Source organism: Syngnathus floridae, chromosome 4, assembly GCF_059516105.1.
Source record: "Syngnathus floridae isolate MCC-2025c chromosome 4, RoL_Sflo_1.0, whole genome shotgun sequence".
NCBI classification, from domain to species: domain Eukaryota; kingdom Metazoa; phylum Chordata; class Actinopteri; order Syngnathiformes; family Syngnathidae; genus Syngnathus; species Syngnathus floridae.
In genome coordinates, this window is record NC_142416.1 from 13,945,418 (window position 1) to 14,006,365 (window position 60,948).

A 60,948-nucleotide genomic window follows, 5' to 3' on the forward strand; every position below is an offset into this window, starting at 1 on the left:
ATAGGAACATCATTTTCCTATGTTAATGTCCACTGTTCTGACTAATTGGCAGATAATTGAAAGGTATTTCTCTTTGGTTGGGTAATCAGTCGCTGACCTTGGTGCATTTGCAATCATCAAAGACAATTGCTCCCTGAGCTGTGAAGCACGTCACAAAAGCTTCTGGGAAAAGAGCTGATGACCGTTCCACACAGCTCCTGGCTCTGCCATTTCATTCAGCGGTGTATGTGGTGACATTTCAATGAGAAAACAACTATAATTACCTGATGGCAATCAAGCCATTCTGTGTACTCGGGGAAACATGGAAGCACAGCCTATGAACAGCCGGTTCCACAATACACCCATGGGGTAAATAATTCAAACTTATTTGAATACTCACAAAGTATTTTTAACATACTGAATTTTGAAAGCATCATGTGTTTCATTCCTGTTATTCTTGCAAAGCATTTTATCTGTCTCCACTCTCTGCAATTTGGCCCTCTACACGTCCAGAATCGTAACAGGTGGAGAGTGTTTGAATTCCAAAAAGAGTAGACAGGTTGGCGGCTCAAAGTAAAGTAATCATCCTTTCAATGTAATATGCATTGCAAGCAAGTGTCTGTGTTTGCCACCATCATTTTGTTTTGAGTCTTCTTTGTATAATCTTCTGTCAAATTATTGCGATTGTAATGGAATGGTCTGAGTTCAATAATGCTGTTTACAATTACTAGTTAGATTAAATCATGCCGGCGACCCTACTGGGGAGAAGCGGTTTGAATAATGGATGATTTGATGGGCATTTGGATTGTCATTAATATTTGCTGGCTCCAGTGTATTGTTAATTAAGTTTTTTTTTTAATTGATTAAGGTTGCAGATATTCTATATATTGATGTTGAGTGGTTCAGGGTAAATTTTTTCGCATCAAATATGCAAAATATCATGACTTGTGATACAATTTTGCGCATATGTTGTGGTATTAGAAAGTGGAGGATTGGTTGTTGATAATATTTTTCTGTATGTATTGATTGGGAGGGAGTACTGCTCGTTAAAACGTAGCCCATGTCTTTTCCTAGACTGACTACTGAATTTGAGGTACGCTTAATGACGTCCTTGATTTCTGTTTATAGGTTATCTCGTTCAATTTCATGCTAGAGAAATTGTCATGCATGACTTTGGTTGGATAAATCTCAAATAGTCTTTCATTGTTCTCTAACAACTGTTTCCAGTTTTTTTGGTGAGGGTTTTTAATTGATGGATGAAGTGATTGGCTTACTTTTTCTGTGAAGATAATTTGGTTTTGACGTAAGCTAAATATTGACTGCATGTAAATGTAGTCATTAGAATGCAAATGACCCACACCAACTGAATTAATGTGCAATGGAGGTCATGGAAATAACTAGTACACAGTATGTGACAGCCTAAATTTTAAGTGTGGGAGCTCAATGCTTGATTTGTCTTGTTGAGTGCAAGTAATGGTTGGCATGCTGTTGATTGTACACTTTGTGTAGCAATTTTTGATGGCTCTTATTCATGTTGATGACATATTTGCTGCCTGCTGTTTTCCCCCTTAGACCGCCAGCTGAGTAAAACAAAAGTGTTGCCCAGCAAGCTTTGGCATCAGAGCATAATTCTACTCTTTTACACAAAGTGTTGTGATTCACCAGTTGTTCAGCCCACAAATGGTGAAAATCAGCAAGGTTGACATCTTCAGCCTTTAACGTTTATGAAAGGAAATGGCAGATTTTTTTTTTTTTAAATATACAAAAATTTTAAAAAACTGTCATGCATTGGCAATTTGTCTCTGTAGGTTCTCATCCATCAAGTTGAAGGACATCAGCAAGGGCTGGATAAAATCAATTACTGTTCAGAGACGCCTGTGAACTGTGTTTCACTGTTTGTATGCTTTACTATTATTACTATTACTGTAGTCGATGTTCAAATTTCAGCTTCTCCTCTAAGCGAATGAAAATCATCGATGCGCAAAGTAAAAGCTCGCCTAGGGCGCCACATTGGCTAGGACCGGCCCTGTCAAAAGCAATATACCAACCACATGAATCCAAATGAAATCGGATTTGGCATTTTTATTCTGATGAAGGTGTTTGTATGGAGCATTTTCATTCTGTTTGATTCTAGTTTGCATACAAGGGTCCATGCTTCAGACTACCCTGAAATGGTGGCATTTTTCTCATAAATATTGAGACAGTGAAACTACAAATTTCAATTAGTAAATTTTATTTATTTTATTTACATTACCACCACACACACAATGTAACCAGGATTAATTATTAGCAAATTGATACATGTAGACTTTGTAGGAAAAACACAGATTTACTCCTTCATTATATCTCAAAGTGCTTCTCTAAATTGCTGCTGAAGGAAGACTTACTTGCGTCTGTAATGGTTAATTTGGCCAAGTCCCATGAACACTAGGTACAGAATAATGCTTATAAACAATAAATGACACTTTGGCAAATAGCCAATTGGAATGAGCATATGCTACTGTGGCCATCAAAAAAGTTACGGTTTCTCACATGGCAACTTTGGAAAATGATTTTCCCACGCTTCTCATTAATTATAACGGGTGCATGAGAACGGTGATTTGTTAGTGGTGCTGGTAGGTGGGGTCGTTTGTGTATACAAATTTTTAGGGTTAGTGTGGACATGACCAGCCTTCTAAAAAGGAATGGGCAAGTTTCTTACCGATCCATATGGTGCATCTGATGAAGCTATATACACACGCGCACACACACAGCCGGAATATTTCAATTTCCTGCACATCTCTGCTCCCACAGGAGATTAGTTGGGATGAAAACATAATAACGGTGACACACTGCACAGTGATAACGCGCAGTCCGTCTTGCATCTGTTATTCATAAAGTTTCAAACAGCGACCTTAAGCGTCGATGAATCTCCCCCAGCTTGTGTGCCCGCTTTATTCGTGCGTCAGCGAGTGCGCACGGCGCGTCAAGCGTATGCCGCCGCGCTGCTCTCACAGCCTCATTCAACAGGCATTTACGCACACTTACACATCCGGACCGACCACGTTTTGGCAAGAAATTAACCAGCAGATAACATTCAGATGGGAGGACAATGTTTTATTATGGATGTGGACCGGTTGCGCACTATGGTAGCTAAGTCTTTCTACTTCGTTGTGCGTCTTTCTTGGTAGCTCCATCATCCGCTTTTTTTCCTTTCTTTTTTTTTCTTTGAAGAAAGGGGACAAGAATGGCAGCTTCACATAATGGATCGAACCTAACCTCAAACTACACAAACCAGTTTGTGCAGCCGCCATGGCGCGTCGCCCTCTGGTCCGTCGCCTACAGCTCGGTGCTTGCCGTGGCCGTGTTTGGCAATCTTATCGTCATCTGGATCATTTTGGCGCACAAGCGTATGAGAACAGTGACCAACTACTTTCTGCTCAACTTGGCCTTCTCCGACGCCTCCATGGCTGCCTTCAACACTTTGATCAACTTCGTCTACGCGACCCACGGGGAGTGGTACTTTGGGCAGGCTTACTGCAAATTCCACAACTTCTTCCCGGTAACGTCGGTGTTCGCCAGCATTTACTCGATGACTGCAATCGCCGTTGATAGGTGGGTTCCTGATTCGTTACACACCACCAATTGACTGTGGCCATTGTTCATATCCATCAAAAGAGATCCAAAAACAACAGCAGTGTCATAAACATGCACAGATGTAAGATGCAATATATAGAAGCTATTAATAATATGTCCTTTTGCATCTTGCTGTGATGGCAGGTGTTTCTAATAGTTTGCCCCTTTTTGGCGGATGAATGATTGCCAAATATCTTAATTGGGTTGTTATTAAAGCACTGCATCATGCTGAGAGCTCTTCCCAACATTTCACATTTTCATATTCGATATTCAGTATTTTAAAAAAAACACCTTTCTTTGTAGGCTATAATATACTTTGCAGTTCCACAACCAGTATAACTGCAACGCAATTGCCTCTCAATTGCGTTTGATGGTAGAATTGAGTTTGGAGCCCTCCCATACTCATTAAATTGTGCATGTTTACCCAATGTTATGACAGCATACTGTCAGGGATTTCAGGATCCATGCCACAGTGAAGGAATTCTGTTCTCCAACCGCATGTGAACACTAAAAACTCCAAAATGTGTCTCTCAAAAGAAGGGGGGGGGCATATTGTTCCGAATTCAATCTCAGCATGAATTCTTGATATCTTTGCTCATTCTTTCTCTGGGCTGTGCCGCTTTTCATCAGCAGAGGCATATAATGGAATCTTGAGCTTAAAAGAAGAAATCAAATTGCATGAATGTTTGGAGGGCATCTGCTCCATGTGTTGCACAATTTGTTCTCATGCTTACATGTATGCAGTCCACTGACTGATGGGGTGGGGTTGCTCTTGCCTACTGCAGCCCTATGTTAGCCCACAGTGCAAGATCGTCTATATTTACGAAGGGCAGGCAGTTTCAAGTGTGACTGACCGCCTCCTCACTCACTACAAGAAGCCGTCCATCACACATATTTTTACATTTTGCTGGCACAATTCAAAGTTGCCACTGACTGTGTATGTAGAAATCGGCATTTCACTCAGTTTCCATGATTAACATGAGTATTCCATTTTGCTACCACTTTCCAAAATCGGGCACGACAGGTTAATCTAAATTATCTGTAGGTGTAAATTGTGGTTTGTCTGTATGTGCCCTGTGATTGGCTGGCCAACAGTTCAAGGCGAATCTCACCTCTCCAGGACAAATCAGATTGAGGGGAGGATAAACTGTGCCAATAATGGATGGATGGATGGATGGATGGATGGATGGATGGATGGATGGATGGATGGATGGATGGATGGATGGATGGATGGATGGATGGATGGATGGATGGAAATACAAAATACAGTGGTCAATTGTTTTGGGGACTAATAAAATATTCTGTTTCATGACATTGCGCACAGTAGTTGCCCTGATGAAGGTTCACTAATTGTCGTTCAACTTCCCGTAGCTGATGTTATTTTTTTCGCTCACAAAGAAGATTAGACTGAATCAAGAACACCTCAGCTGTAGTTGTTGGCCACAAGTACAATTCCTTTTGCTATCAGTCGCACACAATGAACATACTTAAGAATCAGTCAACCAATTCATGAATTATTATCTGTCGGTCTCCTGCCTACGTGACTTCAGGTAATGTGGTGATCACTATCAGATCGGGTTTACGCTCATCACAGGAGCGTCGTTTGTCATGGCAGGATCGTCATCATCTTTGTGTATGTGTGCGTCACTATTGGGATATGGCGTGAGGCATTGTCCTCTCGCACAGAGGGAACAATCTGTTTCCTACAGGCAAGCTCACTTAAGGTTTCTGTAACTTTCATATATATGGTCTTAGTGTCCTTCTGATTCCATCAATAAAATAAAAAAAGAAAGAAAAAGAACACCGGCGTGACCTGTGTGATGAGGATGTAACCTCGGGTTATGCTTATTTTTCTACCTCGTTCCATGCTCCCTTGAAATGGCACAAGGCCACAGTTCATCACCCGATATAAATTTGTCCTTCCTTTCACTTCTTTGTGGTTGGCAAGTGTTTTTCAGATGAAAGAACTTCCAACAATATTTGGTAAGGTAAATTTAGTCGATAAAAACGGCTTGTGTTCGTTCGAGTGAAATTTCACAGAAAATAGCAGAGTGACTAAAACGCATTGAGAAACGGCATCCTCAATGCAATAAAGCAGACTTTGACTTTTTTTCAAAAGCACATTTTTAAAACTGAATGTAATCAGATTTTTTTGTAATCAAAAGAAACCAAGAGTGAAAGGGATAAAGATACATAGCTGTTGATAATGGTGTCTAGTATATCCTTGACCTTATGTATGAAAAAATATCCGTGATGTTGTAAAACAAGGTTGACTGCCAGGCGATCATCTTCCCTCTCCAGTCATGGGACTGACAGCTTGCCATTTAGCATGCACGCAGATACTTTTTCCTGGCAACGTTAAGTGCTGCTAGTTAAACACCAGGCGATGATAAAGTGCTTATGAATTGTTACCGTCACGATGTAGTGACAAGTTTTCCAACGGGATGGTTTCCAAAAGCACCCTGTGTCGCTTCGAGCATGTCAAGATGTCAGGGTGAGATTTCAAGATGACAGAGGTCATTAAGCCGCGTCTGGGATGTATTTTGGTATTACTATATTCCACCGCTTCAGAAGATCTTGTGAGTATATTTAAATCTTTTTGTGTTTTTATGTTATTCACAATGAGCATCTGTCCATCCATCCGTTAATCCATCTATTTTCTGAACTCAATTTCCTATCTTGTTCAAGGTGACGGTGAACTGGACCTCTGATGACTTTGGGACTAATTTTGGGACTAGTTGCCAGGCAATGAAAAGGCACATATAGGAGCAGACATACACTCAGACTCAGACTCACACCGTCAGTAAGTGTGAAATGAACTTTCAATTCCTCCATTGAGTTCAAGTGAGTGAAGCACTCTACTGACAGGGAACATTGGGATCATTGATTACATTTTGCGTGACCCTGTGGCTACATAGCAAGGTCCGTGAAGGCATGCTTGGACTGGTTTGGTTTGAAAAGTTTGATTTGGATCGGTGGCCCTGACATCAAGCCGATCAAACACCTTCAGATGAAGTGAAACTGACTGATGGCATCCCGCCGTACCTGAGGTTACACTTCATTGACTTCTCATAAATCGATGACCGGAATGCAAAACTTCCCATCTGCATGATTTTCTATAGGATATGTATGTACAAAAACATTTTTGTAAGAAAACGATCTGCATTAATTAGCCTAAGAGTTAATAAAGCTTGTGACCCTTGACCCCATAGGTACATGGCCATTATACACCCACTGAAGCCTCGCCTGTCAGCCAAGGTGACCACTGGAGTCATCGCCTGCATCTGGAGTCTTGCCGTAGTTCTGGCCTTTCCCCTCTGCTACTTCTCCAAAATTCGAGTTCTGCCTCGTAGGACCTTGTGCTACGTCGCGTGGCCTCGCATGGAAGACGACCCTGTCATGTGAGCAGTCTTTTATTCAGAGACATTAAAATGAAAACATTCATTTAGAAAGTCAGTCCGTTTTTTAAAGACGTAAGATGTGTTTTCTTCTTCCACTAACTATTAACACATCGAAATGCAGATGTTAATGTCAGAAGTTAATATACCTTTTATTTTTTTCTTAAAAATGTCGCTGAAGGTACCACATCATAGTGACTCTGCTGGTCTATGTGTTGCCTTTGGTGGTAATGGGCATTACCTACTCTATTGTGGGAGTCACTCTGTGGGGAGGCGAGATTCCCGGAGATTCATCCGACAACTATCATGGACAACTGCGAGCTAAAAGAAAGGTAGGCATGCTTGAAGGGAAATGCACAGTACGTATTATTATTCATATATTCCGATTTACACCATGACTCACCAGGATGACTGTCAACATCTGGAAATGAGTGATGATTTAATCTTTACAATTAGTTTCTTATTATCTGAGATGCTCAGGCTTTTGAAGGGCATCAGGCAGAAAAAGCAATTGGCATTAATGCAAAATTGGAACACATGTTGCGCTTCCTTCCTTCCAATCTCCGTAGCATTCAACTATAAAGCAACAAGGTTTTTTATTTAATTCGACGCTAATGTGATGAAAGCCTCTGATGATGCTATTGGTAGATTTTTTTCAGTTCAGTACGATATTTTATCTCCCAAAACGAAAAAAAAAAAAACTGAAAGAGGAACTGATTTAGAATAATGTATTCGCCAATAATAGACAGCTCATACACACAATTTAATGAGAACCTAACATTAGCACAGTTTAACAATATAGGAAAACCTACATGATGGGCATTCGCTGTGTTTGCAGGTAATTACGGACGTCTTTGTGTGCAGTGGAATAATCCTTCAACTTCCACAAGTGTGTTTAAAATTCCTCACCATCTTGGATTTGTTGCCCTGAACTGTGTCTTCAACACTTCCCAAAGCTGTGCATTCAGAAAGAGAAGACAATTTAAATCAATTAAGTTAGTGGCTTTATTTTATTCGGTGCACACACTTGCTCGCAGCAAGCAGCTCTCCGTCCTCCTCGAGCCAAAAATGTGCGATTAGAGAATAACCGATAACACACTCTTAAGAGCCACTGTGGAGAAGTAAAGCCTACCAGTCTGTCCGACTCCTAATAGCAACCTCTTAATCAGTCAACTGGATCAGAACTTAAATGTCAAAACGTCACGAAGTTCATTGCACTAGTAAATCGTTTTTAAAATTGTATCCTGCCATTTGCAGGTTTTTCTACATAAAAGGTCATTTGCACGTTTGCCATTTGTTACATTTTGTTCCCACTCAGATTTGGGATAAACCTGTAGCAATCAGGGACAATTCACATGATTTGGATCATACCCCCTCGGAGCGTCAATTTAATCCTCTGTTGTTGATTTAATTTGTTAATTCGTAAAATATTGATCTTCTCATGAGGGAAGGCTCCTACCTGATGTAATTAACAGCTTTGGGCCACGTCAATGTGTATTTAGATAATTGATTTTAAATCTCTTGATTGACAACCTGGTGTTGAAGCAAAGAGAAAACATAATTAAAATATTAAGGCAGCAATGACATTTTAACACAAAACATATTATGGAACTTTCTATCTTTAAAGTGGCCACTAATTGTTTTTCTCCTGGGCTCCACCTGCAATTTTCAAGCGTGACTTTTTTAGCGGTTGGGATAATTACAACGGCACTTCTATCTATTGAGTTACCTGAAGCTTATCTCAAGAGAGACCGGCAGAGTAGCCCCTGAACCACTTGACAGGGCTCACATTGTATTGTATAGATGAACAATCATTCACGTTCAATTCCTAACCTCTAGACAAGACAGAGTTTTCAATTAACCTGACTTGCAGGTTTCCGGAAAATGGGAGGAAGCTGAACTACCCTTATAAAACCTGCAGAAAGAACATGAAGACTCACTATAGGATTTATTTTGTCGCTTTTAAACCTGATGATTACTTATATAGTTGTAAATGTGAGTTTGGCTGGTGTCGTAGCCAGTCTCCAGCTCACCCATGACCCTGGACAGGTAGATGATAGAAAATTGAAGGATGCATGGATTGTTTAGAAAACCTGACTCTCAAAAATCGATAATATTGCATTGTAATGTAGGGTCGCTGATGGTGTAGTGATAAACTCACTTGCTTTGTGTGTGGGCAGTGTGGGATTGTTTCCCACTCAGTGGCAATGTAGATGTGGGTGTGAATGGTTGTTTATTTCTAAATGTGACCCGTGACTGGCTGGTGACCAGTTCTGCTTTTCGCCCAAAGTCACACGGGATTCCCCACTGACCCTGAATTAGATAAGCTGTGTTGGAAATAGATGGATGGCATGGGACTCTATTCACTTGTATTCCTCTTGTTACTGATTTTAATTTTCTCACAAATGTTCAAATGTTTTTTGCTTGCCTTATCCATGCATACGTACATACGTAGAGACAGACAGACAGACAGACAGACAGACAGACAGACATACGTGTGTCAAGCAAAAACTGGGAAACCTGTGCAGTGTTAGATTGTGTAACATGTAGCCCATAATCCTCTTAGACAGTCTGTCAAAAGAGATTTGATAGGATTAATCACATATACCACAAATCGTTTCTGCAACAAAACAGCGAAGAAATTCATGTATTATTTAGTGGGAATAGCAAACCAATAGTTCAGCTGCAATGTTGATTTTCAAGAACAGTACTCGAGATTTCAGTGCAGGTCACTGAGTGGGCATTTTCCACTTGATGTTGAGCAGCGCATTTTGTGGTGTGTGTCGTGCTTTGTTTTGGCCAAAAGTCAGGTATATATTTGCTTTAGGTCAGCTGCTTTTGTTATGCTTGAGTCTTGCCCAAGGCTGCTCACTTTTGCTTTTGTAACCAACTCTGACTGCAGCTTGCAGGTCACACAAAAAAAAAAGCTATTTTGCCAACATGACGTTCATGACACAGAAAAACTACACTGTGCAACATGAGCACAAAAGAAGGGAAGACACAGGTTAAAAGATGCTCCAAGACATTAAGACAAAGAGCACTGATTGTAAAATACCAGAAGTGGTTGGATAAAACCTGAGTCCTTAAAGATAGTTTTTATCAATTATAGAAAATACATTGTGTTGTTCACTGTCAAAACTAGAAATAATCGAAAAGATTTTTCTGATCCAGGTGCATTGACACATTATTTTCATGTCAGTGACCGAATTTCCCCACCCCATGTCGGATGTGTTCTGATGCCAATAATGTCTGCCCTAAAATCGCTGTTCAAATGAAAACCCATTTCATTTGATTTAAACGTAAACTTACTTGTAGTCATTCATTCATCTTACTTGAGATCTAAGTCAGCTTAACACCCCGCGCCAATTTTTTCCCCACTATATCATTAGTATTGCTTCTTCCACACTTTTTTGATTTTGAAGTTCAGTCATCCTATAAATAAGGTAAAATAAGTGAAACTGATTTGTGTTGCCCACCGACACGTTCAACCTTCCCCATGTGAAATTTACTTCGTTACATTTCTCGCAGTCATAGCACATTGTCAGTAATCGCACTTTACAAATTTTTCCATTCTCGCAAAACCCTATTCCATGGATTTGTGCTATATTGTGCAGAGAGCTAATCATTTTACCCAAGGCAATCACATCTGTAAACCACTCACTGCAGTTGACAAGATGATTACGGAAGCAAAGGTCACTTAGATGAAGTAGATGGAGGAACGTATTGTGGCAGAATGTTTCAGTGACGTCTATAAAAATAGAGTTCCCGCATTTTGCGTCAATCACACACTTCTTGAGCAGGTCAGTGAGGCGGCAGGTCATGGATTCATTGCTTATTGTGATTTCTCATCATCTTTACTGACAGACCGACCTAACACAACAGGTACTCTATTTTCAGCCTATGCCCAGGGGTTGGTATTTCAAATGTCAACCCAGAGTTCAGCACTAATGATGTTATAAGTCTGCCATAGCTCTTTTAGACAAGGACTGCTTGTTCTTGGCAACACAGCACGGATCGTTGCCCTTGGGATGTTTGAGTATGCGGGTAAGAGGACAACCTGGTCAATTTCCTTGGGTAGAGTTTGATTGTGAGTTGTCGGTGTGTTGGACGGTGGCGACAATGCTCTACACCCCCTGAGCATTTTTGGGCATGCTGCACTTGGTTTATGGGAGTGGGGCAATCGGTTTGTGCAATTTAAGGGTCAGTCGGTGCTCCACTTGATTGTTTGTCTCACTTGTCGCTGTTGTGATTCTTTTGCCTTAAACCTGGAATGGGCAATTTAAATGCTGAAGTGCGCCACCATTTTTTTTCTATCAGTGCTACTGTGGAGGCAAATTGGACCACAGAATTTTCAACCAAATTCGTGATAAATATGCCATTAGAAATATGGACAAAATAGGTGCAAATCCCACAAAAATTGGACCTGGTCAGGGTAGACTCAACGTTGGTAATTTGTGGAGACCAGTAAAATGAAATGGCTTACCTTGAGCTGATGCAAACATCTGGATCTGCCAGAATTTGCCCCATGGCGCAGATGTTCTTTGAACGTAGAATCTTTTGTGTTCCACAGCATAAGTTATTTCTAGATTTTTGTGTGTGTTGTTGTTGATGAACATGCATGAAGGATTTTGTGTCAATTACACACACCACCAGTTTGTCACAACATGTTTTTTATTCTATCATCGCAATCATTTCCATTTTCCATTAACATTACATTTACTCTGCTGTGGTGGCATCATACAGAAAAAAAAAATGTCTTTGCTAAACCCTTGCGAATGGAATATTTTTTCTGAAGTGCCATTGTAAAATTTCAATTTGAGTGTTGGACGGGAATGGTTTCACTCGTCTTTCATGCATATGAGCTCTGGGTGAATTACAACCACCTTCTGTTCTGCTCAGTCTCAGTAAGACAAACTGATTTGGAATTTACATCAAATCAGACAGTAGTTTTGCATGCGATTGCTCTCTAAACCTGGTCATAAACAGTATTCTTAAAAAAATAAATAAAATAAACAGCAGTATTTAGTCCCAGCAGGAACCAGGACCACGTAAAATTTGACCTCAACTGTCTTGTCCAGCCTCTGTTGGTTACCAAAGAGCTCTGGAGGAACAATCACTTGAGAATTACAAGCAGTAAAGCACTAACAAGGATGCTCTGAACTTGAGGTAAATTTGTGCAAAGACTGTCTAGACTATAAATAGATACAATTGGAATGAAGTAGAAGCTCAACAATGTCAACGAGGCCCTGTTCAATCTTGAAGAGGAAAAAACAAATGTTGGAATAAACCTGACCTGCAGTTTTATACAACCATTACGCCCAACTCAAATCTGCATATTGAGCCGGTACAACACTTTAAAATGGTATGGATGATGTAAAATAAAGACAATATAGTCCAGCCACTACAAATAAGACACTGATTCAGTGCATTAAAATCCTTACCTACTATGAATTATGATTGTAATTGTGTAGGTGCTCTGATAAAGGACAAGAAACCAAGATGCCTCAACTTAAAGTACTATAAAAATATATTTTTAAAATTCTCTTTTATTTCTACTATCCCAGTTTGTCTCCGCCTACTTAGGCATCATTATAACGGTCTCTCCTTGCTGTATCGCACCGCAAATCGACTGTCGATGGCGGGACTCATTTTGACTGTGAGCAAATTAATGGGTGGTCATTTATTGGTATAATGAACAAACATAAATCTAGCGCTGGAGAAAGCCCCGAGACTGTTTTGGTCAATTACATTGTAACTCGGGATCCTTTTTCTGCATTAAAAAGCTCATTAGCCTTTGAGTTTCATTAGTTTTATTCAACAAAGCAAAGCAAATCAGTATAGTTGTAATATGCTTCCCCCTCAGCTCATTTCAATGTAGATGCAATCAACAGTATATAGGGCATCGTAAGATATTGTCTGTTGGAATGGTGTGTCATTTTTACTGCGATCATTTTCATCTCAGCGACAATATACAATTCTGATTTCCACTTATGCACTACATAACATGTAGTGCATCACGCAATGTACATTTGAAGGACAAATAACAAAGCTACAATGTTTGTTGTGGAATTGTACATAGGTTTGACTGTGAATGGTTGTTTACAGACTCTTGAAAATGTATTGATTCAATCTTTTCACATTTTGTGCTATGCGATGACAGACTTGAGTGTATTTTGTTGAGGGTTGTCAGATCCAAGCAATCAGGTGAGCTAGTTCTTACCAGGGTCAAACTACCAGTGAAGATTAAACTTTCACCAAATGCAGACACTTTTGACTCCCAATTTAAACAATATGTTTTTTTTTCTAACGTGCCTCTACATGAAATCTAAATGGTAACCTTGAACTTGCTTTGAAATATTTTAATCAAATTATTTCGTTTTCTGTAGTGTATCACTTTGAGTTGTATTGTGCATGAAGGTTGCTACACGAATAAACTTGCTTTGTGTGCGATGTGCTCTATAAATTAATCTGAGTGGATGTTTGGAATAGGCTATCGCTCACCTGTAACGCAAAAGCGGACAAGCATTCCAGACAATGGACAGATGTGTTTTTCTGGACGTCACAACATATGCTGAATTTGTTACATTGGTACTTAACATGCCCAAAATATTGCTTTTAGTCACGTCTTTTAACGTTAACTGTGTCAGTTATGGAATCAACAAAAAATAAAAGCATACCGAAAGACTGAAGTTATACACTTTATTGTGCTCTTAATTTTATATGTGCAGTTTGTAAATGATCGGTTGTTCTTATCAGCTCTGTGCAAAAGTGTGACTTCTCAGAAAAACTATTTAATGATAATAACAAATGCAAGCTCTGTGAAATAAGCTTTTCCGCCCCATTTCCATTAAACCCTATCTTAAGTGATTGGCATTTGGAAGTACATGTGCAAAATTCTCGTTTCAGTGTGTGAAAATACACGCTTGATGGCAGGGTGACCAAATGTAAAATGTTTGAGACGAACCAAATTCAGGAAATTTGTTGACTTTTTTTGTTTGTTTGTTTGTTTGTTTGTTTGTTTGTTTGTTTGTGTGTTTATTTGCTTTGACATTACTTTTTTAAAGGCAAAACAAGTCAGTGGAGTATATACTGACAAACAAACAAAATGAAGTTCCACCTTCATGTGATCATTGGTCTTACATCATCAATCATAGTAGCATCACCACTGGGTTGTATAAGACCTGAATATATAATAAATTAAAAAACAAATATGTGATTATTTTAATGTCCCACAAAGTGGTGCACCATTCGGATTAATATTATAGACAGAATAAGACAGCACATTTTTACTATCATGGGAATGTGAAAGATAGATAGCTCTAGATTTATACATTTTGTATGGTAATTATTCATCTCCATAAACCATAATAGATAGTGCTCAATTGTACCTAATTGTAATATAACAAGACTGAATAAAATGAAATGAATCCCCTTCAGTTACCAATTTTTTTTCCCTCCTTTCATAATGTCCTGTGCTGACTGACAGGTTGAATTAATTATTAGATTGTTGAATAAATGAGACTATTTCCACTGCACAGATGAGAGTAGCTTTGATTAGGATGTGTCAATATGTGGCCATATATTTTCCAACCTTGACATACCTCATAGTACAGATTACATGGGGACTTGTGGTCATGTGGTGTATTAATTGGGGTACACACATAGAAATTTGTTGATATTTTAACAATAAATAAACTATGATGGACACCACGCAACAAGGACATTGGTCAGGATAATCTTTAGAGATAGTACTAGACAATTTGGCCTTCTTTTATTATAAGAAAGGGAAAATGCTCAAATTGGGCACAATTTTGTGTATCCAACTATACAGACATTTTGAGCGAGTGGGAAAAACATAAATATGGAGTTATTGTGCTAAAAATAGTAAGCATATGGTTAAAGTTGAAGAAGTTTAGCTCATGATTGCCAGTGTTTCTCACGCTGTATTTCAACTGCATATATTGATTTGAAATTAACATTACCGACTATTTCAGGTAGTGACAGAGGTTTCAGAAACACTATAAGCAACTTTAGCCCCATCTAATAGCGATAATACAAGATGACAGCTTTCCAGACTAATTGTGCACAGTCAACCATAAATTGCTGAAGCCTGCCCAGATGAGAGGCGAAACATCTTCTTAGACAACCAGAACAGCCCCATTGTGATCGATTCAATGTCATGAGAATTAAATGACTTGAAGAATATTAATAGGCAAGTTATCTGGGTTGCAATGAGTGGGGTGATTTTTTTTTCCAGCAATATCTGCTATGTGCCATCAGTTTGGAATGAAAAGAATAAATAGTTTTCAATAGCATTTGACAAATGTATCCTTTGTATCACTCTTAAGTCTTCACTACTTTTCTCACAAAGGTTCTGACTTCTTTTGAGCTGTTGATCCTCAGAGTTCACAGTTTATTTTATGCTATGAACATTTGTCAAAACAGCGGGTGTGTTAGTTTCTGCACGCGTTTTTGCACGAGTTTACATTTCAGGAGGGACACAGTAGTGTCTGTTTTGTTTCCCGTTGCTAGCTTCTGAGCAGGCCCACGTTAATCACAAAGATTGTTTTACCAGTTGCGATCCACAAAAGTGGCTTGTTGAAAGCAAGTGTCAGAACACTGGCCCCGTGATTGAATGTTGGAGCAGAAAACACGGCCTTGTTAATACATAGATCAGGGGAGGTGATCCGCATCCAGCATGGATTGTAGAACAGCAGGTTGTAGTGATGCTAAACACAAAATGAGTTGAGTATAAACAGTAGTGTTTTTATTTAGCAAAGTGAGAGTTATAATTCAATGGGATTCCTCAATTTTACTCCAGCTTCCTCCCTCCTTCTAAAAAACAAACATGCTAGTTTAGTTTCACACTACAGGATGGATTTTTCTGTGCTTGCAACACCAGTGAATTGTCCTGTGGATATCATTCATCTGCTCCCTTTGTTTTTTTATTTAAACTAGGTGGTGAAGATGATGATCATCGTCTTGGTGACCTTTGCCCTCTGCTGGCTGCCTTATCATATCTACTTCATTGTAACGGGTCTCAACAAGCATTTGAGCAAGTGGAAGTCCATCCAGCAAGTCTATCTGTCCGTGCTGTGGCTGGCCATGAGCTCCACCATGTACAATCCCATTATATACTGTTGCCTGAACAGCAGGTGAGTTAAAATGCAAAGTTGCAAGCTACATTTTCAAAACATTCATGTACAGAGGGATTTATTATTTGTTTTGTACACAGACCAAAAATGTAGTTCTGTCTTCTTTTGGCGGATTTTTAACAATTTTGTCGTTGGATTCTAAGGCTTATAAAACTGTCACCGACTTGTATATTGAAATGCATGACAAAGTACCAGCTGTGAGCTGGGATGCTTTGTTGTTTGCATTCTGTTACAAACCGCAAAAACTGCATGCTTCACGAAAAGATTATGTTATGTATGGTTTCGTATGTCATTAGAAGATAAATATGTTGTGGGTTTTAATCTAGTCCTAAGTGTATTATATCTGCTTCGATTGTCTGGGTGCATTGACTTGGAAAATAGAAGGGCACTCAGCAGAGCGTAGACCACTGCCAAAGCCAATGATTCATCTTTCTCCTTTTATACATACTGTCATTCATGTCGAAATATATTTACTTAAGAATCATAAACATGCCAGATTTTTTTGTTTTTTGCACAAAGGTCCTTGAAATTCATTCTGAGATATGAAACGTCACTGCAAAAGTGGATAAAACATGTCTCATTAAATCTCAAGGTTTTATTATGGTGACAGAGGAAAATAAAATATAATAATAATAATAATAATAATATATGTATGTATATATATATATAATATATATATTATATACCTACATATATTATATATATATACACACAATATTATATATACAATATAATATAGATATATATCTAATATACGCATACACTGTACTGTACTGTACTGTACTGTACTGTACTGTACCGTACTGTACTGTACTCTACTCTACTCTACTCTACTCTGCTCTACTCTACTCTACTGTAATTTGCACCACAGATGTGATGGTGTGTTTGTCTTGATGTATAAATTAATATGAATTTACATACAGATATCGACGATATGTGTTTTAGCAAATGAATTTACCAGTCTTTAAAAAAATTATGTCTCTGAATAAAAGTACAATGTTTCACAATGCAACATAACTATGTGTGGCATTACAAGGCCATTTAGGAGGTGTCCCGAATTTCTTAATGTCTCCTGGACACAATTAAAACTAAAAAAATTGAATTGGAGCATTTGCAGTCACACACCCGATTAACTCTTAAGACTGACTGGTTGGAAACTTAATGGACTACCGATGGGATGTGACCTAAAGTTCCTACTTGGATTTGTCTTGTATTGACTCCGCTTACCGCAATAATGATGTTTCAGTGTTTACATTAAAAAAATCTATACATAAACAAACCTTTTCAGGGGACACAATAAAACAATCAAAGCCTCTAATGGATCTCAGTTTAAATCTTGCCACAGCCCCGCTCAATCGTCATTGACCGCAGAATAAATTTTCATATATAACGGCCACACATGAAGTTTGATTTATCTTGGCGCTGTCATTTTCTCCATGCTCTCTGATCAATCTCCCTGCTTGTGACAGTTCTTGTGCTTTGTCTGCTCTATAATGCCACTTCAGGTTTCGTGCTGGCTTCAAGCGGGCCTTTCGCTGGTGCCCTTTCATCAAGGTGTCCAGCTGCGATGAGTTGGAACTTCGCTCGACCCGGCAACACCCGATGCGGCAGAGCAGCATGTACACGCTCTCCAGAATGGACACCAGCATGGTTGTGGTTTACGACCATGCAGATGGTGATGGCTGTGGCTCCGGAAGGAAGTGGTCCCTGTCCTCCAGGAAGAGAAGCTACGTCACGTCTCGCCACACGCCTGCCACTTCCAGCACTGGAAGCATGAAAACACAAAATGGTGGGATCCCGACTCCTCAAGCTGAGCAATTTTCTTGAGTGTGAATTTAATTTCTTGAGAATACCATGCACTTGTATTCTTTTTTTATTCAAGTGGAATATACGGCCCCCAAAATTGCCCTTCAAAAATTGCACTCCCCCTGATTTGATGGTATTCATGCTCCAAAAGTTATTTTATTTAATTGGAATTTCTTGGTTTCTGTTTTTGGTGTGCATAAAGAGAAGTTTACATACCTTGCTAACACTGTTGGCTTGCAACGCTCGAAGGTCCCTCCGTGGTGGAACCATTTATTGGAAGGAAAAGTACACCTTTTTTTCCACAGTCCCTTGGTAGTGGTAAACTTCTCTACTTGGCGACAATTTTTTTGCATGTAGAAGTTTGAATAAGTTATTCTCAAGAAATTACAGTATTTTTCCTGCCATGCATCAACAGTTACATGAAGAAAGAGGCATGTGGCAATTTTTACACATTTGCATGATACAATATAAATACAATCAAAAGTGTTTGCATCTTACATTTTAATGATGTGCACAATTCTTTGGTCAAACACTGCACAATTACTGCATAAAGTTTCGCTGTTATCAAATTGAGTGTCTCCTGCAACAGTGAACTCTTGCTCTGCAAAAACCTTGAGCGCTAATTAACATCAAAGTCTTCATTGTGTTGTTTTGGAAACATCTCAATTAACATCAAAGTGTTAATTGTGCTGTTATTTTGGAAGAACGTCTCAGCCCTGTGGTTCCAATTATTTGCTTAAGTTTACACAATTAAAACTTTGCAGATGCTTGACTGACAGCGTATTCTCAGCAGGTTGAATTATACAATATACCATGGCAATTGTAAATACTGTAAGTATATCAAAGTTTATTTTCCAGCCCTATTAACTGTGAACTTCATTTCATGTGTGGAACTATTTGTGTTTCTCAGCAGAATTGAATCTTGACTCACAAGGAGAAAAGAAACAGAACAAGTGAGTTTTTCAGTTGCAGTGTTTTTTCATTTAAAAAAATGTACAGTACAATGTGAACTTGACGCAAATATCAGTCTACTGTGCTGTGTGTATCCTGTGATGCAATTTTAACATTTTCATTTTGAGGGTTTACATCAAATTAAAGAATTAAACTGTGCCATGCAATCTGTTACACATTTTGCTCAGTGTTTGCACAAAAGAAAGCCTCTTTGTGCTTTTTTGCTGTAAATAAATTAAGTATGTTAAAGTAAGGAAAGAAAAAAATACCAGTAATGCAAGAAATAAAAGGTTATTTATTGTTCTTGGTTTGGTCAAGCCATTTAATATATACTTCAATGGAAGTTTAAAAAAAAACTTTAACTGTTGTCAAGCCCTTTAAAAAGAATTTTGAATGTTTAGAGACTTCTTGAAAGTATAGGCACCGGAATGTGAAGTTAAATGTTTAGTGTATTTACTGTATGTCAAATATTTGTTTTTTTAAAAAAGGTGTCATTTGCTATGTTTTGTATGAACGTTAATGTATACTGTGTGATTTTCTGTGGTAAATCTTTATCTTTAGCTTGGAGATGTTTTGTGGATTGTGTATTCTGCAAAAAAATCATGGCATTTGGAAAATGATATTTGCAACAAGCTCAACCTTCACTATTGCTTTTTAAAATTAGTTTTTAATTTCAAGAGTAAATCATAATAATGATAAGTAATACCACTTAACAGTGTTTTATTGCTGTTGTTATTCAGACAGTGTGAATACGTTTCATTGTGTTCATTACATCCAAACGTGACAATAACTTTCTCCAAAATCATATTTTCTCAACATTCTACATTTCATCTTTGTACATCCATTATTGCACTCATAGATAGCAAAAAAAAGAAATAAAGAGTAAGACACCCAAAATGTTTTTGTGAATTTATTACAAAGCTATCTAGCAAAATGGTAGCACAGTTCTCACACATGATTATGTTTGACAAAAAAATAAGTTACATATGATGTGCATACACACCAGTATCACATCACGAGGAACATTCTAAGGCCATGTTAAATGAAAGTAATAATCTACCATACATTCCCTAACAGGGTGAAGCATTGATTTTATTTATTGTTTATTTTCCATTTGTTCCAAGACTGACATGGGGCTGTCTTTCTTCCACTGTCCGTTCTGCTCACAATTGTATTACGCATTGCAATCGATTGCATCACGTCTTCTGCCTTGCATGGAAACTGCTCCACATGCAAGAAATTGTCAATGCCTTATACTTTTTTTTCGAGTTTCCTTTTGGTTCAAAGAATTAGTGGATGGATATTACAGTTTTTGATAGAATAAACAATAAGTTAATATTTATTGACTTGCAAAGTTGTTACATATTCAGTTTGAAAATCTGGGGTGTTGGTAGTGAAAATGATGTAGTGGCTGTCAAGCAGTCGACAGCCACCACCACTTGCTCCTTTTCCTGATACAATAACTTGGGGCACCTCTTTGAAGTAGATTAAAGCATTCCCTTTTGGAAAGTCATCTAACCAAAGGTATCAACACAGTGCACTCAACCTAATGCAATATAAACATGAATGTCTTAAATGAGGAAGTTCATTAAGCCAGGGCAAGCTGAACTTACAACACAATCGGAACTTTACCTGCCAGTGTCAGCCTGCATCTGGTATGCTGGTGGCAGTGACAAGCAATTGACAACCTGGTGAACCTGCAGGCTACATTTTCTGTGTGCAGAAAGCTTAATTATTCATATTTTGTATGCTCATAGTCTCTTGAGCTTCTCTAATGTTTTGCTTTCAAAAAGGAAAATGTCATACTGTATTGTAAACTGGTGGGAGACCGATCCATCACACCCAAACACATAGCTGACAAATGATTTTCATTGAAGTATAAAACACTTAAAGTATGATGTTGTTCACTGCCAAAATGTTATTAGTCCAGTGTTACCTCTATTGTGCTTTGCTATCGTCTGCTGATTGTAGTGTTTTCCACAGAGAGAGGTGCTGCACAAAGGCTCCTCAGAGACTCATCTGTGATATTGTGACAATCATGAGGTGACTTGAGTCTGTCTCTCACTCAATCGAATACAAGCTGCTGGGCTGGTCACTACAAATGGGCAAATAGCTCATACATAACACATTGGACTGACCTGTTCAGGTCAGATTTGTCACTCCTAACTCTAAAGTGATTGGTGAACATGATGATCATCAGCAATGGCTTTTGCAGTGTTGTTGATTTTTTCCCCTTGAGAAATGATTCAAACTCTACTGAGCTGCAGTTTATGAATTTGATCATATGGTCCAGCGTTGGCAAATAAAAAAGACATGTCTTAAGACCTTTTACGAATGCTTGGTTGCCAATTTTAGCAAACAATGCGACAAGAAAAACTGACAAATAAAAGCATTTGCAAACACGTTTGCAACCTTTTATAAACGCTGACAAAACTCGATACATTTGCAGACATTCACCACTCAGTAAGATATAACTTAAAAGACACAATATGGAACTGATAGCCACCATTTTCACTTTGTATGTATTTTTTCAAACTTGAGTCTTGAAAAAGAGGGGGTCGTCTTATAATAAGGGTCGTCTTATATTCAGGCCAATACGGTAATAATGACAAACTGCAGAAAATGGATAGCTAGAAACAGACAGACAGATAGACAGACAGACAGACAGAGAGACAGACAGAGAGACAGACAGAGAGACAGACAGAGACAGACAGACAGACAAACAGGTGGATTTAACGCTCCTTTTTTTTTTAGATGACAGTATGAGTACGATGCACCGGGAGTACTTCCGGGTTAATGGCCAATAGCAGCAAGCTATAACAAGATCACGTGTCTACCGGGCGGCTGCAAAAATCGTTGGACCAGACAAGGTTAGTTTTCACTTCCATAACTTCTAAAGTTGGTGTCCAAGTTGGCCACCTTTGATTTACATGTTAGTAAACCTTGCAGTAAATTGTTGTTAATGTGCCCATTTTAAGTTACGAACTGCCACATGACCAATCATTTTCTAAAAAAAAGTGATCATGTTACATCATTCAAGTTTTTTAATGTTGTGTGTATGTTTAATTTGACAGTTTTTTTGCAGCGAAGAGGAAATAACACTGATATTAGCGCTTGCAGGAAAGTATATTGCCGTGCAGCACAGACTGTCATCCGGTCCGTACTTTGCACTTTAATGTCTTGTTGGCTGTAGAGTCAATGGACGCAAGTTTTCATGTCACATTAAATGCAAATTACTTTATATTTAAGTAGTGTTATATTCATACGTGCTCAACCTAATGAATACCTTGTTTGACCACTATAAATGTACTGCATACTTTAAACGTGCAGTTCTGACTCACTGTGTCTTGGTGACAAGCAAATCACATGTACATTTATTCATATATGGATTTGAACGCCTAATACTGAGAGAACACTAAAAACGGAGCAAAAATGAAATCTGCATGGTTTGCTCATATTCACTCAATTGGACTACACTATTAGTAATACAGTACATTAACTCCAGCAAACCTTAGTGCATTTGAACTGCATTGTGTTGCCATGGCACCGTAAACAAAACTGAATTTGCTGTTGCCGCAGTGATTTTTTTTTTTTTTTTAACTTATTGTCATTTTTCCCTTTTCATAGACGTCAGACTTCAGAAACTTTATTATCCCCCTGAGGGATAATTTGTTTTGCAACAGCAGAGCATACTGTGCAATTGTCCTCTTGGGTCACAATAAGTTCCATCCTCTGTTATTTATGGTCATTATAACTGCATTGAGTACCCTTGTGTATGATGTATACTATATAAATAAAGCTAAAGCCTTGCCATCACACATTTTCCCTTCGACTGGTACCATTTTGTTGTTGCATCGCAGAAAAGCCCCCCCCCAAAAAAGAAAATCCTCGTTTAGCTGAAGTTTGAAATTTAGCAGGAGCCTTACATTATGCCACTTCAGAAGGATTTTCAGGTTCCATTTTATTTATTAATTCAGCAGTCTGCGATCGTGCCTTTTAGAGAAAAACAAAAAACAAAAACACAGACTTATTGTGAGTTGTTCTGTGCTCTTGTTTTCATATAGCAGCTGGAATCAGGGCGCCATGGGCCGCTTGGATGGGAAAGTGATTGTGTTGTCAGCCGCTGCGCAGGGGATTGGACGTGCTGCTGCAATAGTAATGAGATTTATTAAGTATTTCCCACTGATATGTTCCACATTATCAGTGTAGAATGTTTATTGAATAGGCTGCTGTATGCCAGTCAACACTGTTTCTTGACTTGACTCGCATATTGCAATTGTATGCAAGCAACAAATATTAATGTTGTCCCATTATGTGGCATATTAAGTAAACCATTTGGCATGATGAAACGTCTGTGCAATAACTGTGGATTTGTTTGCACAAATAACTGAACTGCAAGTAATTTACATATTTCCCCAACATTACATCAAGCTATTATGATATAACAATAACCATTTTTGTTTCTGACATCTGTTTTATTACATGGCAGTGCTGTAAGAAAATATCATTCGCACTAAATATGTGTGCTCTTATAATCGTGTAGATGTTGCAAGAAGTCTCTTCACATGGCACGAGAAAAGTTTGAAATTGTTCTTACCAAAATTGGTCAATTCTATTGCCATGTATGAGTAGTCAGTATTTTGTATGAAATGCATACGTTTAAATGTGGCTTGGTCATATTAGTGATCTGGTGAATATTACATCTTTAAAAGATGCTTTGATACAATAAGACCCTCTGCTGCTGTGAATGACACACTTAATTCCGTAACCCTGTGTCTATAGAAACTCAGCCATAGAATTTCAATAACCACTCTGCCATGGTATCGTTCCTAAAGGGAGGTTGAGACATTTTCAACGCTCTCCTGTCTCTTGTGAAAGCATGCAATTCGGAATATTTTGATTTTCAGTATTTTTCCTTCATCTAGCTATTGTAACGAATTTGTTTGAAATTGCCAGGCCTTTGCAAAGGAGGGTGCTCAAGTCACAGCAACTGATATAAATGAGGAGAAGCTCAAGGAACTGGATGGAATTCAAGGTAGAGACTGGCTAATATCGCCACCTGCTGATAAAGTACTGTGTTGCAATTTCAGCAATTATGTTAATCCATACTGAGATTTGGTTATATAGTTCATCATTCATACATCATTATTGCAATTATTGGGTTGTAAAAACTTTTTATTAGCTGATTAATCTTTCTGCATTTTATCTTTCTGAGCAGGAATTAAGACCAAGGTGGTGGATGTGACCAAGAAAGACCAAGTGGAGGCCCTGGCCAAGGAACATGACCGCATAGATGTCCTGTTCAATGTCGCAGGGTAATATATATTTTTCTAACAACAGTAAAATTATTTGGTAGTCTCCCAAAAGGTAAAAAAAAGAAGAGTCTTTTATAAAATATTTGAATGAGGAACACTATCAGAAAATCTATGTTCAAGGTTGTATGCTGTGTAAAACTGCTCTACATTGTAGCATGAGATGTTTTGTTTCTAATAATTTCCCCTTGCCTTCTCAACTTGTGAAATGTCAGAAGTCCAAGTGTGGCGCTTATAAACAATATAAGAGTGTAGTAGTCATTCTATCAACAAGTTATGCCATAAGATTTTTTAAGTCTTCTTCAATTTTGACGAATGGTGATGATCATACAGATTTCACATTTACACCTTTAGGACAATCTTAAGTCAGTTCATATACACTAAATAACTGCAGCTTTGTTTGTGCAGCCATCATCCTGGTTTATTTATGTACCTATCTCCCACTTTACTACATATCGAAAATCCCTCCACGTCAAGGTTTAACCTTTCCTTAACCTTTGCTAAATCTCCTTAGCAAAGGTCATACTGTCACATGAGAAGCACAGTAAGATGTATAAGATGCAAGGAGATCATTTGGACAGATGAATATTTTTTTATATAGCACTTTATGTTATGAGTCTTTAATGGCTTCAGCTTTTTCGTATACTTAGACTGTAGACATTATTTTTATTTTTTTTAAATGTATGTGTTGTCAATTTAGGTTTGTGCACCATGGCTCCATCTTGGACTGTGAAGAGGCCGACTGGGATTTTACCATGGATGTGAACGTCCGGAGCATGTACCTAATGTCTAGAGCTTTCTTGCCAAAGGTGACCCTTCCCCTCTTCACTAAATGCCTAATCCACTTGATCCTGTTCCATTGCAGCTGCAAATTGACTGACATATGCTTATTTATTTAGTTGCCCTCCTACCAGCCCCCCTTTGTCCGCTGAGATAAGCTTTACTCTGAGCCTGTGTCATGATGGGCAGTGTCTGCTCAATCACTAATCCGCATTAATAGAGCAAAGTGAAATTGGAAATGGACTTTTGATTCCTAATAAAATCTACCAACACCGAACCATTTCTAATTTCCATTAATTATAAAGTTTGATTTCATCATCCCTATGAATTTTCTCATTGCAGATGTTGGCGAGAAAGTCTGGAAACATCATAAACATGGCTTCCGTTGCATCAAGCATAAAAGGTGAAGCAGTTTTGAGATCCACTTGTGTCTCAAATGCTTATTTAAAGGGACATTAGGCGCTGTTGTATGACCATGTTAATCCTCTTATGCTCGACAGCAGCTTTGCGGGCTCGCGAGCAAGCGTGTGACATATGTTTCCTTGACACAGGTGTGGTCAACCGATGTGTGTATAGCACCTCCAAGGCGGCCGTGATTGGCCTCACCAAATCCATAGCCGCCGATTTCATTGAGCAAGGCATTCGCTGTAATTGTGTTTGTCCTGGTAAGTCAAGAACATTCAGTAAATTACACAAAAAACATGTCACTGAGTCCTGTGACAGTTCCTAGGCTATCGTAATACCATTAATAGTGGATATTGCAAAGGTACTGTAATACAGAGTGTAACTCTGAAGTTTTTGGGTATATTTTATGTCTGTTGCATGAATGAGGCTTTCACAGCTTGTCTAATCAAAATGACGTAATTTCTCAGAATCGTTCAGTTCTATATCATATGCAAATGGAATTAGTAATCAGGAAGAAAATGTGCTTTTTGAAGCTCTGTGAGCTAAATTTTTCATCAGGTACTGTTGACACTCCATCGCTGAGGGGTAGGATCCAAGCTCAACCTGACCCAGAAAAGGTTCTAGTCGTATTTATTTATTTTTGTAGTCTTGGTAATATTCTGATGTGGATACATGCTGTCAACCCCTTATAGGCTTATAAGGATTTCATGGCACGGCAGAAAACAGGCAGGATGTGCACAGCCGAAGAGGTGGCATACCTGTGTGTCTACCTGGCCTCAGATGAGGTGAGTTTAAAATGGATGTTTGCAGCCATGGTAGGTGACTTGACACTGCTTTGTAATATTAAAAGAAAGAAAAAAATAATGCAGTTCAGGGCCAGTTTGAGAAACTTTATCACCATGATGTGTGCGTGCTCCTCAACAGTCGGCCTATGTGACTGGCACAGAGCAAATCATCGATGGAGGTTGGAGACTTTGAAGAGCATTAAGCAAGCTTCTCTTATAATGATGGGATGCTTCGTGAAGATTGGTGGATTAACTATGTTATCCCATTTTGATTATAATGATTAATTCTGTGTGGAAATCTTTGTACCTGTGCCTTGACAAATGACTGACGAATAAACCCAATTAAAACAACTAAATAAACCCTCATTTCGACTGATCTTTGCGTAAGGCACGAAAATATGGTCCAGTGTGTATAAATGTGATGTATAATATAATAATATAATAACAATCTAACAACATGTTGTTTAGGAAATGTGTGCATTTCACCTCCCCCACCCAACCTTACACCAACGCCACACAGCAGACACACTGGACATCACTAATCCCTCTTATTACCGTTTCCCTACCGGCCAATCTGCTCGAAAGGCTGCCAAAGCCAGTTTTCAAGCTTTGACAATGTTTGCGCTGTGAGGTAAGTGTTTACTTCCACATTTAATTGATCATAATAATCTAGGAACGTTTGGGGATTCTCTATTCAATGTAAGCATCCATTATCGGACAGGCTACTTGAAACGCACCTATTTCAAGAATCAGATATTTTGCTGAAAAATATGCTTTACTCGTGCATTTATGTTTTAATCTGAAGCGTGTGCGCTCGTAAAGCCCTGTTCGATACACAGCCTGCTTGATACTTCAAAGTTTCGTGAACAGCTAATACGCCAATTCGTTGTTAATGTTGCTAAAATCATGGCGACAGTATTGCTGTAAGATTGTACTGTTACAAACAAGTGTTAATATGCCAATTGCAAACCGAAGGGATCAAGGATCGAAGCACATTGTAAACCAGGAGGCGTGGATTCATGCAAGTTGTGCGAAATTACTACGCCCCTGTCGATGACGTAGTAGTTGCAACCCATTCATGCAATTTACAAAGTTAGCTAGCTGCTAGCATAGGCTGGATGTAACGAGAAACAAGAGTAGGGACACACTTTGGAAGGAACATCCACGTTCACCTACTTCTTCCACTTCTAGTCGCGCCATATGGCCAAGCATGTAAGCATCGATTAGTGTGGTCTGTTGACAATATTGGATTAACCAAATGCTGTTGCCTGTGCCATCAGCTAGTGGTTGACAAAACATTGTAGTATGTGATGCTTGAGGGTCGCTTCTCATTCTACTACACGTGTTTTTAAAAATACATATTTTCATTTAACAGTAGTGCTAAAATCAGACGTAGAAATGCAAAAATGTGCCCAGTAGTAGACATTGATTTGTTATGTTTTGTATTGTTGGAATCCAAGGTGGAGACATACAAGTACTGGAACTGCCCCATCTATGGCCAGCAACTCCACCCCTCAGTTGAATGTTCTTTGACAGAAGAGTGGAGCAGATATTCTGGAGATGATTACCATGGAGGACACCCGGTCCAAACCTGCTACTCCGGAGCCTAATCTCGCACCCAGTCTTGCACCAAGTCCTGCACCCAGTCCCGCACCAAGTCCTGCACCAAGTCCCACTCCAAGTCCACTTCTTGACAGAATCCCATTGCCGTCAGGAAACCATGTGGAGGTATTCTTAACTTTTATTCTTTATCCTTAACTGCAATATGTAATTCAATAAACAAATGATAATTAATTGATTATTCTTCTGATTGAGCTTGTGTTTTTGCAACATTGACACAAGTCACAGCCACATTCACTGTGATAGAATCTTTGATAGGAGAGCCTTGTGTACTCAAAGCATATTGATGGTCTAATTAGACATTTACAATCAATGTGTTAAAAATCATTGTGCTACTATTTTCTTCAATAAAATATCAGCTTTGTTTTGTTCTATTTATGCTTTGTGTCTCTCTTCCCAGCATCTTAATGTGAACCAGATCCAGGTAGTGGTACGACGTTGTTCCAGTCCAAACGTCACAGAGGAAACTACCTATTTTCTTCCTCGTACCCCTGTGGTGGATGCTGGCACCAATACAGAACCACCACTTGTTTGCTGCCCCTTGCTTCACAGATTTTGCCCTTGTCCTCCAAGAGGCCTTGTGGCCTCTGTCATTACAAAAGGTAAGAGGATCCCTTTAGCCCCACCCATGTCAATGATAATGGCTAATATTTTTTATTGTTCATAACTCTATTGTTTTGTGTCTTCCCCAGTCCTCTTGGCTGCGGTGCTCTTCGGAGTGGTGTGGTCCGTCACTGAGGATGAATGTCTTCCAGGTGGTAACCTGTTTGGCATTACGGTGCTTTTCATCTGCGCAGTCATTGGTGGCAAACTGGTGGCTCTGATCCGCCTGCCTAGGCTTCCACCTTTCCCTCCACTTCTTGGTATAATACTTTTTACTTCTTGTAAAATGTAAATCTGTCTAATCTTGTTTTCTGATGCTTTGCAATGCTGGGTTTACCTTATGACAATTGCACCTACTGTATGGCATAATCAGATTTGAAATTGACTGGTCGAGTATATTTTGGTAATCAACGATTCTCCATTTCTGTTTTTTCCAGTATGGTGTTGTATTGTAATAGTTACTACTTATTTGTCCAAATTTTAAGTAAAAGCAAAACTTTTTTAATTCAGTAAGAATGTGTCCCATCTGATACTGAAACAAAACGTGAACACCGTGGGAAGATCAAATGATCAACAATATTTCTTTCCTTTTGCAGGTATGCTGCTTATGGGTTTCATGCTGAGAAATATCCCAGTAATAACAGACGGTGTGTACATTAACTTCAGGTGGTCCGCCTCTCTCAGGAACATTGCGCTAGCGGTCATCTTGGCCAGAGCCGGCCTGGGTTTGGATCCCTCGGTAAGCAATTGTATTATTTTAGTATTGCAACACTGATTAGGATTCAGAGATACAGAAAAAAAACTGTTCATGTTTTTTTTACTCCTGCACCCTTAAATATGACATGTAGGCTGGAAAATTATGACATTCTAAATGTATGTTTTTTGATATTTTTTTTAGTTTGATAGTATTCTATATTCAATGTACTGGTATATATTTCTCATTGATCATCATAATGAATTTTTGTCATTCTTAAAAAAAAAAAATCATATACTCTTTGGAATGTGTTTTTCCCCAGGCTCTGAGGAAGCTCAAGTCTGTGTGTTTGCGTGTGGCAGCGGGGCCGTGCATTATTGAGACCTGCACCATAGCTCTGGTCTCCCACTTCCTCATGGGTTTACCGTGGGTGTGGGGCTTCATCCTTGGGTAAACTTATTCCCCCTCTCTGTCTGTAACTGCTCAACTCAATCTGATAGAATGTATGCATCCATTCAATGGGGTCATCCCTTTGCAGCTTTGTGCTTGGTGCTGTGTCGCCAGCAGTGGTGGTGCCCTCCATGTTGCTTCTGCAGAAGGATGGTTACGGCGTGGAGCAGGGCATCCCCACTCTGTTGATGGCAGCGGGCAGCTTTGACGACATTCTCGCCATAACAGGATTCACAACATGCTTGGGTGTTGCTTTTGCTACAGGTAAGGGAGTGAAGGACGCTACAAACTTTTAATGTAGCTCAGGTCACCACTGAGAAACATAGTAAATATATCCCAGTAGTGCTTGCAGTTCTTTTGAAAGGTAGAATTTTCGGGCTGTAACAAACAAGAACTTTCCAATCTTACAGGAGAGTTTGTATAATTAAGACAAAAATATTTGCGTGAATGTATGAAACTCAGCAAGGAGTCCTCTGTACTGATGTAGAACGTTTTGACAGTACAAGCAATGGACACTGAAATTCTCTGTAACAATTTGAGGGCATTGAAAGTGCTCTGAAACAACTTGACTTTTAAGAAGGTATTTAAATAATTTTTCAATATTTATAACATTTCTTTTTGATAGGATGAGTTGTTTTTTTACTGTCCGTTTTGAATACTTTACTGCCAAAGTAGAATTGATAATTCTTAAAACACATAAAAACAACCTATTTTTCTGCCAAAATATAATCTTTGTTTTTGTGTAATTCTTGCTCCTTCTTATAGGTTCCACATGGTACAACATCTTGAGAGGTGTGCTGGAGGTGGCTGGAGGCTTGCTTGCTGGGATCCTTCTTGGTTTCCTCATCCAGTACTTTCCCAGTCTCGACCAGGTAGACGTTAAGCATCTTGCACTGAGTAGGTCACTCTCCATTGTTGAGTCTAAAAGTTGAACCACATGGTATTGACCCAAGGCTGTTGCTGAGGGCTCGCAAAGACCGAGCTTCTGAGCTCAGCTCCCCACTGGTGCTTGAGTCTTGAAAATTCAGTTTGGATTAAAAGTTTGAAAAGCAGGACAAAGGCAGGCAAAAGAACACATGATTCTAACCATCAAATTAATACATGTGTTTCCCTCCTTTTACATTCCTACTATCTGTCCTTTTTCAAAACATGCTGATACGTTTAGCAAAATACAAGATCAACTACAATTATTAGTGCTGTGCAATTTTGGAAACACTCTAACTAACCTTAAAATTATGTATTCACTGGCTGTGATTTGTCCTTGCAGAAACACTTGGTGATGAAGCGATCCTTCCTGGTGCTCGGCCTGTCTGTCTTTGCTGTGTTTGGCAGCGGTGTTGCTGGATTTCCTGGTTCTGGTGGCCTCTGCACTCTAGTGTTGGCATTTCTTGCTGGTCTTGGATGGGGTACAGAAAAGGTAACTTTGTTTGAAGCTTTTAGCATGTTACTGACACTCATTAGGGGCTATACAGTAATTTTTTTCTTTCTCAGCAGCTTGCATGTCAGAGGCGACAGCAATTAACATCATGTTCTGTGTGTCTGTTCAGGCACGCGTGGAGGAAGTGGTGGGCTGGGCATGGGACGTTTTTCAGCCACTTCTCTTTGGCTTAATCGGAGCAGAGATTAGAGTGTCGGAGTTGGAGGCACAAACAGTTGGTGAGCGCACCTAAAGAATCACCTACGACTAATAATTGTTTTTTGTATGTGATTATATTTATTACTCATTTTGATGTACTGGTAAAGCTTGACAATTGATTTTGAAAGCTGGACACTTTGAGTTGAACATAATGAGGTAGCTGTTGTTATTTGATAATATTGTATGTCTTTTCTTGGGCAGGTCTGGGTATTGCTTCTCTGGTCATTGCACTGCTGGTTCGTCTACTTTTCACCTACGTTTGCGTGTTGTTCGCCGGCTTTAACATTCGAGAAAAGCTTTTCATTGCCCTGGCTTGGATGCCCAAAGCCACAGTGCAGGTATTCTCGCTTAAAAAAACAACAACATTCATTCAGACTTGGTTGTTACATGATGGGTCGCAAAGCTGAACTGATTTTCAAATCACCAGGCAGCCATTGGCTCGACAGCTTTGGACATGGCCAGGACAAGGCAGGACAAGCAGATGCAGAAGTACGGCATGGACGTACTCACTGTGGCTGTGCTTTCCATCCTTCTCACCGCGCCAGTCGGAGCCCTTATCATAGGCCTGTGTGGACCATGCCTGCTGCAGAAGCCGAAGATTTCAGCCTGTGGTGAGCGAGTCAAACCGAATTTATCAGCTTTTTTTTTAGGTAGGTAACGTATCTGGAAATTCATCAACTAAACCCAGCTTAGATTTCACCACACATGCTTCCTAGTTGTGAAGTAGTGAGTAAATGTCACAGGAATGTAGCTTGGCTATCCTTCCTTAATAGACCACTCAGCCAGTAAATAAATCCCGCAATAACTCCTCTAATATTCCATAGAAAAAGTCAGCCTGCCTACTGCACAATAGGTTAAAAATAAAAGTCTGAATAAGTGAATCCTCATGCAGAAAATCGAATAGTGTAGTGTACAGTGATGTATTGGCAAATGAAATTTTGAAAAGTTAATTAGAGCCCAAAAGTAGAATAAGCTTTCAAAATTGCATCAAACATAGGATAAAAGTTGCTCCTCCTCACTTGCAGCCATTATTTTTGTGTTTAGCACATTCTTTTAAAATGTTTTGTGTGTAGCGCATATCCTTTCACAAGGTTATCAGCGTTGATAAGCCCAAAAGCTCAAGGGTAACACTAAAAAGGAACTGATTGAAATCGATGCAAATCAAGGGTAAGTTTACTGTTAAAAAGTCACTTGAAATGTGTTACCTAAAACATTGCCTGTTCAGTACACAAACACACAATTGATAAGAGCACATGAGGTTTCAGGAGCCCACTTTGGGAAGTAGTAATGGCATAATAAAATGTTAGCAAACCGACGCCTGTGCTGCCTCTGCATCTTCTCCAGGCACTGCGGCAGGTGGCGATGAGGACAATGACACGCCGGTCACGTATGAAAGTACTCTCTGACATCTTCAGTCTCAATGCAAGCAATGGGATGTTGAATCAAAAATGTTTTAATTTGAGGGCATTTGGTCTGCAACTGCTGAAACACTATCAGATTGTCCATTATTAGGGAACTCCTCAATGTTAACATCTATTTCTGTATTTAATTTTTTATGGAACATTCGAGTCAAGTTTTAATTTGCAACACAATAACCGGAATGACATGTTGGATATGTCAGCTTTCCTTTAGCCACCGAGTGGCTTGCTTTGTCTTGCTGTCTCCGGACAGCTCCTGCTGTTCTCTCTTCTCTCCAGCTGGAGCACACACGTGAATGACATTTATTTATCGGCACTGGTGATTTCCAGGCCGCAAACAAATGATCCACATCTGAGCATGTGAATGGTCATGCAGCATACGAGAGTCAAAATGTTCATAATAATTGAATGAAATAGTTTTATGAATGTTTTCCATTTTTTAATGATTGTGGTTGTTCCAATTTGTTAAAATAAGGGAATCTGGCTCACAGTAATACTAATGATTACAAGTTGCCAATGCAGTTACTAAATTGTGAATGAGTATATTTTTTAAAACATGAGTTTATGTTTTACACTTAAATTTTAAGTATCATTTGTTACCAAAATGTGTAAAAACTCAGGAACGTGTATATACAATAATTCAAATATTTCCCTTTGCTTTGAAATTGAGGCTGAATCATAATCACAAAATCAGCTTTTATTAGTTATTTTTATCACGTTTTGTTCCTTTCATTTCTTAAAAAAAGTATGCAGTGTAATTTAAGGCATTTAAAGAGGTTACATTTATTTGTATCGTGTGATACTTTGTGTGCAGTATTAGAATATTTATTCATTATATATGGAATTCAGAATTAGTTTTTTACGAAACTTAATGCAATAAATGTTTTCCCACGGTGAATCTCTTGCTACGTTGCTCAGTTTTACAATTAATTATTATGCACCATTTATCAGTATTGTTGGCCAACAAGTGACCTTACAGATGAACATTAACAAAGTTTTGACAAACCTTCTCATTCAGTAGAAAGTGTGTCCAAACCTTTGACTGGTACTGTATTAACATACTAACATTTAGCATAGAACATTACTGTACAAATACATATCCATGCTCCGTATACATGAGTTAATAATATATAAACATATTTGTAAAAATAATGGCAGGTAGAATTATTTCAGAGGGAAGTAACGTAAATACTTTACAGTCATTGTTTAATTGTGCAGTGCAAGAAAAGAAACAGGTTGAAAACGTTTCGGTCACTCTCATGAGTCTCAGTATGGCTTTATACGTAATATTTGACAGCAATGGTTTGAAATGATTGGGTAAAATCACCGGGCGCATCAGAAAAGTTGCAAGAAATACACATTATGTATTAACTTGTGCTTGAGTATTTTATATTGTCCATCTTTCCATTTTCTGAACTGGCTATCCTCACAGGGGATGTGGGCGTATTGGAGTAAATCCCAACTGTTTTAGGGAGAAAAAAGAGCTACACCCAAAACTGGTCACTAGCCAATCGTGGGGCACAAACAGACGCGTAACCTACATGCACACAGTCACACATTCAAACAAGTTGATAGTCCCAAACATTTTTTTTTTGAAAATCCAATTCACCAATATGGAGCTGCTGAAACAACAGAAAAACTTATCGTTTCTTTGTCAACACATAGGGACGACTTCAAATGATGACTGCAAGACACTACATTTTCACCTGTACATGCAAATAAAAAAAAACAATTACAGAGTGTAAATGTACAATGCAAGTAAGGGAGGAGAGGGGAATCTCTATTATAGGATTTTCTTCTTGAGTATAAGTGGTCCCACGTTGTCCCCGGTCAGCTCGTTGTGCTTTAAGTGCGACTTGTCACAAACAGGAAACTAAAAAGAGGAAATGCATTCATGTTATCAGCGAGCTTCCCAACCACTTTAAAACCTAGATACATGTACTGTAGACATCCAACCATCTACGAATCCAGCAATTTTCTATATTACATTCATCTGGATCGTGGGGAGCTGGGGAACATTCTAACAAACTGTGAGGAAAAAAACAGGCTCACTCCACCTTGGATAAGCCGTCAGTTAATCGCCCAAAGGCATACAGAGACAGAAAAACATTCACACCCATACAAAGTATCACTGAGTGGGAGCTGTCATCAGTCACGACTATGATGACTCATTTACTTTAAAATGTAAAAAAAAAAATGTAGAGACACTTCTTGACAAGATTGCAACATTTACTTACAGTTTTGGAACGCCAACAGCGACAGTAGCACACATTTGCACTGTAAAGGTCTTCAATGTCTATTTCATTGACCACTTTGGGGTTCTCTTTTTGAATCTTCAGGTTGATCAGACAGTCTCTCTGCTTCTTCTTCTTGGGAAAGAAGGGCCGAATGGTCATGTAGCCTAGTAGTGCCAAGATGCCCAGCAGAGGCAGCAACCGCAGCCATTCGGACACTACGGACACAGGGACGTACACAATTGGTATATATTCAATTAAGTTGATTCCACAAACCGTTACTGTTGTTTGCATTTTTGCTAAAACAACAAATTAACAAATCACTTTATTCAGTAGAGTAATCGGATGACAGTTACTTGTCAAAGTGACATTGACAGTGACAAATGTAGACTCTGTATGGTTTTTTTTTTTTTTGGTGAGAGTTTGCCCAAGAGATTATTTTCTTTACTTTGGTGTTCTTTGCTATAAGAGAAGAAAAATTTCAAAGGAACAATTGCGTCCACTGCTCTTAATGCCCAACAATCGAAATCGTCTTTCTCTGACCTGCATTCCCAGCGTGATGGTTGCGCCTGTTTTGCATCATGTATAAAAACCTAGCAGGCCAAATACCACACCGAGCATGGAAATGATGGGAGTGACCATTCTACAATCTACAGTAGAGTAAATGAATGAACGAACCGCCACCAAAATGCAAAACAATCATGGGTGCTTAAAAATAATGCAAGTAACACAAATTATGTAATGTGCATTAATAACGCATCACACAATTCATCCGTACATTCTACAAATGCAAACTACTATTGAATTGATAAATCCAAGTTGCATGTAACACTTTTTGGGCTTTCACGGTGCTCCAGTATTTACTCGGCTTGTAAACTGACATTGTGATTTACAGTGACCGACTCGTTAGACTTGTTTATATGTTTACGTACAGTAACAGTTAGGTGCTTGGAGCTACAAAGTGTCAAAAATTCATCAAGCAGGAGTACTGCAATTGTTTATTCACCTGTCAACCTTACAAATCCGCCGATCGTCTCCGGAAGAGGAAGCTTCTTCAGGTATGCTGGAAGCTGAACTTTTATTATCCTGGAAATAGTTTCTAAAACCATCTTGAAATTCTTAGTGCAGCAGATTTCGAGTTTGACTTGAATAGTTACGCTTCGTTTATGACTCAGTAGAATCACTTACCGGTACGTAACTATTGTGCTACACTATTTGTGAGAAGCAAAAACAAACGTAAAAGTCGTCGAGAATATGCCTAGAACGATTCGCGCAACCAATCATCACCGGAGGAGTTGGTGGATTTTTATTGGATATGAGTATGAGGGCGGTGCAAAGAGATTACTCCACGAACATCGGAAATTTGACCTTCAAAACAGAGCAGCACATATTTGGTAGTGTTGGCGGTGCGGACCCCTTATGCAATCTTATTTACCCAAAATATGAAGCTGTGTGCTACCCATTATGTTTTACAGCGCCTTGTCCACGCGTGGCGTGACAAGATGCCAAGCCCAATTCGTGACCTCCAGTGTTAGAGTTTAATTATTGTCGCTTGTCATGTAACACTACAATACCCACACTGCACTAGCTATACGAAGAAGCCGATTCTATGCCTGAATATATATTTTGTTTGCTTATGTGATGCCGTCTTAGTCCATAAGGAGTCCCAGAAAAATACCCCAAAGCCCGTGCAAGTATAATGCTTAAGCATTTATATATAAGTTTATACATAAACCCACGAACAAATGTATATATTCACGTCAATCGACTTATCGTAATTTAAAACTGGGATATTTCTGGGCACCTAACACCCGTGCTTTGGGTCCCAAGCCTCCGGTGTCATTGGCGAATGACCGAAAATGTCCCACTGCAGGCTATTTGGCAGGCTGCTTTGTAAGTATTAAGCATTATGGATTCCTCAAATTGCTTTTGTTATTACTGCAGAACTCTGTTTGGGGTGTTGTGTCTTAGATCTTTTAGTTTGATGTTCTATTTTACTTGTGCTTCAGGGGCACAGAGTGATCTGACAGTTAGCATGGTCGCAGGCAAGTTAGCGTCTCGAATTGAGTGTAAAGGCACTGGACGCCAACTAGCTCTTTTATGCTGCAGTTGTGAATTCACAGGCCAGGTTAGATTTTCAACTGTGGCCTGTGTAGCACATTTGATCTTAAAGCGGATGCAATTGCTTTTATATTCAATCAGTTTTGGAAACCTGCTTTCGGAATTTATGACTGCTACATTCACGCCCTCATTACCTTTTCGAGTTTGCAAACTGTACTTTGCACATTGTCAATGACAAGTTGAGTGTTTGAGGTGCAATAGAGCAAAGTTCACTCGTGATCGCTGGTTTTACACGCCTGACTGCTTCAAATGTCAGTTACGGTTGGGTTGTTTTCATGACTCTGATGTTAGCCCACGTTATATTACAAATATCCTCTCATGACACACTCGCACAACATCGTTCTTGTTTACATATGTAGACATTGGTTTACTTTAAAGCAGTTAACCCAGTCCAGTCAATTGTATATCATGCTAGCCTTAACTAACCAGAATTGGTACTGTTTCTCAAAACACCATGCTGAATTTCCCTTTGAAAATAATCAGTGAAGATGTTGCAAATTGCAAATGACCTGATGCAATTTGATTTTTCTTTTGCCTCGGTTCAGTGCAGCAAAGTGGCGTCAGGCACTGCTATACAGGATCCAGACAGAACCTCTACATCACAAAGAACACTAAGGTCATCTGTCAAGGTTTCACAGGAAAGCAGGTTTGTTTTCTTTTTCAAACGTTTATACAATTCAAACAGTGTTTGCATCACTCATCATTATATTTTCCCAGTTCTTGATCTTTAATGATTTCTGTGCTAATGGAACTTAGTGCAACTCTTTTGAATGTACAGTAGTGAAATGAAATATCAATAACTTGTTCTAATGAACCTTTTTAAGCAAATATCTTCTTAAACATGCAATAGGATTTTTGCACATAATGCTGTGATTTCATGATCAATTTATTAAGTCACACTTATTCCAGCAATACCTATAAAACGGTACATTTCTGTTCTCTCTGCATTTCAGGTTTGTATAATCTCTTAAGTAATTTCCTGTGGGGGGGGAAAACAACAACTTTCAACCAGTTAAACCTTTGCAGTGCATTGGAAATCAGCTTAATTGACAGCTAGTTGTCTTGAACTTCTTTCTTTGCTTTAGATAACCTCCACCTTCTCTCCCCAAATTGAACATGTGCTAATGAGCAGGCCACAAGTCCTTAATTGTGTCCAAGTCCTTGTTCCGATCTATAAAAACATCTAGGACAAAACTCAATTGATACACTGGACATGTGTGCTCAAGGAGAATAACAGAGCTTGACAAATGTGTTTGACAGCCCAGAAACATGAATCTTTGCCGATTTACATCCCCCTTTGTGCTTGGCCACATGCCATTTTTCTCCACCATTTTGCCCTCAACATAATAAAACGGTTCCAGTGAACACTTCAGGTAATTAGAAAAGGATGAGAAATGAAGCCAGGGGTATTGAGAATACATTTTGTCTTCTGGCTTGATAAGCAAGCCATTCTTCAATTTTATTGTCCCATTTGCAGTAATAATGATGGTAAGGGGAAAAAAAAACAGCAACGCTAGCAGAGGGGAGGGGTGTATTACATTCGAATGGAACTGATAATTCATTGTTTCTAATTCCTCTCAATAACAGTTGTAAATTGTAATCTGTACTCGAAAATCATTCACTTATCCTCTTGTACACTCTGACCCTTTGCCACATTACATTGTCTCAGCATCCCCGGTGCTAATTAACATGCAACTAATTGATGGGATTTGTTGAGCTGAAAATCTGTTTTGTCTGCTTTGATAAACTAATTAACAATGGCAAGAAGAAAATAAATCTCAAAAGTGATTGGGCAGCCTCTAATGTTAATTTGTAAAATACATTTGGACTTCAGATCAAAAGAAGACAATGAGACTCCATCTTTTATTTTATGTTATTCACACCTTGATGTGTTGAGCAACTCGAGACCTTTTGTTTGAAGCCACCCACTTTTTTCCGGATGACTGGGCTGCAAGTACCAGCATGGTGACTAACAAACAAAAAGGCTCATTTGTTTTGAATGTCATTTGATTTTTTTTCCCCTAAAAGATAGATTGAAAGCTGAAAATATATATTTTTTTGTGGAATGGAATTAGGTTGAGACCATAAAGCCAAGCTAATGTACAGTGTATATCATAACAACAGAATGTGAATCATTTTATATTTTGTACATTTTGCCATCATTCTTTCCCTCTGTTCAGAGAAGTGCTTGAGCTGCACCCATGTCATTATTTTTCTGCGGAGGCAGTTTTATTTCTTTCTTATTGAGAATTTGTACCATCATCTCTGCCATAAAAAAACTTTTTGATTCTCTGTTTTGTATCCTTTAACGTAGCCCTGGTGAAAGTTGCCGAATGATGCCGGATGACAAATTTTGTCTCTTGATTTCCCTGCAGTGAGTTATCCTCATCGCACACTCATTCACACACAGACTTTTCTATCTCTGTCTCACCTAGGGGACATTTCACAGTCAACAGTCTCTTGACTATGGATCGCAGTTAGTCGGAGGTGTGTCTCCTGGCAAAGGAGGCAAAACTCATCTGAACCTGCCTGTCTTCAACTCCGTCAAGGAGGTGAATTTGTTCACGTTGTACATACGTGTTTGCAATCATTTTTCAAAATAGACATTAGATGGCAGTGTTTAACAGTTTCACAGTTGCCAATTTTAATCCACTTTTGTTTCTTACCTCAGGCGAAGGAAGGCACAGGAGCTGATGCCACCGTGATATATGTGCCCCCTCCATTTGCTGCAGCTGCCATCATCGAGGCCATTGATGCTGAGATTCCCCTGGTGGTGTGCATCACTGAGGGCATCCCCCAACAGGACATGGTGAAAGTGAAACACAGACTCCTGCGCCAGAGCACCACTCGCCTCATCGGACCCAACTGCCCGGGAGTCATTAATGTAAGCAGGTGAACATGTACGGTATTGGCTTTTCTATGTTACTGTTCACTAGGCTGAATGCACACATGCACAGTCTCGAAATGAAATACATTGCCGGATGAAAAGAAACACAAAAGAGTTTGTAGATTATTTGTATGGATTTATGCAGTGCAAACTCAACAGAGACAACCTAATTGGATGCTTTGCCGAGTCTTTCATGATTTGAGCTACACGAGGGAGTGACTTTGACACTCCAAAAGGTTGAGCGAAAACTGCGTGTTCTGTCTTTTGTTCTGTTTTTCTTTCAAATGTTTGTGATTTCAACTGTTTATTTTTAGCCTGGGGAGTGCAAGATAGGAATCATGCCTGGCCACATTCACAAAAAAGGAAGGATCGGTGAGTTTTCCACAGTTGTATTTATTTCGAATTGATTCAAGTTTAATGAAATCAAATGTTATTGAACCCATCACTGCATTTAAATTAAACCCTAATCAGATATCTGTTTCATACTTAATCAGCTATAATTACCAAAGTTGATTCTGTTGATGATTCATCCGCCCCCCCCCCTTCCCCGCAAAAAACAACATCTTAACATCCTAACATCTTTGTCCTTTTTATCAGGTATTGTTTCTAGATCAGGCACTCTGACATATGAGGCCGTGCACCAAACTACACAGGTCGGCCTTGGCCAATCCCTCTGCATCGGTAAGCTCAGTGTTGTTTGCCACGCTGCATTAATGTTTAACCAAAAGGCCATCATTTATGCAACAAAATATTCTTTTAATACTCTGCTGTTCTCACGTAGATGAAATATGCTGATTCGTTTTTCCAAATTACCCCACTGTGCTGTGGAATTAATTATTACTAAGTCAGTCATGAACCATTCCATATTGTCACATTGGAGAGACAGTTCTTAATGTTTGCGCGTTCTGAATATTATGTAGATCGTTTGAGTGTGTCAGTGTCAATTGTTCATAATGGCAAGCGCGGTCACTTCTTGACAACACAACTATTAAGAACATTTGTTATTTCACACAAACAAACTCCTGGCCAATTTATCTCCCAACCAATAACGGAGGTCAAGTCTGACCCCCAAAATAACACAAAAGCAACTTGGGTTCATTAAGATTTTGACATTTTAATTATAGCGTGTCCTGCAGTCTGACTTCATAAAAGCCGCTGCTGCAACGGAGTTTAATGCCGTAGAGTTTATTAAAGTGGTTTATTGGTGGGACTGCGACAGAGTCTTTTAAAGTCCGGCTCTGACCTGCGGGGCTGCAGCAAATTACCGTTGGTGCAATGTCTAATATTACCGTCATCTGTTTTGCTGTGAATGTGTTTCTCTTTGATTATTATTCATAACTTTTTCTTCTTAAAATGTGTGGGTATTTTTTTTTTTTAATGATCCACAGATCTTTGTTCATGTTGGCCTCTGAAGGCAGGGCTTCTGGAGGTGTAATCTTGGAGTGGACATAGAATTTAGAAAGCGCTTTATGTCTCTAATGTCCGTGGCAATCTTTTTTGAGGCGAAAGGAAACATTAAAGATGAAGTGTGGTGGAACAAATTTAAATAAAAGTCCTGTTAACTTTTCTCAAAGCTACTGGAAACCTGCAGTTGAATTTCTGTTTTTGCAACCAATTGCTGGGATAGCCTCCCGCACGCCCGCGACCGCCGTGGGGACAAGCGGTACGCAAAATGGATGGATTTGGATTTATGAAGACTACAGGGTTTGCTTACAGGGTTTCTCTTTTCATATCCCTTTGTAGTTCATTAATATGCAACTGCTCCCCCGCATTTCAGATTGTTGTCTTGCTGAAAGTGTTTGCCCTACTTAATAAGCACCCAGTCCAAGTCTTCAACTTTCAACATTTAGCTCTGAAAGGGGCGGATGATTCCGTCAGTGATATGTCAAAGAACCCATTGATAAATTATTGTTCTTGTAGACAGTAACCACGCAAATGTTATGGAATCCACGTGCAATTTAGGGAACCTTTTTAGAGTTTGTCATCTTTTGTCCAAATTGAAATTAAATGAAAAGTGCTGTAGTGTGCAAAAGGTAAGGAGGTCTCATTACTTTGGGAAGTCGTTAAACGTAAGAGTCAGGGCACCGCCTGATAAAGCAGAATAAAGAAATACACTCGAGATGTAGAATACACAAAAATCACTCTCAAAGTAAATCCATCTATTAATATTTCGTTTGCTCACCAGAAGCAATTCCGGTTGCGCTGAATTGTTTTCACAAATCCCCAATGAGGAGCCATGAAAGAGCCCGTCGCTGCTGTGATGATCAGACTGTATGAGGCTTAAAGTTGGCTTCGCCTGATTTGCATTCGCTTCTCAGGCTGCGCTGTTATGTGGTCCTCAAATATTCACGTGGATGCTCCTGGGAGTGTGGTGGGTACACAACACACATTTGCTTTGTCTCCTGCAAAGGTATTGGCGGGGATCCGTTCAACGGTACAAACTTCATAGATTGCCTGGAGGTGTTCCTGCAGGATCCCAAGACAGAGGGCATTATCTTAATTGGAGAGATTGGAGGCAACGCAGAGGAGAATGCAGCAGACTATCTTAAACAACACAACTCGGTAAGGAACACCTACTTATTTACTTAACGCTCTCCAATCCAATATATGGTATAATCTTCCAATTTTTCAGTACAGCCTGACTCAAGAACACAATATAATCTCTGTTAGTCTTTCTTCTTGATCATTGCTTCAGGCCTCCCTCTTTTTCTCTGCAAAGTTTTGCGTTTAACATGAAGAATGACGGATGAGCATTGTTCTACTCATGGGGCATGTTCCGTAAATCTACCGTCTTGGCGAGCAACACGTCCTTTGTGACGATACAATACAGCGAGATGATTCGCTTGTGCGGCAAGAAACCGTAATTGACGTTTTTAAATCCAGGCAGGACCTGCACTTTTGCTACTTACCGTGTGTGCGTGTTTTGTTTCTGTCTTTTCTTTGTGTGCTTATAGTGCGCTGAAGCTGAGAAATTGATTTGATTTACCCTCAGTAACTCTAATGCATGCAAATCTCCTGCAAGCGTCTCAGGAGAATAACTTCTCTCTCGCTCCCTTTCTACAAATAAGCGCGAACAGCAACCACCACAGCCCGTCACCCAAAGTGTTGACAGTGTGGCGCAGTTCAAATGAAGCAAGAAAGAGAGTAGGTAACATGGCCTGCACTGAAAGCCGAATAGGTAGAACACGGCAGAGAAAGTGTTGTACCTCACAATTTAGGATGTCACACGGTGCAGTGTTTATTGAAGTCAATATGGTCGTGCGTGTCGGAGCTCATTTTATCATCTCATATCGCCAGAGTAGCAAGGCGGTAGGAGGTAGAAGTAATTTGGGGATAGGAAGCGACACTCCTCGACTTCCTCATCGAATGGCAACGTCTACTAAAGATAATGTCACGTCATCGCCAATCGTAATTAATGAGTCATCTACTATCACCACAGATGTCCAAGTTATGCTTCATGAGCATTTAATTATTCTACAGTCACTGCAAATCACTGACCTACTAAATAGATGAACCAATATATTATTTGTAATGCTGTAAATAATAAAACACAGCATTTTTATAACCAACTTAGATAACTTCTAATTTCTCTTGACAGCAAACAAAGTGCATCTAGAACTCATTTTTCACAATGTTTATATTCTGAGGATGAATTACAAAATGTTTTTTAGAGCATTTGAATTTCAGAATTCTGCTCCAGCACCACAGAATGCAGACTGCATGATGTACCAAATTATCAATATTAGTGACTGATAGTTTTGTATCACGTTGGGTAGAGCAAAGGTTTGTTATACTACGTCGATTTTGAATGGCTGGAGACAGAGTTAATCTGTCAATACCATAATTGTGTAAAATCCAAGAAAACAACCTTGTAACCCCCTCTTGGTTCCGTCAGATTTTATAATGCAGGGCTTATTTCAAGGTTCACTGGGTATCAATTTCCGCCGTGATTGCCATCATAATATGGTATTAAAAGTCACTTGTATCAAAGTTCTGCTAAGCATTGCTTTTGGTTTTGTGGGATTCCTGAATCCAGAAATAAGGTCTTACACAGGATAATCGCATGATAATTTGCTTGAGTATCTTTCGCCCAAGCTTCCATGAAGATTTAGTAATACTTCTTCCATCCCATTTCAGCTTCATGAATTTTAGCCCAGCTTGTCTCCCTCAAGCTTACATAAACCCTTTTGTTATTTTGGGGAAACAACACCGCATAGCAATGTGAGCCGAGCTAGCTCAATGCCAGACTCCCAATGTGGATGCAGTCATGTCAGTATTTCATCAGGTCACATTTGTGGTATTAGCCTCACTTTTTAATCTTGTTTATTGAATAAACCACCCTGCTAAACTGACTTCAGTATTGTTGCTATGGCATTCCTTTCCAAAGGAATGAACTCTTGGTGTCTGGGATGGCACATTAATAGAGAGAATAAATCATGTCGTACATAAAATACTTGTTCACAATTGGCTTTGACAGAAAACGCAAGCGTTGTCTTTTGTGACAAGATGCTCGCCTCTATGCACAATATTCTCACTCCCGAGTATTCATGAATTATTTGCCATCTGTGCGTCATCATATTCATTAGACAATGTATTATGGTACTTCCTCAATGCCTCAATCCTCGAAACAAATGTTTCAGATTTGAATGTCTGGAAAAAAGTGGGAAGAATGACAACCACAGGAGTCTCTAATGATGCAGTTGTGCTCTGATGTTACGGCTGAACAATATTCTTATCTCGATAAGAACATAGATATTTATTGCAAAAGCAACGTTATAGATTTTCTTTCCACTCTCAACTGCACGCAAAACTCGGGCAGCCGCATATATTATTTTTAGCCTTGTCCTTAAATGTACCACAAAGGCCAGCTAGTCGCAAAAGTCATCTTATGTTTGCCGGGGATCTGCAACTAAAGCCAAGTAATGACAAACATTTGCGGGAGAGAGCAAGAAAGATGCCCACACACTCTACTGTACATACCCAGCAGGGGACATATAAAGACAAACATGAGTGTGAAAGATAAGGCCCAGTGCAGATTCTACATATTGGGTGGATTTAATAGCAAAAAAAAAAAGTCATCCTACATTATTTGGTGGTATTTTGGATACAAACAAAACCCAGAAAACAGGCGAGCCATGATGGTCATTGCCTGAGCCCTTTGACACTGCTGACATTTTCAGTCGACAGCATGGGGCAGTAAAAGGCAAAATGGCTGCCCATGGCCTAATTTATGTTTCACAAATGCAATATTATTCAGAATACCATATTTTGACTAGTAGGGACACGTAGAACATATTGTAAAGAACCTTTGTGACTTAATTGCCCCTCTAATACAGAGCTGCAGTAAAATGTTTGATTTCTTTTTTATGTCAATAATTTACAGTGAGCTCTAATCTGCTTTAACTAAAGTTTTCAGTTTCTGAAAAAATGCTTAGTTTTCCTAGTAGTTTTATTGTGTTGATAATTTAATATGGAGATATCTGGTGTTTATCAATTGTATGTCCATATTGTTGCCCACACCTTTTCAATATTAAATACAAAATTTGACCTTGAGTGCCTACAAATTTAGATGTTAGACTGTATTTTTGTATTTCTGTTTTAAGGATAATTTGAAGCGCTATATTGATATTCTATCCCTCTTTCCAGTTAGGATGTTATTGCGACGGATGAAATATTATCGCTCCTCACCTTGGAAATGATCTAAACTGTTGAGCGCCATATCCATCAAGGAGCAAACAGTGTAGACCGACAGGCGCTGAGCTAATCAGTGGCTGCATGACTAATTAGCATCGCCGAAATGAGATGATTTGAGATGGCAGGCGCCTTGGCCCCTATCTGGTCATCCACCAACCCATGCAATTAAACTGCTTGATTGACCCTTTGTTTTAATAATACAGGCTGAGACAGAGACGGCTGCTTGCATATGACTCTTATCGCCAGGGCTCTGTAATGAGAGGACATGGGTTGTTTAATTTGTAATGCATAAATAAAATGCAGGTGCAGAAAACAAATTGCTGTGATTTATGCACACTCCCTCTCCTATATTTCTTTCTGTCTTGCCTATGAGTACGCCATTAGGATGCTAAAAGGCCTCGCACTTGGAAACGGGATGATTATCCGCTTTTCACCTCTTTTCGTTTTCCTTATTTTTCACTTGGCTGATGTGTCCAGGGTGCGAATGCCAAGCCCGTGGTGTCCTTCATCGCTGGGCTTACTGCCCCTCCCGGGCGTAGGATGGGTCATGCCGGTGCTATCATCGCTGGCGGAAAAGGAGGCGCCAAAGAGAAAATCGCTGCCCTGCAATCGGCTGGAGTTGTCGTCAGCATGTCCCCCGCCCAGCTGGGCAGCACTATGTTCAAGGTGAGTCTTTCCTTAAAATGGAAACCAGCATCATGAGCAATTAAATCCTGTTCGGTACATACTCATGATGTTCTTTTTGTCAGAGGACTCACAAATTAGGGTGCATCTTTAAATTAATTCAAAAGTAATTAAAGGAGACATAGCTGGTCTTGTGGGTAGCGGTTATATTTACGTGTGTCACCCTTAATTTAATTTCAAGGGTAGAATTGTATATCTGTTCAACTAAGGATGTAAAGTGGTGAGTATAATGAGATGATTTAGGTAAAACAAATGTTACCAATGACTTTGGCCATTATCTTAGTAAGGTGACATATACAGTTAAAAAAAAAAACTCAAAAGATTGATGCACCCAAATAAAACCCAAATTATGCAAAAATTCTCCTTATTACATGTACTTGGGACTCAGACTATATATATAGTATCATCTAATAGTGGACGGTATGAGCTGGAACTTTTAATCTGCCATAAAGTAGTTTAAAATCTAATATATGCACATTTGACAGTGGGTGAGTTAAGGCTACTGTGTCTTTATTTCAGCACATCTCAACAGAATCGTTGTTAAAAGGTTATATAAAAAGTGGAATGCATGTATTACACTCATTCGTCATCTTATACCTTCATTACCGCTGCTGGCTCTTCTGAATGCGAATATTGATTTACACGCACCCCCTCCCCTAAGTTTAATTCATAATCATTGAGTGTAATTGAGAAAAACACGCAATATGGTTGCACATTTTGCCCCCTCCACCTCCATTCACATCCTTCATACGTCTCTGTTAATATTCAAGACTGCAGGATCGTATTTCTCAATGCAACTTTCATACCATGAATACTGTAGCTTTAAATTATGGATTTGTGTAACATCATTTTCTATTGCACACTCTACTTTCATGAAAAGATACATGACTTCAATCAAACATTAATTAAAGCTTTACATGTGGGATTTCAATTTGTGCAGGAGTAGCAGTAATTTAGAGGTTTGCCTAAAACTCCAAATTTATACACGTCACTTGCAAATTTCCCAAGCTGTTTGTGGATGACACGGTTTGAAACTAATTCAAATATGCAATATTTACTGTGATAGCCGCTGGAATTAGTAATGCCTCTGGTGCAGGAAGGTGATATCTGGAAAGTTGTTCATCTGACGACTTCATTAACATGCAAGAATAATTACAACCTTCTTAACTTTTGTTTACAAACTCCTACACGGAGTCCTGCTCAATTCAATTTTCGCTTTACGAAATTTAGTCTGATGCCGTCACACTTTCTGGCACAGTCGGTCCAGCTTGCCGTTGCTCTCCTTTAAATGTGTTTTACCTATTTCCTGACATGTTTTCTTGTTCTCATTCCTGTTTCAATAAAAGGCATTGTCTGGCGTCACTTTTTGAGTGGCATCCTCCATTCCCTCAAGTTTTGACACCTTTGCTTGTCAGGTGCCGCTCTCCTGTCAAAGCCGCCACCCACACTGTGGATATACGCCTTGAAAGCGTCTGTGCATTACAACCATCTCTTACTTTTCTCTCATTCCCCCTTTTTCATACCATTATACAGTTATTTCTTGAATAGCTTCATCCCAAATGACTTGGCCCTGCTGACTCCCTGTTAAAGCAGCTGCTTGCCCAACTCCCCTGTTGACCCACCAAAAGGTTTCTTAATTCATTTGCTCATTCCCAGAACAACAAGAGGCTTTAAAGGCTTTGAAGGCGTTGAAAACGTTCACCCAATGCCTCCTCAGGGTGGCAGTATACCTTTAGGTATCTCTAAGCCTTATTGGAATGGGCCAGTCCTTGTGTGTTCTGTGGACCTGATAAATGGCATTTGCATTAAGTTAACGCCCCAGATCCCATGCAATGGAGGTTTCCAAGGGAAGGGCATCGTCTACCAGTCTACTTTTTGTGCAAGATCTCTAAAATATTTGTCACATGGTCTGATTTTGTAAATAAAGCAAGTCTATCAGATTATTGGCGGTGAGAGCTGTCCCGATCACTCAATACTTTTCATGGACTGCAGCGACTTGGTCGTGAACCGGCATGCGTGTGTGGTCCACTCTAGGGAAAATAGAAACAGATTCTCTCCTGCTATCACAGCCAGTTTCTCTCTTTTCAAAAGAGCTATGAGATATCAACACAAATAAATAATTCCCTTCTGTCTGTCTGTCTCACTTTATTCCCTGTTGCTTTTCTCCTTCCTCTCTTGTCTTTAGGAGTTTGAGAAGAGGAAGATGCTGTGAGCAGTTTGAGCAGACGTGTGACTTCCAAGATGAACAAGCTGATTCTGGATGTGCATATGCCCTCATTCTCTAACCCTGATTATCTCAGCCACCATAAGCACATATTCTGTGTTTATATTGTAATTCTGTTGAAGTTGCACACAATGAAAGATAGAAAGTATCTCGCTGGTATTTAAAAGAGGTCCATTATACACCACGTCAAAGCGTTGCAGATTTTACCTTGCTCCACTTAATGTTAAAAGCTGAGATAAGACTGCCATTGTAACTTTAGGTTGACCTTATCTGTTATTGTAAGAAGTGTATTCCATCATTTGTAAATGGCTGCCCATCTGAATAAGATCTATTTCTCATCATCATTCTGCGTCATTGTTTTTATGTAAAAAATTAATGCCACTACCTTTTCACACGTCAATTCAAAATCTTAAACTCTAAATTGAATTTCTGCAGTTTGAAATTTAGGGCAATTGTTCTTAATTTATATTTCACAAATTTTGACCATTATCAAATGACAAGTGACCCAGACAGTGTTGACCTATTGAGGAAGAAACCACCAAATGCAAAGCCTTTATTATCTGAGATTCATCATGCACTTTTTTAAATCCTGCAAAGTACACTGACATTGTCTGGAAGTTATGTAAAAGCAGTCTCCTTTACAGAAACTCTTTCCCCTGTTATCTTGCCTATTGTCACTAAGGATTTGCTAACATTCCGCCTGCAAACATCACCCAATTTTAGCGAGAACTTAATGGGGTAGAACACTTCGGTGTGTGTGTGTGCGTGCGCGTAGGAGTGAGCCATTGCAACCTTCAAGTTCACGCATCTCATTCAAGGGCACCACCCTTCAAAACACAGAACAAAGACATTTCTTTTAGTTTTGGATTGACACTGCCCTAAATAAAATAATTTAACCAAGTTTGTTATTGAGATTATATACGATGGTCGAGATTAGAATGTTTGGTTAATTTAAACAAAACAGATTAGGCTAATCAGCATGATTAGCTGCCCACAAAGTCTCATGACAATTAAATCTATTATGTGGTAATCAAATTTGTTACAGTAATTATCAGTTTGCTTTCTTTACATTTGAGTGTTTCAGGTACCCAGTTAAAATAGGATATGTTGAATAAAGTCTGTGTGTCTAAATCAAGCCACAGAAAAGTCGATGTACTTGTCATATAATTGCAAGTCAAGTTAGAAATTGGATGAAGGTTTTAAAACTATTCCAATAGATTTAAAACCTATTTGTTGCTGACATTTTTTAAATGATGTGTGACTAAACTGGATACAATTTTAACACTTTTTTTTCAACTGATACCGCAGTGTTAAGTGCATACGCTGAATTTCGTAGGTTGCCAGTTTAAACACCAAATGCATGTTGTCATGGGAATGTGTGACTTAATAATTTTTCAATGTTATTGAAATGTCATTACTATTGTAATGAGGAAAAAAAAAAGCATGTACCTAAAATGCAAATAGCGGTGTTTATCTCTTAATTAAGAAAAATGAAGAAATCCACAGAGCTAGTAGTTTATAGGATAACTACATCATCATTACTATACATAAGCATTAAATTAAACAAAGTGGAGAAAACAGAGAGGTAAGATAAGGTTACTGCTGTTTTTCGCGTGCCAAATCTCTTCAAATGAACTAAAAAAATGTAATGTAGCATACAATGCCTTGTATTAAACAATCTTCACTTTATTTTGTATTTATCGTCACCAGGGCAGATTAGCCTGTGTATGCAGTGTGAAACTGTTTACAATGTGTTTCTTTTGCTTCCTTTTTAATCTGCCACAGCAAATTAACATAATGACTGACACTGGAGCTCCAGGCCTGCTGTTTTTGTATAGAAGCTTAGAAGTTCTCACTTTTAAGTTGAGAGGCTGCGAGGAATGGTTCCCACTGTGTATTGTAAAGAGCATATATTAACCTTTGGTGGTGTTAAGCTGCTTTAAACATGGCTTAATACAACTTTGCAGGATTTAATAGCAAACAAAAACCTTGGAATGTTGCGGCAAATTTACGTCAAATGAACTTTCAGTGAGCTAACATCGGAATAGTGGGGATTGACATAATCTTGGCCCATTAATGACAAAATTACTGCTATAATGTAAAACAGTATTCAGAATTGTGCAATATTTTCAATGTTAGGGGTTCCATTGAACGCACACAATGTGGCCCAATTTTTTTTAAAAGGCCCTGACATTGACTGCCTCTACATTATAATGATGGGTGAGTACCGATACCGGGTGTCAATATCACACTGATACTGTACCTAACAAAATGTAAAGTAAATGTGTATAATGAAATCAAAGGGGTTGATAATGAAAAGCTGCAAAATGTAGCATGTCAAATGTATTTGACAAGATCATTATTATTATGTTCTTCCTGATCAATACTGGTGGGAAAATGAAGCTTCAAGATGCTTCATGAACCAGTTGTATTGACTGAACATTGGACTCAAATCACCCTAACTTGCCAACTGGTTCATGAAGCAAATTTAAAGCTTCACTTTGCTATCTTTACTCATCAGTAATTAACTAACAAAGCTTCACAAATGGCAGGTGTTAATGTTGAGAAGAACATGCATATATGCAAACACCTAATGAATAGGATGAGTTGTGATGACGAAATGGCAACCGGTAAGTGAGTCATACAGCGCTAAAAGGTTTTCAGTTAAATTGACAAGATATATGTAAGGTTAAGAAAAGTGTTTTCTTTTCAGCTGCAGGTTCATGGATGAGTAGCAGCTAATTTGATGTGTGTGCTGGGGTCATTAACAGTTGCTAGCTGCAATAGCAAACAAAAGCATATGCTTTCACCTGCCAATTAGGATAATTCATTTCCGGCGGCAACACGTCGACTGAAAAGCTGCATAGGTGATCTTGGATTTGTTGTCCTTGGCTGTAATTACATGCTTTGTTTGCACTCACTCTCAATTAAGTGTTCATCCATTCAGTGTCACCTCATACTCATTTTACATGGATGTGGGCCAGCGCCCATTGTCAAATTGTTTTATAGATATCATTGATCTTACCTGATGGTGCAAAGTTTGCACAACGCGGTCTCCATTAAAGCATCGAGCTGTTTTCAGGACAAGAAATAAAACCAAGAGGCTTGACAGTAGCAATTTGCATGAGGCTGTGTTGTTTTAATAGAACCGCTGACTTGAGATTGCTTTGGGAATTGAGGGCAAGAATGAGGACAGTGAAGGCGATGTATAGGCTTCGAAGAGTAGAGCCCCTCCTAGCCTTTTTGCTCTCAATCATCTGTGGGATTGGTTTCTTCTTAAGAAACAGGTTTTTGTATCCTATGTGATGATAAGATACACCAAATATCAATGGAATTGATATGTTGACTCCAATCATTAGCATAGTTCTTGACGAAATAAATAGAGCAGGAACATGTTGCCTACTATGCGGTGTCGTTCCGTAAAATCTTCAGTGAATGCAATAATTTGCATTTTTTTTTTTCCATCACTGCTTTCTAACAAGACCTGTTTAAAGAAGTACTGAGGCAATTTAGCAATGAATTTTCATGAGATTGCAGAGAAACAAATGGAGTCCTTGTAATGTCTACAACAGAGACTCAGACTAATCAATGACTTAATTAGCTCTTTTATTCTATTAATGCTATTTTGTTATAAAAAAAGATATACCACTGGGATATTCAGAGGTTGAACAAATATATTTGTTCTTAAAAATGCTTTGGTAATCAATATTATGGGGTTTTAAATGTTGCAATATATATATAGGCTACTGTAACAATTAATATATCGCACATCATTTCTGAAATGTTGGATATATATTTATATTAGTGGTTGAATATTATTCTTGATAATTTCTAGTTTCTCAAAGCAGAACAGTGAGATGGCTCAAATTTGGGCATAACAATGTGACTTCATTTGGACAGTGCTCATTCATTTTCAAAATGGCAAAATGTGATGAAATTGAAAGAGTCCACATGAAAGCACGGCTAGATGGTTTTGCTCCAAAAATATTCATATATTAAAAATAATAAAACTGGTCAGAAGCAGCAGGTGTTGGGATGTAGGGCACAGAATAATTATGGTCAGCAGAGCTAATGTTCAACAATTAAGACATTTAAAGTGACTCAAGTAAGCAGTAGAAAATAGATAATAATAATAATGATAATAATAATATAAAGTTCAATGTGCCCCCTTTTCAATTTGAAGCATCTGCCTCTCCAAAGGTCTCTGCACACCCCTGCCGTGGACTCTCATATGTATTCTGTTTCTTGTTCCCCGTATTATCCTTTATCGAGTTGTGCTCTTCAATCTTAATGCCTTTTCATATCTTGTGCCATGTAAATTTAGCAGTAGTAATCCCGGATTATATCCCCTATTTCAATATTGATCCTATGGAGTGACAGTGCATTTTTCTTCTCTGTAGCTACAGAGATGTGTTTACACGCGTCTCTATTTGCAGGAGATTTTCAGCTCCCATGCACAGTTATCACATCCGCCAGCTTTTGCTAGACTCCTCATCAAGATTCCCCTCTTTGGGGTTGTCAGCAGTGTGTCCTAATCCAACTGAGGTATATTTTGCGGTATGAATTCTCTTTAGCTCATCAACTGTTGTAGATACCGTCAAACACGAGGCGCATTATACAGCACATTAATTTTTCAAATTAAGAGATAAACAAAACACCCCGGCCCACTAGGGAACCATTAGCCATTCTGATGAAAAACCCTTCAACTTTATCTTTTTTTTTTTTTAATACACTGGCTTCTTGTTGTGGGAGTGAATCCTTTTAGTCGGTGTTCATTTCACCCAAGGCCTTTGAGAGCACCCTGCTGACGGTGCTATAACGTCATGCTTACGCCATCTCCCTTACAAGTTTCAAATCAGTGTGGTTAATTTGTGTGGAGGGAAACCTCTGTTGAGTAACATTTTATGATTGGCAATTCTTTCCTAAATTAAATGAGTCATATTTAGCTCTTATTGGTGCTGTAGCTGACTCTGCTTGCACATGCACTTCATAAAAAAACAAGTGCAATATCTAACTAATAAAATTAATGGATGTGTAGTTCTATATTATGAACCTTTAGAAAATGATCTGCTGACCCAGTGTTCCCCTCCATGTTTTATACGGTTCATTCCTGCAGTCCATTGTTTTGTTGTTGCCCTCAATGTAGTTTCTGCCAAAAATGGCAGATGTTTTCAGGAAAAAAACAACAACCACCAAACACTGCAACTCTGAGCCAAAGCAGCAAACAAGGAGGATTTACAGGAGGATAAATATTGAATTTAGATTTATCAGGTAGACTGAAACATGACCCCGATGTTTGCTCCAAACTATGGGATGTGAGTTTATTTAACCAGATGTTCACTATACTACTGATATGATTTAACATTTGTGTTAATTTTTATTGTTACAAATTGTATTGTGCTGCATTTACTTTTTTAAAGAATACATATTATGCACAATTTAAAACAGTTCCCAAGACAAAAATATCATTCTCCAAAATAATAATAATAAAATGATGTACCAAAATGATGTAAGGATCATGAATCACATTGTTACAGAAATTAGCCTGTTATATGTATTTTATTTCCTGTCTCGTGCAAAATGGACCACTGCTCAACCCACCTAAAGAGCTTCGACTAACACACCAGCAAACTGTTTTAAATTTCAAATGAATTTCACAACATGATCCATTTACTGTGCATTTGCACTATTATTGTTATTATTATTATTACAGTTTGGTATGGCCACAGTTAACCATTGCTCACGGATCAGTTACAATGCAGCAGTCCATGTTAAATGACATTTTCAAGAGATTTGTCATGCCCTTAAAGGACTTAAGGGCATGACTTTGTGCTTTTCTTCTAAAGACCACAAACAAAACCATGATGATTTAACTGGAAGTTATTCCAAGTATAGACTTTTTTTTATTTTTTTTTATCGTTTTTGATTGTCGTAGCCTTAGAGAACCTCCATAAAAAGACATGTTGCTCCCTTTTTTCCTTTGCTCATTGCATCTTCAATGCTTGTATTTTATCAATGAGGTTTGAAGGCAAGTTTATATTTTTCCCTCTAGCAGAGACTGCTGTAATTATCACTATGGTAACTCATTTCAAATCGTTCCCTACATTTGCATGAAAGAGGAGAAAATGTTAGGATGGGGTGGAGGAGATCACAGAAGCATTGATTCATTCTCTTTTAAGATGCTTTCTAGCCATCAGTTACGTCTGCATCCAAGGTCATCGCTTCCACTCACTTGAGAGCTTATCAAACATGAAATTGAATGTACTTGCCAATGCGTCACTATGAGCAAAGCAGAGACAGGAAAATCTGTTGTTTTTTTTCCTCTAGTATTTTTTTTTCCTTCCAGTTTAACCCCAACTTTCTAATGATTTAAAGTAGTGTGTTAGTTCCAGCATAAAGTGGATGTCTTTGAATGATGCATTTGCCTCATGAATATCTCCACCACTTGCTGGATATTTCCAGTGCAATTTACAAATTGCTGTGTTGTTGAGATACAGGGCTTTAGTGGTCACGCTAGGGTTACAGATGAGTAATCTATGTGTCCACTAAATTCTACTTTCAAACACAAGGGAAAAATGAATTCCAAACCAGTAAGGTGCGGGACTTGAACTCCTGGCTTTTTTCTGTTATCTCTTGAGCAAATATTTGTCTCCCGCACTGTACCATGAGATACCTGCAACATGGAGGATATTGTTTAAAGGTTCGACACATTTATTTAAATCCACATTTTAAATGGAAATTAAAACTCTCAGCAAAGGGAGTATTTCTTCCTGTCGCATTCACATAGGAGTATGTCGAGAGTGTGTGCCTTCAAGATTCTCAGCAGATGTACAACAAACAGGTAATTGCAAAATTGCAATAAACTGCTGCTGCTGTTATGTTTAATTAATCAGCGTTCTGTGTTTGATTCGAGAATGTTGAATTATGGTTTACTTTGTATGAAGAATCTGAAGCTGTGGTCTGTTGTCAAACAACCAGGGCATACGAAACATGAATGGATGGATGGATGAATGAACGAACTAAACCCACCTTTCAGTACAGCTTCCAAAGTCACTGTGAAATATTGAGTTTATTGTGATGTAATCATTTTTTTCTCCTATGTATCCTGTACTTTTTTACTCACATTTCCCCTCTTTCTTTTCATTTAGAAGAAACCCCGACCAGGGCCTGTGGCTGTTGTGCTCTCATTATTTTAGCCCGGATGCATTCGAGGCCTTTAATTGCCTACTGCTCATGAGACAGCTATCCGATGTATCCTGCTAAAAACTATGGTTAAAACCAAATACAGTGCCTACCATATTTCTTCAGAAGGAACCTTAACGCCCACGAGTGGTAAGTGGAAACTGAGCTAAAAGACACGAAAGACAGGAAGTGTAGAACACCTGAACCATGCTGTTTCTTCTGTAGTTGCAGCTATGGACGACCCCAGACCACTAGACACCGAACATGCAATGGAGGAAAAAACAACATGAAACTTCAGTCGACACTGCTTGGCCATTTTCGAACAAAGGACTGCTCAGGTGCACTGCGGTAAGTTGGATGATTCACTCAATTAAATACCCGTAATTTGCAGATTTCTGAACGGATTCAAAAATGGATTGGTTTATTATAAACCTTAGAAAAATGGCTATGATTCAGACTTTTCTTTTTTCAAAAAGAAAAAGGCGTCGTAGTTGTGTCACTAACTACATCGCTGACCTTTACCCGATAACACAAGCAGTTTGAAAATCTGTTGTGTTGAGCAACCCGTGCTCCATTTGTTGTGTTCGACCAGCCCTGCCCCAAAATGGCCATCCTGTGGCAACGTTGCTTCAGATTGGCTCACAGCACCCATAAATCTTTATAATTTTATGGATTTGACATTTTCGTCATGGGCTTCTTCCTCACTTTCGTTATGTAACTACCCAGAATGCATTGCGATGTAAAGAACAATGGGAACGTTCATGCAAATAATGGTTCTACAAAACAAAGTATATATTGAAATGTATATATTTTCAAATGCTATCTTAGTCATAATACTAACAACCACATGAATCATATAGCGCAAACATTATGGTACTGTATGTTAGGTTAACAGGATGACCATCAGCAATGAAGACTTTGTAGGAATGTCATGAACATGATTTGTGAATGAGTAAATATCTGCACACAACACTTAACACTTTGGCCTGGTGAAAAATCCATCTCAGTTGAAGCGGTTTGTGGATTTTACAGACTTGCACCATTTTGTCTTCAAATAATCTTGTTACAATAGAAATTTGACCATACTTTGCCAAGGGGATGAAAACTATTGATGAGTCTGTTCACCAAGACGGTGAAATCTGCAGGACAAGGTGCAGAATGGTTAATAGAACTATGAAGGTGTTTTTTTTTTGTCTTTATCAAACCTTGACCTTTAATCACTCATAAAAGAAGAGGAGTATAGCTGCAGCTAAAGATGCAGATAGTAAAACATTGTTGTATGTTCTGTAGATACGAGTATTATATTAGTGCTATCCAAAATTAAACTTTGCTTTCATTGAGCTGCGTTTGCCAAACATTTGGAAGCGAGATAGCTTGTGCCTCAAGGGAGTTACTGGCAGAATTTATAAGGAGTCTTGCTGACTGATCAAGTGCCTCTATATGTGCATTTCCTCATGGCAAACTGCACAAACTTTTATGTTTAAAAAACAGATAATGTTCAAAGTTATTTTTCCCCTCATGGTTTAATTAGTGATTATTACTACCACCATGTAGGAGAACATTTCAAACTCATCAGAACTCTTCATTCAGCTTCAGCTTGTGTCTGTAAGCAATGAGTGAAAATATTGCAACTTGACACAAACCAATTCTAGTTCTGCAAGTTACTAATGTAAGCATGAATTCACAAGGTTCAAATTAAATTAAAAGAAAACTCAAATGCTACCATCTATTTATTCATACTTTGTGTGAAAATACTTTGTACTTTTTAAGTCTATGCTCTTACGATAACAACCTCCACTTTGATTCTGGCTAAAACTAGCAGTAGCCTCTTTCGAGGTGCTGTTAAGTACATCTCGTTGCCTGGTAACAGGTAATAGCAGTAAATCTATTATGATGAATTGATTGATTGCTTGAATCCTGTCTCGTGTATATGAACCATTGATAACTAGCTTGCCATGAAGACTATGGGGTGGCTATTCGTTGAGTTCTAAGAAGGAAAAGTGTATGTGTATGTCAGGTCCCAAAAAGCTAGGATCAGTAGTTTTGTATTTTGTATTTGTCAATTAGTGTACAGATCTGTGCATGTGACATAGAAATCCTCCTCCAACCATGCAAACTCTTCATCGATTCAACTCTTCAAACTCAACGATTTATCGGCCTAAAGAACAACATGATGTTCTGGCTCCTAAAATTAAATATTTTCAAAAGAACATTAGTGAAACTGCTTTGCTGCTAAAATCCTTTACTAAATTTAATTCATGATGTAACGCTGTCCCTTTAACAAAGGACGCACCCCTTGAAAGGTTCTCTGTCCACAGAGAAATATTTATCAAGGTTGTTGTTGGTTAGCACATCATAGAATCAATCACCTCTGCTGAGATCACAGAGGCTGGAAACATTGCTCAACACATTTCCACACGAAGCTGAGGGACTTAATGGTGTGTCTGTGATAAGACATTCAACCTTCATCTCTGCCCGCATGTGGCACCAGGTGATAAAGAGTGAGGGCCACCCTGGGCTCACTCTTCTTTTGTTTTAGGAATCTACAATGGCAAAGTGCTTGAGATGCATACCATATTTTACTCAACAGATGTGCCGAGACTTTCTGTTACAGGACTCAATGTTAGGTCTTTTGATGAGTGATTCTTCTTCCCTTTCATGGTCAAAGACACTTTCAAGTAAATCAAAGAGGACCTTTTAGTTTCAAGCAGTCACTGCATTTGGAAGGTAAACATGCTAAATTACTGGAGTGTCCTGACTTAAGTGATGCACACGTAAACAAGAGATAATGTAACTTATTCTTATAGATGCTGATGGTGATAAAACATAAGCTTGGGAAGCAGGCGATCTTACTGACATCTTTACAGATAACCGCTAGGTCCACCTTGCAGCTTTTTGGGCAGTGACTACCCAGTCCTTTTGTTTCTATTGATAAATATTTTGGCACTCTGACCTCAGTTCCTGCAACTATAATAGTGTAGATGGATTTATATGCGCTCTACATTTACTGCAGGCAACTCACTGAACGAAAAAAAGCAGACATCAAGTCATGATGCGTTAACGCCGCTGCCGCCTAATAAGTGTTTGCAGTCTTTCAAGCATGCCAATAATTAACTTTTTACTTTCTCATTGGAGCTTGGCTAAGCTGCATACAAATATATTTTCATGTTTGAATGGATACAACTTAATGTGCAGGAACTTTTGAAACAGAAAATCCAGTGGCATCCTTCGTCAAGCACACTTTCAAGTGATCTTTTATTCGCCTCCATGTCTTCTTGGCAGTTCTACAGATGTCTACAGAATTGTTTGGGTAGGAGAGACTTAGAACAAGATGTAACAATCCAAATGTACAAATGCTATGTCTGAATAGTAGCTTGTTAAAAAGATTTTCAGTTTTTGGTCAAAACAACATTATATTTGTCTTGCCGTTGCTGCAACGAGAAAGTTCCAATTTACCCTTTGCCAAGCGCAAAACCTTGAAAGCAAGATGTTTTGTTTTGAATTATTTTAGGATTATGTAAAAAAAACGCCAAACTGACTTCCACTCCTGGTGTGGCGCAGACTTAGATAGATTTAGATAAAGCAATTTATTTTCCCCTTTGACAGTCTCAGTTCGGTTTATTTATTTATCTTGGTTGGACACCTGGTAATGATAAAACACTTTTACTTCAGTCAAGATAAAATGAACACTGGGGTACAAGAGGAAGCAAATCATATGCCCCATCTCCCTTTATTTTTTTAAAAGATATACAAATGTATCAAACTTCCGAGTGAACGATTATAATAGCAAATATATATATATATATATATATATATATATATATATATATATATATATATATATATATATATATATATATATATATATATATATATATATGTATATTATACATAGGTTCATAGATTATATAAGAATTATACATAATCTCACACAGTCCTCGCCATGAACTCAAGTGAAAGAAGTGACCCGCTAACATAAGGGCAGAAAACTTTTACAAAAGAGCAAGTTCCTCCTATTACTATTATTCATCTTAACGAGTTAATGTTTTTCAACTAAATGCCCTAAAATCGGGCTGCCATCCTATTCATAATAACAAGGTAAGGCAGAAATGATTACAACATTTTCTCCAAAGAAGAATCAAGCAACGCTAATTGAGAAAAGTAATTTATTTAGCTGATTAAAAGTTTCATAGTAAATTTAATTACCACCTACTGGATAATATCCTGAAGGTTTACTAATTTCACAGAACCGAGCCATCATTCTCGAGTTAAACATGGCATCAACCCCCCCCCCCCTTCACCCTAACAAAGCTAATTACACACTCGTCTCTCTCGCTTGTTCTCCAGCCACTGGCTTATTTTACTTTGCTGGTGTACAGTTCATCTTGTTCTCTGCAGCCAATTTAAAAGCAGCCTAATCCTGTGGAGAATATTGCAGCTTGCTCTCCTGTGATTGAAGCTTGCTTGGATCAGATTTAATGCTCTTGGTTGTATTGAGACCATATTCATATGCACGTATAAATGTCAGATGCCCCACTCTATAACAATAGACCTTTTAAATTAAAATGCTGTCAGGTGGGAGGAGCTGTGCAAGGAGGTACAATTTGGAATTTTCCATCAAAGTCTCGCCAAATTCTGTATGAACCACCTTCTCGATATCATATATGTTGAGACTTAAGCAGCTCATTGTCACTCATTAGTTATTGACCAGGGTTCAACTTTCATTTCACACGATTTGTTTTTGAACTGGTCGCCAGCCATTCGCAGGACATTTTTTTGTAAGTCTTTTTTTTTACTTGAACGACACCAGTAACTAGAAATGATCATGATCATAAAACATTCAAAGCAGCACTTCACATTTCATTTGCTAATGGAATTTCCAGTGTTCAGATAGTTTTAGCATCCACCACAAGACATTGCAGTACATGTTGTATAATGCAAACAAATGTGTTTTGGTGGATCAACATTGTTGACTTGCTTTTCCCATCACGAAGAGGATGTGACGTAAGCAAACTTAATTGGATCTCACAGGACAAGGTTTACGGTCTTAAGCCACATTTTCTTAAAGTTGGATGAAGTGGAACAGAAGCACGTTTGTCATCTATAGTCCCTAATGTATTATCAATGCAAATCCTGTTAAGCGAATGTGCATACGGAGGCCCAAATGATAATTTAATCCTACAGTAAGTGTTCCTGGATGATGCTATGAGTCCCAGTGTGAGTGTAAAATGAACTCTCAGCGCTACCTTAGATCAGAGTTCATGCCAAGCATCTAGTGGCCAGACATGTTTGCAATTCAATGTGTGTTGGAGAAG

The 60,948-nt window shown here is 38.7% G+C and overlaps 5 protein-coding genes across 7 annotated transcripts; 4 read left to right on the forward strand and 1 right to left on the reverse strand.

The window, feature by feature from the left end:
- The first annotated feature begins 2,943 nt into the window (after window positions 1–2,943).
- Window positions 2,944–19,790, forward strand: tacr3a (tachykinin receptor 3a). The gene is made up of 5 exons (XM_088373382.1): window positions 2,944–3,573; window positions 6,807–6,995; window positions 7,174–7,324; window positions 15,951–16,147; window positions 17,653–19,790. Exons 1-5 carry the CDS (start codon window positions 3,206–3,208, stop codon window positions 17,972–17,974), a joined length of 1,227 nt encoding a protein of 408 aa, XP_088229508.1. The 5' UTR covers window positions 2,944–3,205; the 3' UTR covers window positions 17,975–19,790.
- A 1,829-nt stretch (window positions 19,791–21,619) lies between these two features.
- Window positions 21,620–26,552, forward strand: bdh2 (3-hydroxybutyrate dehydrogenase 2). Its single transcript, XM_088373583.1, has 10 exons — window positions 21,620–21,774; window positions 22,969–23,059; window positions 23,861–23,939; window positions 24,123–24,219; window positions 24,917–25,025; window positions 25,339–25,399; window positions 25,548–25,661; window positions 25,960–26,018; window positions 26,094–26,186; window positions 26,326–26,552. Exons 2-10 carry the CDS (start codon window positions 22,988–22,990, stop codon window positions 26,377–26,379), a joined length of 738 nt encoding a protein of 245 aa, XP_088229709.1. The 5' UTR covers window positions 21,620–21,774; window positions 22,969–22,987; the 3' UTR covers window positions 26,380–26,552.
- Window positions 26,553–26,683: 131 nt separating this feature from the next.
- LOC148399319 (sodium/hydrogen exchanger 9B2) lies at window positions 26,684–33,505 on the forward strand. Of its 3 annotated transcripts, none has more exons than XM_088373471.1 (13): window positions 26,684–26,817; window positions 27,647–27,914; window positions 28,207–28,408; window positions 28,499–28,669; window positions 29,006–29,148; window positions 29,426–29,553; window positions 29,642–29,817; window positions 30,319–30,425; window positions 30,821–30,970; window positions 31,101–31,209; window positions 31,391–31,527; window positions 31,617–31,839; window positions 32,534–33,505. In XM_088373471.1, the coding sequence occupies exons 2-13, from the start codon at window positions 27,747–27,749 to the stop codon at window positions 32,593–32,595; spliced, it is 1,776 nt and encodes a 591-aa protein (XP_088229597.1). In that variant the 5' UTR covers window positions 26,684–26,817; window positions 27,647–27,746; the 3' UTR covers window positions 32,596–33,505. The 3 variants fall into 3 exon arrangements, with proteins under 3 accessions (XP_088229597.1, XP_088229595.1, XP_088229598.1); XM_088373469.1 differs by lacking the exon at window positions 26,684–26,817 and adding an exon at window positions 27,232–27,398; XM_088373472.1 differs by lacking the exon at window positions 26,684–26,817 and adding an exon at window positions 27,232–27,398 and having other exon boundaries at window positions 31,617–31,800.
- Window positions 32,532–36,119, reverse strand: cisd2 (CDGSH iron sulfur domain 2). The gene is made up of 3 exons (XM_088373474.1): window positions 35,848–36,119; window positions 34,845–35,059; window positions 32,532–34,480 (listed from the first exon to the last, which is right to left on the reverse strand). Exons 1-3 carry the CDS (start codon window positions 35,948–35,950, stop codon window positions 34,391–34,393), a joined length of 408 nt encoding a protein of 135 aa, XP_088229600.1. The 5' UTR covers window positions 35,951–36,119; the 3' UTR covers window positions 32,532–34,390.
- A 463-nt stretch (window positions 36,120–36,582) lies between these two features.
- On the forward strand, window positions 36,583–48,795 carry suclg1 (succinate-CoA ligase GDP/ADP-forming subunit alph). The gene is made up of 9 exons (XM_088373473.1): window positions 36,583–36,734; window positions 37,508–37,608; window positions 39,398–39,514; window positions 39,634–39,846; window positions 40,164–40,221; window positions 40,447–40,530; window positions 42,260–42,411; window positions 46,021–46,209; window positions 48,413–48,795. Exons 1-9 carry the CDS (start codon window positions 36,701–36,703, stop codon window positions 48,437–48,439), a joined length of 975 nt encoding a protein of 324 aa, XP_088229599.1. The 5' UTR covers window positions 36,583–36,700; the 3' UTR covers window positions 48,440–48,795.
- Window positions 48,796–60,948: the final 12,153 nt, after the last annotated feature.

Excerpts from the sequence above, each read along its gene's own strand:
- suclg1 (XM_088373473.1), top strand. The coding sequence starts at position 36,701 with ATGTCCCACTGCAGGCTATTTGGCAGGCTGCTTT. Across the intron at positions 36,735-37,507 it reads GCTATTTGGCAGGCTGCTTT|TGCAGCAAAGTGGCGTCAGG; the intron begins GTAAGTATTAAG and ends GCCTCGGTTCAG. Across the intron at positions 40,531-42,259 it reads TGGCCAATCCCTCTGCATCG|GTATTGGCGGGGATCCGTTC; the intron begins GTAAGCTCAGTG and ends TCTCCTGCAAAG.
- tacr3a (XM_088373382.1), top strand. The coding sequence starts at position 3,206 with ATGGCAGCTTCACATAATGGATCGAACCTAACCTCAAACTACACAAAC. Across the intron at positions 3,574-6,806 it reads ACTGCAATCGCCGTTGATAG|GTACATGGCCATTATACACC; the intron begins GTGGGTTCCTGA and ends TTGACCCCATAG. Across the intron at positions 7,325-15,950 it reads AACTGCGAGCTAAAAGAAAG|GTGGTGAAGATGATGATCAT; the intron begins GTAGGCATGCTT and ends TATTTAAACTAG.
- LOC148399319 (XM_088373471.1), top strand. The coding sequence starts at position 27,747 with ATGATTACCATGGAGGACACCCGGTCCAAACCTGCTACTCCGGAGCCT. Across the intron at positions 28,670-29,005 it reads ACCTTTCCCTCCACTTCTTG|GTATGCTGCTTATGGGTTTC; the intron begins GTATAATACTTT and ends TTCCTTTTGCAG. Across the intron at positions 29,149-29,425 it reads GCCTGGGTTTGGATCCCTCG|GCTCTGAGGAAGCTCAAGTC; the intron begins GTAAGCAATTGT and ends GTTTTTCCCCAG.
- bdh2 (XM_088373583.1), top strand. The coding sequence starts at position 22,988 with ATGGGCCGCTTGGATGGGAAAGTGATTGTGTTGTCAGCCGCTGCGCAG. Across the intron at positions 25,400-25,547 it reads CGTTGCATCAAGCATAAAAG|GTGTGGTCAACCGATGTGTG; the intron begins GTGAAGCAGTTT and ends TCCTTGACACAG. Across the intron at positions 26,019-26,093 it reads CTCAACCTGACCCAGAAAAG|GCTTATAAGGATTTCATGGC; the intron begins GTTCTAGTCGTA and ends AACCCCTTATAG.
- cisd2 (XM_088373474.1), bottom strand. The coding sequence starts at position 35,950 with ATGGTTTTAGAAACTATTTCCAGGATAATAAAAGTTCAGCTTCCAGCA. Across the intron at positions 35,060-35,847 it reads CGGATTTGTAAGGTTGACAG|TGTCCGAATGGCTGCGGTTG; the intron begins GTGAATAAACAA and ends CTGTGTCCGTAG. Across the intron at positions 34,481-34,844 it reads GCTGTTGGCGTTCCAAAACT|TTTCCTGTTTGTGACAAGTC; the intron begins GTAAGTAAATGT and ends TCCTCTTTTTAG.